At 37.4% G+C, this 72,089-nt stretch overlaps 2 protein-coding genes across 3 annotated transcripts in view; both read left to right on the top strand.

Annotated features, from left to right (window-relative positions):
- The window catches only part of LOC136266285 (gamma-aminobutyric acid type B receptor subunit 2-like), a 23,527-nt gene extending 14,934 nt beyond the window's left edge, over positions 1–8,593 (top strand). Inside the window, exons 2-16 of one of the 2 annotated variants that reach the window (XM_066061297.1) lie at positions 998–1,156; positions 1,203–1,367; positions 1,417–1,533; positions 1,911–1,976; positions 2,033–2,221; positions 2,271–2,549; positions 2,603–2,666; positions 2,719–2,835; positions 2,893–3,031; positions 3,085–3,229; positions 6,689–6,796; positions 6,854–6,982; positions 7,033–7,338; positions 7,400–7,467; positions 8,397–8,593. In XM_066061297.1, coding sequence (XP_065917369.1) covers positions 998–1,156; positions 1,203–1,367; positions 1,417–1,533; positions 1,911–1,976; positions 2,033–2,221; positions 2,271–2,549; positions 2,603–2,666; positions 2,719–2,835; positions 2,893–3,031; positions 3,085–3,229; positions 6,689–6,796; positions 6,854–6,982; positions 7,033–7,338; positions 7,400–7,467; positions 8,397–8,451 — 2,106 coding nt within the window. In that variant the 3' untranslated portion in view covers positions 8,452–8,593. The remainder of the gene's footprint in view (positions 1–997; positions 1,157–1,202; positions 1,368–1,416; positions 1,534–1,910; positions 1,977–2,032; positions 2,222–2,270; positions 2,550–2,602; positions 2,667–2,718; positions 2,836–2,892; positions 3,032–3,084; positions 3,230–6,688; positions 6,797–6,853; positions 6,983–7,032; positions 7,339–7,399; positions 7,468–8,396) is intronic. The other variant, XM_066061298.1, reaches the window with a different exon arrangement.
- A 22,543-nt stretch (positions 8,594–31,136) lies between these two features.
- On the top strand, positions 31,137–36,176 carry LOC136266286 (gamma-aminobutyric acid type B receptor subunit 2-like). The gene is made up of 15 exons (XM_066061299.1): positions 31,137–31,295; positions 31,348–31,506; positions 31,553–31,687; positions 33,746–33,811; positions 33,868–34,056; positions 34,106–34,384; positions 34,438–34,501; positions 34,554–34,670; positions 34,719–34,857; positions 34,917–35,061; positions 35,119–35,226; positions 35,275–35,403; positions 35,454–35,786; positions 35,844–35,898; positions 35,981–36,176. The coding sequence occupies exons 1-15, from the start codon at positions 31,218–31,220 to the stop codon at positions 36,055–36,057; spliced, it is 2,073 nt and encodes a 690-aa protein (XP_065917371.1). The 5' UTR covers positions 31,137–31,217; the 3' UTR covers positions 36,058–36,176.
- The last annotated feature ends 35,913 nt before the right edge of the window (positions 36,177–72,089 follow it).

The following is a 72,089-nucleotide window of genomic DNA, read 5'->3' on the forward strand; positions in this document are numbered from 1 at the left end:
AGGAATCCACGAATGTACGTATGTATTCTGAGGCTGGTTTCTGGTCTGTATTTTTTTGTGAGAAAGTGTAAATTAACCGTCATGATCCTTAATATACAGTACTACTGCACAGAATGATATCAGTTAATGGCATGCATAATGTACTTTGATCTTTGATAGTTAAGAGATCTGCTAGCAGGTCATTAAAATGGTTAGAGCCTTGCTAACAAGTAGGTCTCAACGCCCTCAAGCATTATACTTTCCCGTAGATCTGTTGCAAGGCTAGTAGCTGCAGTGGGTGACCAGTCACCCAATGAGTTCAACCACTTCGTTCATTTTACATAAGCACACGTATGTATAGTATTATTTTCCCTTTTTATTTATTTATATCCCTTGTGCTAATTGGGTTTAACAGTTTGCTGAGTGTATGTATACCTATTGATGGCCAGTGTGACAAAGCTTAACAGTAGCTACACACAATGATTTCAGTTTGTGTTGAAATCTTATATCAGTTTGTGAATTAAATGCTGTCCTTTTGACCTGATATGAATCAAGAATGTGAAACCATTAAACCTGATCTGTACATGTATATCTGTTCATGTAATAATTCATTGCACTAGAATGATTGCTATAACTATCAAATAGATATGTAACCTGCACATTTAATGTGTATGGCGGGCTGTAACAATATCTTTTCTATATATGGTCATGTATTCAAACATTGTGCTCAACATATGTAGAAACAAAAACATTGTATTGTTTCTTGGCATAGAGTCATTGTTATGTACCATACAAGTTATGTAACGACATAGCTATAAAAACCCTAATTCTATGCATGTGTAGTAGTGATTCAGTTTCAATCCTGAAGTCAGAACAAAACTACTGAACATCTGTACTGGCTAATTTCAACTATCAGATCCTCCCACATACTGGGGAAGTATAATATATTCCAATAGTGAAATCTGGTTATATTTACACATGGCCATAATGTATTGTCATATATTTTTTTCATTCACAGGTACTTGTGTCTGTTGCTGCACTTGCTAACTTCTACGATGATGTACAATATGCAAGATCACAAAATGCATTCATCAGTCCAATAGTAATGGGATCACCATTGAGTTTTGTAAATGAGTATGCTGCTTATATTCTTGGAAATAAGTTAAATCTATCACAGGTATAATTAGTTTGTTTTTGATACTGAAATCATATGTTTTCTGTAGGTGACTTATGGGTCACATCTCGTCACACTGGATAGATTTAGATTTCCTTATTTCTATCGAGTTGGGCCAAATGAAAACATTCTTAATTTAGTTCGCTATCAATTACTGAAGAATAATAAATGGAAGCGTGTTGGGCTGTTGTCTTCTGTAGGAATACACAGTATGGTAGGTTATTAGATATGAGGAGACACTGTTGTGTAGCTATACAAGATAGGCTGCTGGATGTCTTGAGCAAGAGTTAGAAGCAAACCGTATTGATGTAGTTTACACTGCCAGTTTTATCTTAAGTGGAAAGCAAAATGAAGATGTGTGGCAATTGGCTGAGTTGAAGGTAATATCTACTCAAAACAGCAAAGCTGTAAAAAAAAGAGTGTACTCACCTCAAAAGGTCAGGGTGTAAAGTTGGGAAATCAAAGATAGCAGACAAGAAATGTCAATTTTAATAAGGTTATATGGTGGTGTCATTATTAAAATAAATTATTTTTAAGTATTAGGCATGAAGGATAACAAGAAACATAATGTTCTACTTGCTTGATAACAAATTCTTTCAGTATTGAATTATTGAAGTGCTGTCACAGGATTTGTTTAATAAGTGTAATAACAACAGAAGCCCAATAACGAGGTGTGAGGGTTACAAAGCCTTGTAGATAAGTACATAAACAACCTATTGTGATATTGTTTATTTCAATATTATTGTTGCATTGACAGAAAGAAGATATCCGGATTATAGTAGGATTCTTCTCAGTTCTTGATGTACCAACTATAATGTGTGAGGTGAGTGATGGTGATACCTCACAACACTAGTTGTATATTATCTACTTGTTGTGTAGAGTTACCACATGGGATTGGTTGATGAACATCATGTGTGGATCCTACCTGAAATGAACCTCAACGATATTTGGAAAGTAGCAATAAATAATAATTATAGTAACTGCAGTGTAGATGTCTTGAAAATGTCATTGAATAATGCACTAATGGTGGGAGCTGATTATGAAAATGGAACAGATCAGAATATCAATGTATTACAACTACACTGTCTTGTAGTGCTAATTTAATTGTATGTCACAGGTTGATGTTGGTGAATTAGACCAGTTATTACTACAATACTACAGAGATGTTAACCCTAACATGTCAGCTTCAGAACTCTCAAACATACCAGGCTACCATCTGTCAAGAGTGATCTTTGATGTCACATGGGCAGTGATTTTAGCACTGAATTATTCCAACTCAGAAGAGAAGTTAGACAATTTTCTAATGAGGAATGAAACAGGTGTTCCAACAGTAAATCAAACATTTGCAGAGTTGCTCAGTGAGTCTCTCAACCAGATTAGATTTAATGGTTCATCGGTCAGTTAGTTGGTTTTGCATTACAATGTTTATACTTAAAGTACGCTACATAGGGTCTTGTGGACTTGAAGAAAGGACATAGTAATAATTTCACGGCTCGTATTTCACAAATAATTAGTAAGTGTTTTAGCAGTACATTCTTGTATGCCTTAGTGTTGATGATGTTCAGATGACTCAGCCTGTCCAGTTGAGATTTACACAGTATTCAGTAATAATACAAGTTGCAATAGTACTAGTACTGTAATGTTCAGAAGTGCTAATGCCTGCAATTATGTTTGGGGAGATAGTAAGTTATCTTTATTATTGAGTACAATTCTAGTACAACTTATCTTTTCGCTTATAGATCCACCATCTTATAAAGCTTTGATGAAATACCAGGAAGTGTCAGCAACACTGTTGTATTTCACTTTAGTGGCCACAACTGTGTTCTTGTCATTTGCTCTTGTGTTGTTGGTATCTAATACTATTTTAAGGAAGAAAAAGTTTGTTAGTTACTGTAATGAATAAAATGTATCATTTGTGACATTATCTATAGGTATTTGAAAACAGCCAATCCAATCATTAATGCATTAATAATACTTGCTGCTGTGTTTATCTTTTTGTCATCTATACCAAAACTTCTGATTTTTGGAGCTAATCAGTACAACATCTCCAATTCATTGTTTAGTACCCTTTGTCAGGTATTTACATGCATTAGTTAATGTGTACATGTTATGTTCAAGAGCATTCTACTGGCAATTGCTACGATTTTCAATAATTAGCAGTTGGAAACTTACTTAACAGAATTGTTCCTACTGTATATTGTGTTGGAAGCATTATTATAGTTGGTGTTATTGGAAAAGATCTACACTGCAGTTATAAGAGCCATTATTTTTATTCCATACATATCATAATCATGTCTTATAAATTTAGCATTAAATCCATGAAAACTCTTACAAAAGCCTTTCTTTTTTTTTTGAAACTCACCAAAACTTTTCTGTACTGACAGTGCAACATTCTCTTTATAAATTGTCAAAACATCTTTTGAAGCCCCTGTGCTACTAATAACTTGGTTTACTATAGAAAACAGAGTCCAGTGACCACACCCCTAGCTGCACTTAATAGTAATTAGTTTCACTGCAGTAAACAAGGCATAGTGATTATGATAGCCCCTCAGGGCAACAGTAAGTGAAATACTCTAATAAAGCAGTCACCTTAATACAACAGTCATGTGCCCAATAAGCTGGGTATATTGACAGGAAGAAAGAAAATGCGATTTTCACACATATGTAACTCCATACTCCCTTAACTGATTGGAACCAAATTTGTTGTAGAGATGCCCATCCAGGTAGGAGAGTCCTTGTACCAAATTTGAAAGAAATCTTCCTAGCCTACTAGCTACATGTATCATACAGTACGATAGCACTGTATAGTAGGGACCACAAATGAGTAGGGGTGACCCATGAAATAACTTCACCCAGAAACCAGCCTCAATTTTCCCTGACGACAGTGAAGCAATATTGGTTAGGTAAAACTAATCCCAAACCAGCTTTCCAAAACACTTTCAACAAGTTGTTACGGAATTAAAAAATATATATATTTAACACAATTTTCTGCAACTGACTGATGCCTTCAGACAAGATAACGGCTAAGGCTACGGGCTTGATTTTTTAACTGTTTGACGTTGCTTCAGCCTGAGAGATGCTTTTTGGCATATCACAGTACATACAATGCATTCTTCATGGACTTACCAGTGTCCTCCTTTGTGTTCCATTCATCTTTGCTGACAGCGAAAAGTGTCAATTTGGTGGTAGCACATGATGGCTTCCCTTCGTAATGGAAATCGTCTGTATTTTTCAAAGTGGTTGTTTTGATTGTAGAGGTGCTTTTCAAACAGTTATTGATTCATACTGCTGTGTAACAGGTTGAACGTAGCTGACAACGAAGCGTAATGGATACTTCACTTTTCAGACGATAATTGATACGGCTGGGGCGCATGGTACCATTTCAGATGTGGTATGCGTGGGTTCACCAGTCATAATAATTATTTACAAAAAAGTTAGCAAACAAGTACACAAAAGAAAATTTGGAATTTTCAACTAGAGTAGGGACCATAGCACATTGATGAAAAGTACTAAAACAAGTTGGAGTAGTGCACGATATTAAGGGCGCTTGCGGATATTTAAAGCCATACAATGCATGATTTTGTACTGTCTCTTATAACCAGACAACGTGTAAAATGAATCCGTATGGTACTTACATTGGTAGTGGCTCCCTTTCTCTTCAACACAAACCAAACAGAATTTTGCTAGCCTTTACCGTTCTATAGCTACGTGAGATTCTTTCCAGAACGCTTAAATTGAAACTGTAGTCCTTCATCTTTACCACTAATGCGCTGGAAATCGCGCTAAATATACTTAAGGTTGCAACTCACATATCTATGAAAAGTATTAATCCATAGCTTACATTGATAATAAGTAAGCGCTGGAAGTGTGTTTCACTAACCAAATCCTCGCATTTCCATCGCCATTACTCGTGAAGCCATAGTGCTTTGGACAACATCTTTTCATAGTCCTGTAGAGAATTTATCTGCCTATCTCCGTGCAAAATTTGAAGCTTTTATAGCTATCACTCAAAAACTAGTTTTATTTTTAGTAAACAAGTGCAAAGATTGCGTGCGCCCAACATTATTGATGAAGTAACCACACAAATTCCTATTAACTGCAATCACCAACTTTTCAAAATAACATGTCATAAATGCTGTTCTAAACACAAAGAAGCTCTGTTTTCTCTTCTTCAGCTTCACACATGGGAACAGCTTCTTGCTATTCTACAAGCCTGCGTAGTAATGCCAACAGCCGCATTTGGTTTCTGGTCTGGCACTTAAATGGCTTCAAATATCAGCAAGCACCCTTGCTCTAGTTGAAAATTCCAAAAATTTTTGTGTACTTGTCTCTAATATACAAGCAGCCAAAGTTTAGGGTTTTTCTTCATAATTTTTTGCATACTTTGCAAAATTTGCCATAAAACACAAAATGCGTACTCCAATCAAGTTGAAATTTGGCACACTAAAGGGGTTAAAGTATCAATTATGGTGGAAATTCAATCAATAATAAAAAATTTGAAAAATGTGCCATTATGCTGGTTTTCGCAGATCCGGTCACAATTATTTGTGTAAAATAGTATCAAACGTCTCTGTCATGCCTACAGGGTAAACCACTTTGAGGAACCAGTAGAAAATTGGTCTGTAGTTAAATTAGCCAAATGATTGTAGGAGTGCTTTTTAGTGGTTGAAATTTACGACCACGAAGATACAATACAAAAACCAACAGTGCATGTGTAACAATCATGTGATTAAGTTTTATTTTTAAAAATGTTTAGTTTACCATGCCTACTACGTAAACCACTAACTTATAGGGATTAGAAGTATAGGTGGATTAATCATAGAATAACCTTTCAAGGGTTTAGAATTCACAATAAAAACGACTGAGTTACACTATGAAAACTAACAAACGCTCAATCAAGATACTCTAACAATGTAGTCACTCTATTAGAACATTCAGTAAGTAAAGAGTTCAACTACAAAACAAGGCACGCTGTAGAGAGTTCAGGTTACACAACAAGTCAACGTCAACTTAGAGAGCTCAGCTAACAAGAAGTCACCTTGTAGAGAGTTCAATCATAACAAGTCATCCTGTAGAGAGTTCAACTACAAATAAGCCACCAGGATACATTCAATTAGACAAAACACTTTCAGATGTAGAGTAGGTGAGATGTGCATCTCTCCGATCCCCTTATTCCAAACTAATGAATGTTCATACACAATCAATATACTCCAATAATAGAGCATTATAGTGTTTACAGATTTCTGGAATAGTGTCCCAACCATTGTATCATTAAATATAGTACGTCTAAGCAAAATACATTTTAATTCTGTAGTCCACCTGCAGCTTCTCTTCAGCTCCACTGTACCTGCTACCTGGATGCACCCCTGAAATGTACATTTCAGGATTAAATGTTTTCATCATCATACTTTTAAAGTTTTTGGTCACATTTTAGTAGTTTAGTATAATTATAGTTTGGTTTTTGTTAAACTTTGTCTTTCTTAGAACCATTGCAAAAAATAAATAAATCATGATTCAATTATATTTTCTGTACAGGTTGATACAGTCTTGGTAGAGTTTGGAATTGGACTGTGTTATGCACTTCTTTTAGTCAAAACATGGAGACTTTATCAGATAGTAACAAACAAAATGCTCCGGAGAAAGGTTGGTTAATGTACATACATGCATTGAACTATTTATATATTTTTTACTGGATCTTAGATAAGATGTATTTCAAACAAAGCAATATTTGCAATGCTGCCATTACTAGTAGTACCAGTGATCATGCTACTGATAATCCAGTTTATAGTTGATAGAAGTGAAAGGGAGAATAAGTTTATTGAATATCAGGTAAGGTGTGCTCATTGCCATTAGTGTGAACATAATGTGTATTTCTATAGGAGTATTATACAAAATGTTCCCACAGTATAATTTGGGGAATACTTCACGCTGTGTATCAAATACTAGAACTGTTGTGTATATTCTGGCAAGCTTTTCATGTGTCGCAAATGAAATACAAGAACTTAGCCATGGAGGGAGACGTTTCACTTCTTGCTATTTCAGTCGTTATTATTTTTGGTTTATCTGTATTTGGAGTGGAAATTGTATTGAGACATGAAGATAATTACGTTGGAGTTCTCTCTATTCAGCTGATCAAGTCTATGCTCTTTGCTACTATAATAATTATCTGTATATTTTTACCTAAGGTCAGCAGTGATTATTGATTGTGTGTGTAAGATTTCATTCAATCTATCTTGTTGTTTTCAGTACTACACAATGTTTAAAAATTATCATCCATTGAAGAGAAGAAGTGATCAATATGGAGTGTCAGTAAGGTGAGCATGCAATACTGTGTTGTTTTTCATGGATAGGCTATTTTCTTGTTTTGTAAGTGGGAAATGGCCTTGCTTGCTACTCTGTAAAATGATTTTGTTGGCATTATTATATCATGTGTAGCAGTTGTTACTGTATACCATGTTATTTCTCACAGACAATACAAAACCATGCAACACTTAATCTCACGAGGTGACAAATTTGTGACATTAAATCCCTTGCATGAATTTATTACTCATTCCAATATTTTTTGTGGAAAGTATGAAATTTAATTTCAAGTGGGCATATTTTCTTGTATTCACGATACTACATGCCTGAAGTTCAAGAAGCAGAGAAGCTGTTTTGTATTGCTCAGAAAAGTTCAGCTAAGAAACACGCATTGTGTAGTGGAATGAGTAGTTGTTATATTGTCTGTTATACACATTAGCAAGCACCTGGTTAGTTGTCACACTGCATACAAACCTCACAACAAAAATCTAGGTGATAAAATTTGTCACAATTTTAATATTGTGAAGTGCCTAAAATGTGTCCTTGCATACAGTAAATACCCGCTATATTGTAAGTCATTTTTATTATGTGCCCTCCTGCCTGCATGAATGTTGACAAGTATGCCCACATCTACATGAGCAAAATGTATCTAGTTAAAAAAACATCTGCTTCATGCATGAAGACTTTGCACACTGTATAAAATGCCTTGGCAAGCAAGAACTTTTGTCTAAACTGTGTATACGTTTGCACATGGCTATATAAGACACATTTTCAGTAGTATACCATCAATTTGGCTAACTGTATAACATATTCAATAGTGCATGACTAACTACTGAGTTTTGCAATATCCACCAACAAACCCCACAAAATTAAACACAAAAGGCAAATTCTGTTATTCAAATTATGAAGAATTTATAGTTAATGGTATATAACCACCTTTTAGGTCACATAGTCTTACAACTGTTAATCGATCTGAGAAGACTGCAGACAAAACATGAAGCAGATGATGTTCAAAACTAATTGTTCACTATAGCTACAGATTTAATTTGTTTACCATCTTTACTGACTGCCATATATACTGTAATACTGTACAACTAGAGCTTCTCAATGAAAGTTAATTATTTTACTAATAAATGTTAACTTTTTTTCAATATTGTCAACATAAGTAACTGCATGCTTCATGCATTTCATCAATGTATATCTTCAGAATTAGTGAATATTAAACGTTGGTCTCTCGTTAATTTCTAGATGGTATCTATGTGAATATAATGTGCATTTTAGTTTAGACTACAACAAGTTTGATACTGAAATTTGATTGGCTGAAAATGTGTTCTCTAAATCCCATAGTGCCACGCTCATGTCCAATAGAGGCCATGCTCTGAGGCAACATGAAACATGATAATTATGTGCCTGTAACATTGGCAATGCATGGGTGTTTAAATGGCTAGTAACAGCCGTACTGAATTAGAGGGAGGTGTAATGGGCTTGTTTGTACTAATCAACACTACATTTCTTGTTTACAAGCAGCAGCGAGAAACAACAATAGCAACAATGAAGCACTTCAAAACATAGTATGTGCCTGTAACATTGGCAACACATGGGCATTTAAATGGGTAGCAACAGCCATGCTGAGGTCCTGCCATGTAGGGAGGTGTAGAGAGTTTGTTTCTACTAATTAATGATACATTTCTCATTTACAAGCAGCTGTCAACTCAAGGTGCAATAACAAGTTGTAGTGTAAATAAGTTAGACGTCAAGAACCAATGAATTCTACAGGATTTAGAAAACCCTCAGACCCTTTATAGCACCCTTGCTGCACTCGGGCGCTACAGCCAGGGCCTTTGAGATTTTTAAATCCAGTAGAACCCTGGTTCTTGACGTCTAACTAATATTTAAAAGTTCCATAGTTGTTTTTCTTATCACTGCATGGGCCAAGGATTGCATGTATAACCAATACTTTTGGTTTGTTCTGCACTGCAAATGTAGATCATGTATACAATAATTATTTATCATTACTATTATTTATTGACAAGAATACCCCACAGGTTGTCAATGACGCATTCATAATTTGGCATACACCATAATTAATATTATAGAATTATAGCCCACACCTAATGGTGACACATTTTAGTCCTTGAGGTGATGATTTATATATTATTCAGATGCTTTGGAACCAACATGATTTTGATAAGGAGGTTGTTATTATTATTATTATTATTTAATGGGCTTGTAGATGCCCAGGCAAGCTAACTTGCCAGGCTAGGCTGCAGGCCTTTGAAGGTGCCCATATCTAGATTGCTTCCAAAAATTATCCAAGCACAGCTTGAAAGTTGCAACTGTTGGTGCTGAAATGATGAAGTCAGGTAAGGAGTTCCATAGATTGACTATTCTATTTGTAAAAAAGTTCTGCCTAACAAGTAATCTTGATCTTTCTTTAAAAAGCTTTAGAGAGTGGCCCCTGGTGGTAGCAGTATTTAAAGTAAAAAATGTAGATGGGTCCAAGTCATAATGTCGTTTAAATATCTTATATATTTCAATCACATCACTCCTTTGACGTCTGCAATACAGAGAATAGAGATCCAAAATTTCAAGACGGCTTTCATAAGTCAAGTGGGCTAATCCGCGAAGGTGTTTAGTTGCACGTCTCTGAACCTTTTCAAGGGTGTCGATGTCTCTGGCCAAGTACGGACTCCAAGATTGCACACAATATTCCAAATGTGGTCGAACATACATCTTATACAAAAATATAAACATATCAATAGAGTCGATTCTAAAAGATCTCCTAATAAACCCAAGAACCTGTGTAGCCTTGACTGCAGCTTTTTGGCAGTGTAGAGATGGCTTGAGATCACTTGTGCACCACAATCCAAGGTCCTTCTCCTCGTTCACTAGTTCTAGGTCAGTAGATACATTTGTAGTGCCATCGTACATGGTGTATGATGCAGGAAGAGAGTTACCAATCTGCATTACTTTGCATTTGGCTGTGTTAAACCTAAGCAACCAAACACTTGACCATTGCATTAACCTGTTGATATCGTGTTGTAGTTTAAGGCTGTCATGAAAAGATTTGATGACCGAGTATATCTTGGTGTCGTCTGCAAACATCTTCAAATTACTCTCAATGAGGTCAGGCACATCGTTGACATACAATATAAATAACAAGAGACCCAAGACTGAACCTTGAGGTACTCCGCTCTGAACACTAACCCAATCTGACTGGGTTGTACAGTTTCAAATATAACTACAGGGACCTCAGAAACTGTTCTCTATAATGTAGATGCAGAGCCCTTTAATTTATATGGAGAATCCTTTAAGAAAGGTTACACAGTACTAGCTTGCCAGTGATCATGATATCTCTGAAATTTTCTAGAATACTTTGTTGGTACAGTGTACATGCCTGTCAGTAGATGATAGAGTTTCCAATCATGATAATAATTATATCTCCAGTACAGGGGCGAATCTAAGGGGGGGCTGAAGCCACCCCCCTTCACTTTTAGGCTTTACTTGATCAATATGCTGAGGATTATAATGAAAATTTGTCTTAGCATAATTAAATTATCAGGGGTGGATCTAGAAATTTTCAGAGGGTTTTTCTGGTTCTCTGGAATTGCAACTTCAGCCTAGCTGCAAGTTGAAGACCAAAAGAAAAAGTCACTACATGCTTTTCAACATTGTGAAGGTGATTTCAAAGGTAAAAGTATGAATTTTGCCAATAGAAAGAGCTATAAAATATATAACTCTTTGTAATTTTTATCACCCAGACAAATTGTAGGGGTGTGTAGAGTGGTTTCTGGAACCCCAGAATCCCCCCTAAAACCGCCCCTGATTATATGATCACTTACTCATAACCCCACCTTATAAACATCTTTCCAAAGCATTATCAGTGGATTTATGCTAAAGGTTATGCAACAAGGACCCGGATCAGCATTGGAGGTGTAAAGATCAAAATACTCTAATAGAACAGTCATCTAACTACTCTAATAGAACATTCAGTGTAAGCATAAAAGTTGGTTCTCCTATACATACAATGAAGTGCATTGGTCTGTTTAAAAGACTAGCTTGTTCATCTACTTGTGTAGATATTACCAGTACTGGTATACTTAATTCAGGTACACAATTTCCATTGAAAATGCTCTCAGATTCAGTCTTGAGTTTCAAAATTTTCCAGTTTCAACATTATTATTTCAACATCATTGTTCTATCATGCATGCAATTTTGAGAGGGTGGATCATGTGCTTGGTCGTCTGAACCTACCCAAACCTTTACATTAGCAAATGCTGCAGAGAGCCATATATCATACAGTACGATAGTACTGTATAGTAGGGGTTGGTAAGAAATCATGGTTTCATGGATTTTCGCACCTTAAAAAACAGCCTTGCAATAAGTTTTACCCAAAAACACCACCTGGAATACATTAGTACTGCTGTAGTGAAGCTGTAATGATGCTGTACCTTGGTTAAACGAAGAGAAAAGTCGAATGTTTTGATGTACAGTGAGTTTTAAAATTTTAGAAATATTTCGTCTGCCAGTCTGCCTGCTGTAAGACCCAGTTGCGCTAGGAGTACGGCTCCAGAAATTTCAGACAGTCAAGGTAATGATGGCAGATTCACGAATCTGTTGTTCCGATTACATTCTGTCCACTGCACCATGCTGTTTGCTTTCATCATTCATATCATTCATTCGCTTCTTTGTTCTTCTCAAAGGATAATTAATAGTTGAGGCGCTTAATAGTTGCAGCGCGTCCTACAACACAAACACGTGATTTTAACAATTCATGTGCGTAATTAAGACGAGGGTGAACGGGTGTAGTACCCAAGGAGTGCGAATTTTTTTTTTGGGGCCCACTTTGACTTAAATTTTTCACTTTTTGTGAACTTACCGTTTTCATTTGTTTTACGGAGTCACATTTCTCGGTTGAATGGCATGACATAGCCATGCAGTGTATTCCTCACAATATTGTGAACTCTATAGACAGCTACGTGGGTGAACATTTCCTTCCTCAACATGGCACGTCTTCTTGCAACACGTGGCCATGGGATGACTGCATGAGGCCAGACTAGCTGGGAGTGATCGTAAGACCTTGTCACAAATAGTGGCTTGTGAAATTGAATGTAGTCTATGTGGTGTGACAGTTTAAGCTGCAATCGTTGGTTAGTTGCATGCTCTGAGACTACATGAGTAGCTATCTGGCTTGCACGTGGATGTCATGGGTTAAGTTTGTGACCCCAGTAGTTGGTTTGTTTGATTGAAATAATATCTAATCATGTCTGTGAAGTGGAATTATAACTAGTTAGCAGGGCCGCCAAGAAAATTTAGGGGGCCTGTGGCTAATCAAGAATGTGGGGCCCTATAACTACAGTTAATGTAGCTTTGGGACCTGGGACCCAGGGAAAATTTCCCCAGTTGTCCCCCCGTCAGCGGTCCTGATAATTAGCATCACTTACTCCGCTAGTATTTACATCAACTGGGTTAATGGGAACAGAAGTGCTCTGGCTTTTGCTATAGCTACGTGATAAGATTGATATACTCTAATAGAGCAGTCACTCTAATGAAGCGGTCATAGTATTAGAGTAGTGTGTAACAAGCTATGTAAGGATTTTTATGGAGTTTGTTAGCTATAAATGTGTAGCTGGTGAGGTAGGCAGCTATTGTCAGCTGGCTGTGACCTTTTTTTTTGATACCAAACCAGATGCAATGTTGTGTCATATCAACTATACTTCCTCCGCCACTGCTGGGTAGTCATTTTATATAGTCTTAATTACCAGTTGAGCTTTTTTTGAGGTAGCTAGCTAACAATGTCTTTGAGGGGCAGATCCATCTCGGGATCTAGACTTCTAAAAGTGAGGGTTCCACTCTTAATGGTGGGCACACCAGCTATGTTTTATGGTAAAATCATTAACATTTAGGCCATTAGAAATGCAGCTAAAGCCTTTAACAGTCGCTGTAATAGCTTTAAAAGACAAAACGATAATTATTTTAGAGGTGCTTATTGCATACAAAGGTAAAAGACAACTGCTTTAAGTGATATTTATACTATGTGGAAAACAAAAAGAGTATAATATAGCTAGCTAGCTAGACAGAAAAAGTAAAAAAACTAGCTATTTAAAAAATTAAAAAATTTTAAAAGGAAGTAGGGATTGGTATAATATACATGCTACAAAAAGTAAGGAAACAAGCTCAAAAATGTTACAGCTGAAATGAGAAATGATCCAGCAGTAAAAAGTAAGGAAACAAGATTAGATGACTGCTTGCTAAAATGAGACACACTTTAACTAATTTGATGGTCTCATTCCAAGATGCTAGCCAATAGTAGGCATTAAATGTGTCTCATTTTAGCAAGTAGTTGTCTAATCTTGTTTCCTAACTATTTACTACTGGATCATTTCTCATTTCAGCTGTAACATTTTTGAACTTGTTTCCTTACTTTTTGTAGCATGTATATTATACCAATCCCTACTTCCTTTTAAAATTTTTAATTTTTTAAATAGCTACAGTAGTATCTAAAAGCAGTATATAAAATATCTACAACAGGCAGAAATATGCATTTTATGTGAAAATGTCTGCAAATTGCAGTATTTTAGCATCTATTTTTCACCTGGGGGAATGCCCCTAGACCTCCCTAGTTCCAACATATACAAAGAAAGCTTGGAGGTGTGCACCTCCACCCAAGAGATTAGTATCTTGAGTTAGCCCCCCCCCCCCCTCCCCCCTTTATAAATCCTAGATCTTCCCATACAGTATACTATATACTCTCATTGCCAGTTAGGCTTGTGCTGATTATGCCAGCATAATTTGAGGCATAATAGGTAGCTAAAAGCTTTGAGCATAATGCCAGCATAATAGGCACAATTTTTGTGCACTGGATATCAGACTGAGAGAGGCTGAAACTCTGTTTATTTTGCATGATGTAGTGTGCAAACATGGTAAAAACCAGATTTACAGCTATATTGTGAAGAAAAGATTAGTTGAAGATCGATATACTCTAATAGAACAGTCACCGCATGTTGAAATATCCTAATAGAACTTTCACAGATATATTAGATACTCTAATAGAGCAATCAAGACACAGCTTTATATGAGCATATTTGGAGCATAATGGGACACAACTGGGCATAATTGGAGCATAATAGGGATAATTTTGGAGCATTGCTCAAAAGCATAATAGACAATTTCAAAAGTATAATAGGCTCAGGCCAATTGCCAATTCCCCAGAAATTATAATCACAAGTACACAAAAGAAAATTTGGAATTTTCAACTAGAGTAGGGACCATAGCACATCAATAAAAAGTACTGAAACAAGCTAAAGTAGTGCATAATATTAAATCACAGTAAAACAATAAGAAGTGTTATATCCCTACTGTGCTCAAGATAATGGAAATGCACAGTAGGGATATAACAATTCTTATAGTAGGGCATCTAAGAATTCCAACAGAAATATATATATATTTCTTAATAGCTAGCTACTACTATAACTTGGTCTCTTACAGTATGCACTAGCTTTGTTATTAACAAACATATTGTATTACCATTTACATTCCAAAAAACCGTGGTATTCACTATACAGTCAAGTTAATTTATCTTACATTGTTACCAACTTCACAATTTAGACACTTGCAACGGCAGTTAAGGGCGAACACAGGAAGCAAAATCTGTAAAAGTTGTTTACCACAAGCCTAGCTATAAGAGCTTAATAAATAAATTGTTTATTAATAACCTAAAGAAAAATAGAACAAATTAACTGGGTTAGCCATTTTAAACTTTTGTATTACAGTAGACCAATAACTATAGAAAGGCTGAAAACGCCAACTCTGCAGACTAGCTACCAGGTTCCAATAAAGCACACAGTCAAATCAGCAAGTAGTTATAATCAATGTTCATAACATTCATTGCAATTGGCTAACTATAATAACAATTACACCTATGAAATGGTGCTGATAACTTGATACAGCATGATCACACATGGCAGCCAATGGTATACCACACCTGTGGTAGAGATCAAAAGTGTCACACTGTGGTATGTAACTGATATACCATGGCAAACTGTGTAACTATCATTGGTACCTGCCATATGTGCTGGACCATCTGCACATTAAACATTTTAATGCCAGGAATAGGGACCAAGCATTAAACATCAGCACCGCTCATGTAGCTATGTAACGTGCATGATGATTTTACTTTTTTAAAGAGCATGAAGTTTTCCTACCAGTGACTTCAACATACTGTAAAGAACAAACAAAAGCATTGGTACCTGCTTTACATGCAAAACAACTAATTGCACGCTAGCTACATAGCTACATGAATGGTGCTGGTGTTTAATGCTTGGTCACTGTTCCCGGCATTAAAATGTATGGTCCTGTACGTATGGCAGGTACCAATGATAGTCACTTATATACCACAGTTTGCCACGGTATATCAGTTATTGAGTTATATGAAGCTGTTTAAACCATATGCTAGATTAAATGTTCACTTTAATTTCTTTACGCAGCAAGTTATCAATAGTTGGAACAGCTACGGCTTACCACAAGAGATAGTTTCGTCAAACACCATTGGACTGTTCAAAGCCAAATTAGATAAGTACTGGGAAACAGGATATGGATATGGACATACATTTAGGGTCAATTGTATAGAAGCTAAAAAGCAACTCTACATTTCCTTGGTTAGTTCACAAATAATGTACTGCTCACAAATATGGAGACCTCCGCTAATTAGAGATATAATGCGTGCAGCGTAGAGCTACAAAATTCATACTGAATGACTACATCTCATCTTATAAATCAAGGCTACAACAACTGAATTTATTACCACTAATGTACATCTATGACCTCAATGATTTAATGTTTCTGATCAAATCCTTGAACACAACAACAGACAACTTTGACATCAGAAATTTTATTTCTTTCAATACCAACAGCACTAGATCTGGAAGCCACTTGAAACTACGCCACCCTAGGACAGTATCCACCACTCATAATCATCTCTATTTCAATCGAATTGTAAGACTTTGGAATCATCTACCTGTTATAAACTTATCCTTACCAGCTTATGACAACAAACAAAAACTTACAAAACATCTATGGGACCATTTTATGGTTAACTTCAACTCTATTCATGTCATCTCTTATGTCCATGCCACCGATGCTCAAGACAACCAATCTCTATCAATTTTCTTTCCCTTTAATTACAGACACTGATCTGCAAACTAGTGATAAATACATAGTTACTCTACATAGTTCGTAGTAAGTAATTGTAATGTAGTTAATTATAATTAATGTGAGCCTTTGTTCATTTCTGGCTATTTCTGGCTGTGGGCACAGATTGCCCACAGACCTTTGATGCAGGTTTTCCTACATCAAAAAGCATTATAAATAAATATTATACTATATGAACAAAGGCTTTTTTAGCCTAACACTATAATAATTATTTATTGTTTCTTGTACTGCATATCAATGAATTAATACTAATACTATATCACAACGCAGTGCTTTTGATCTCCACCACAGTTGTAATACATACCTTTGGCTGCCATGTCATCAAGTTATCAACACCATTTTATAGGTGTAACTGTTATTATAGTTAGCCAATTACAATGAATGTTGTGAAAATTGATTACAACTACTTGCTGATTTGACCGTGCTTTATTGGAATGTGGTAGCTAGTCTGCAGAGTTGACGTTTTCATTCTTTCTTCTACTATAGTACTACAAAAGTTTAAAAAAGGCTAACCCAGCTATTTTTCTTTAGGTTCTTAGGCTCCTATACTAGGCTTGTGGTAAGCAACTTTTACAGACTTTGCTTCCTGTGTTCAACCTCAATTGCAATTGTAAGTGTCTAAATTGTGAAGTTGGTAACAATGGATGAAATTTAAATAACTACCTTGACTGGATAGTGGATACCACAGTAATGTAAATGGTAATATGATATGTTTGCTAATAACAAAACTAGTACGTGATTAGGAAACCAAGTTAGTAGTGGCTAGCTATTAAGATATATACATATCTCTGTTGGAATTCTTAGATGCCCTGCTTGGTTACATTGTAACAAATTTCTTTAGTTAACACTGTGACTCATGTACTGTCTACATGTATCAGGTGTTGGTATTAAGTTTCACTTTACTCACTGATTTGTATTTATCAGACATAATGGTGTACTAACTAACTAACCACAACACATACATTGTTACGCTACATAGCTATGCATGTGTACAACAATACATGTCATCTCATGGTATTCAGAGATAGCTAAGATGCAATACAATAATTAATGTTGTTGCATGGAGTAATTCTGCACTGGTAACTATTTCCTTGCCACATAGTGATCACCTCCACCCTCAAAGCAGAGTCACAGCTAGTAAATGAATACCGTATAACGGGAGTGATTCGCGGAAGAAAACATTTGCGAAGAGAGAAAACCATCATTATTATAATGAGACACAAACATTTACATTAACATTAAGGAATCCTCGGTCACATGCGACCACCAGACAGGGTTGGTTAAAAACACCTGGGTGGGCATGGCAAGGGAGTACAAAACATATGGTAAGTATACATGCATGTACATGATCTACTATTTCCTCATTCGCGAGAAAACGTTCGCGATTTATTGCATAAAGATTGGGCGTACCCACAACAGATTAATCATGGATAGCTTGACTCTATGGCTCAACTCCGACATGTTTCATACTACGCATATTAGTAGCCATGCATGATCGTTACTTCGCTGGAGAGGCAGGCATTTACGTACGATAATGAGCGCAGACGATAGTCACGCCTAGCTATTGGGGGTGGCACTAAAACTGAGGCTAAGACACGCCATTCTGGCACAGTGAATCGCTGGGCTGCAATTATATTTGCCCCATTTCTCTTGCATGAGTAGCACTATCACTGAAATTTGCATCTCTGTTCGAATGGTCTTGCGCCTCACTGGCTATACCGCCACGCATACGTATATAGCAGTTTAGCGATTAGCAAGGCGAGTAGCTACCCACTTATGCGCTCATTATATGAATGCTACATCAAATGATCCATTTAAACAGTTTTTAAATTTTAGGATAATTTTTGCAAGAAAACATTCGCGAATGCATCTAAAATCTCGAAATTCGATCGCAAATGTTTTCTTCCGCGAATCATTCCCGTTATACGGTATTAGTTAACTAGCCACCACACAATAAAAACCTTCTAAGTATTTATACTGCAATACTGCCAATATTCTTCTTTCCTTCTAACAATAACATGTGAGTTTGCATGCAAACATTGTAACACCATGCAGTATAGCATAGGTAGCTAGCTAGTATTCTGTTGCTTGCTTAAACTGAGATTGAAAACTACTGCTTTTGCCAGTCAACCATGCAGTGAAGCTGTAGCCAATCTTTAGGTGAATACAACAGTACAATGGTGGATCCAGGATGGAACATTTGGCCTCACCTTGTGGAGGAGCCAGCCATACTTCTGATTAAAATAGCTACAAACCTTTATGTCAGGCTAAATATACACATTTTACCAGCAATTTATTACAAATTCACCTGAAACCAAAGCAAACCAAAGTCAAAGTAGCTGTGAAATATTGTCACCCAACACTTTTGTGCCTATTACCCACTTCTAAATATAATTATCATGTTGCTGTTGTTTGAGATATTCACAGCCTTTTAAACAGCTTTTAAGACCTCACAACCATCTGAAAAGGCCATAATGGCAAAAATCAACAGTAAGGCACTACCAAGAGGTGATTATTTGCTGCTTCAAAAATGCAGCACTGAACTAGAGAATCTGGCTCTCTCCAACCACTTACAACTTGTTGTATAGGGTGGAGCTGGCAAGAGGAGGGGCACCTGTTTGTGCCCCTCCCCTTGCCAGCTCCTGGATCGCCCCTGCAGTATAAACAAATTATAGAGAGTATTCAGGGATCTGCAGCCAGATTTTGTTTCAATAATTATTTTTGAACAATTAGCATCACTAATAAGAGTATTTTGCAGTAGCGTATCTACAGCAGGGCTTTGTAGGGCCTAGGCCCTGGTAAATTTAGCTAGTACCCTACCAAACTGAAGACTACTAAACCCACAATCACCAAATTTTCATGGGTCATTTCATCATCTAACAAGTGAAACTAGTTATTCTATACTAAATTTTAGTATTGAGCTGTCACGAAGTGCAATAGTTATGGTGATTCTAATTAATGCCTATCAATCAAGCACGTGATTAAATCACTTGTTGGTGATATTGATAAGGACGTGTCTTCCTGGTGTTCTTGTAGTTCATATCTATAGATACTTGTAAGATTTCATCAGGTATAGGTATAGTATTGTCTTGTTCTAATGTTTTTAGTGTTACTGTACAATCTGAACAGGTTAAATAACTAGCCACTTCATGAAAAATCTAAAAGCATGTTTTTTGTAGCTGAAATGGCAGCTGTTAAATTTCAAAGTTTTTCTGGGCCTGCCTTCAGCAGCATATACAGTGCCCTAGTTGTACCCGACCAATAGGGAAAGTCTAGATATGCTACTGGTACTTTGTGCATTATTATATGCTTTTGCTTCAGAATCAAAACACACGGTAGTGTGTTGTGCGGCCCAAGAAGCTGGCACGCCACACTGTGAGTGCGGTAAATTGATAGGAAGAAAGAAAACATGATTTTCATGCATATGTAGCTCCGTGATCTCTTATCAGATTGGAACCAAATTTACTACGGACGTGCCCATGCAGTAGGGTAGTCCACATACAAAATTTGAAGAAAATCACCCCAGCCATTTAGATTCAAGCGATCAAAGTTTCGGGGTTTTTTTCTTCTAGTCTTCTTTTCGCACACTTTGCAAAATCTGCCATAAATTCAAACACATACTACAATCAAGCTGAAATTTGGTAAACTCAAAGGACTCATTAAAGTATAGATAGTATATACTAGTACGTATATACTATCTATGGTTAAAGCGAACCTCAGTAACAAGTTTGGTGGGAATCCGATAAAGAATCATGGAAGTATGACCAATTATTTGCATAAATAAGATCAAAATTCTGTCATGCCCACAGGGTAAACTCTTTGAAGGAATGAGCTGAAAATTACTATGTAGATGGAGTAACAATTGTAGGAGTGCTTTTTTGTGGTTTGAAAGGAATCCAGATAAAAGGCCATTGAGAACCAACCTGTGCCACAATTACGTGATCGAGTTTTAAGAATAAAAAATAGGAAATGGTTACTAAACCAAAAGGTTTTTATTTTCGCATCTAGTAGTTGCCCCAAGCATTCCCCGAGCATTTGACCTTAAGGGATGCGAAAAGTAGCATTAGCATTAGGGTTGGGTTCAGCTTTGGTTTCTTTTTCACCTTTAGCTTACATTCTTCTTACTATATATAGTGAGACTACTACGTGAGTAACATTTATAAGGTAGAAAAGTAGGATTAGCTGGTAGCTAGCAGCAGTAACACAGTGGTTAGCACACTACCTACAGTTCCAGCATACGCAACCATAATAGCACTTACTTTGTTTCATTGATTCCACGCAAGAATGATGAAGAAAAATCAGCAGAAATATTACAGAGCTCAAATGGAGTTAGTCTAGCTCTAAATATTGCGCTATACACGTTTACAAATGATTGCCAAAATGCAAATAACTACCAAAAACCACAATCAATATTTCCATTCATTTAAAGTGCCTAAGACTGCAATATTTAGAACTAACTGTAGTCTAACTCCATTTGAGTTCTGTAATATTTTTGCTGGTATTTCTTCATCATTCTCACGTGGAATCAATGAATAAATAGGCAGTAAGTAGTATTATGGTTACGCCAAATTGGCGTGCTATGACATTTCCAAGAAACTGAAGAAAGCTGCCTACACAGACAAAAGCGATTGATGGGTCCAGCAAGAATGTAGAGAGGGATATCAGCATGTTTGACTTGTAAAACTTGGTGACAATTGGTGAGATCAGCATTTTTGATGGATTTTGGCCTTGATAACAGAGCCGCCAGAGCCACCAGAGCCACCCTCTGGATGAATGCAACTAAACAAGGATTCAGTATGACTTTAGAGAGGCAAAACATCACGTTCGGTGTGCAAGATTTCTTTGATCTTTATCACGGTTTTCAGCCCCACTCCAAGGGATCATTTCGGCGTGATATCATTCTGAGAGGCGTAAAGCCCCCCTTTCCGCTGCCTATGGCTCAATCTCTAAGCTTATGAGTAAATTACGGGGTGCAAATCACCAAATTCGCCCACACTAAAGTTTCTCTCTATACAGTCAGTACTGTCTTCTTGGCGTGTACGCGTAACTAGACCTTATGTGTGCCACCGCGTGGTCTGGACAAAACCGGAAAAAAGTTGCTACGGCTTCAAGTTTCACGATAGTTTACGAGAAATGTGAATGCAAATGTATCGAGCGTTCTATTGCAAAAACCTTCCCTAAGCGGATTAACTCGCCATGCAGCAAATATGTTATATACTTTTACTCAATAACTTACTTTGTACCAGTGATACTCTATCTTTTAGCACGATTCCCTTGTATTAGGCCACTCCAATTGGTATTTATGTTTCTGGTCCTTTGGAAATCAGTTTTATGTGCGGGCGGGCGGAATTCAGCAACAAAGCAACAATGAAGTGACTGCTCAATTAGAGTATTTTTGTGATTTACTGACTGTTCTATTAGAGTATATCGATCCGTATTATGCACTCTACCCATTTCTTGCAAGTTTTCACTGATAAAATGCAAATTGTGACACTTAGATAGTTAGATTTAGCATACTTGTTGCAGCTCAATATTTGTTTCTGAAATCCAGGTTTTTCAAAAAGCTGATGCGGGCATTTTACCCATGTATTTCTGAAATTTCACATTCTTCAAAAAGGATGCGGGCGGTGGACCAGAAACATAATTACCAATTGGAGTGGCCTTAGCATTAAAAATATTTCGTTGGCATGGAATGCGTACTTTTTTTGCCCTTAAAAATGGCGGATGCGTTATTTTTATGATGTAACTAGAGATAAAGTGCCACGCCTTGGCGCGCACAAGGTCTATATGCAGGCCGCGCTCCCTGTTAACGCTATAACTATTACTGTATAATTATCTATTTAGTATTGTGTATTTATTTAGTGGAGGAGGCTAGAGTGGAGTAAATCGCCGTCATGGACGTGAGAACAGTCGTTTTGACTTTGTTTTTTGCTGTCAGTAGCTTGTGTGATGCCACTGATGGTGATGATCGTCCGTTGTACTTACTCGACCTTTACGACTGTATCGACGACTACGAAGATTACTGCCACAACATTCCGGAATTTACCGTCCACGCTGCGATAGAGTTAGCCAACAACCGCACAGATATACTGCCTGGATATACCCTACATACGCCAATAAACGTTATCAGTGTTCCAGTTGGCTCTGTAAGGAGAAGAGAGGTAATGTATAATTCAGTGTAATAGCTAATGACCCCCAAAACACCTTCGCTGTAAAAAAAGGTGCGTCCAAGAAACCATAACCCCATGTAAAAGCAGCTCAGCTGTAGAAAAAGATTCCATGAAGCTAGTAACTGAAAGAGCTGACATCTGGAGTGGCCAAGAATCAATTTTACTACAACTATGATTATCGCAAGAATAATTTGGCTGTACAACAGAATGTAACGGCAACAATGCAAAAACTGATATCTGAAGTGGCCAAGAATAAATTTACTTTATATGTTGATATAACTAACTACAATTACTAATGAATTCATAACATTGAATCTTAATCATTCAACTATGTTCTATATAAAATTCACCCTTGCTACATCCTAAATTAATAATTTGGCCGTCTTTTTTCTCTATACTGAGTATTGAAAAAGGCGGCCAAATTAGCTATCAACCAATTAGAGTTACAAAGAATTAATTTAGCAGGGGTGAATGTTTAGAGCACAGTTGAATGAATATTATAAATTCTTTAATAATTGTAGTAAGTTGTATCAACATAACAATTTTTATTCTTGGCCGCTTCAGATATCAGCTGTTTTGGATGCCAGTCACTTTTATTTACCCGTTTTACAGCCAAGGTATTCTTGCAGTAAGCATAGTTGTAGTAAAATTGATTCTTGGCCGTTCCAATATCAGCTCTTTCAGTTACCACTTCCTTGGAGTCTTTTTCTACAGCTGAGCTGTTTTTACATGCATGGGGTTACAGGTACTTGCAGTTTCTTGGACACACCCTTTTTTACAGTGAAGACATTTTTGGGGGATGTCACCAATTTTATCAGTTATATAATTTACAGACTCAATGATCAAGCCATGGAGTGTGTGATGAATTCTGCATTGTAGAGGTGTTGCGACCAAACACAAATCTGCTGATTAAGTGGGGAGCATACACTACTAACTCAAAAACCATGGTTTTCCTATAGGAATTCAAATTCATGGATTATTCATATAGTGAAACATTAACGTTTCATGGACTATGAATTTTATATGCACCCTATGAATTACACATGAACTATCCCATTAAAATTCTATGATTTTTGTATATTATCCCATGAAAGTCACATGAATTGACCATGAATCTACTGCCAAGTAATGGATGAAAATGACGTGAATACTCCATGAAGTGCACCATGAAATTTACATGAATAACTCATGAACTTATCAATAAAGTTTACATGGATATCTCATGAATGTATTAGTGAAATTCACATGAAGTATCATGTTCTGTGAATCTGGCTATGACACTATGAAATAACCATGGATAATATGGATTACAGAGCATTGCACAACAGTTTCTTTGTGGTGGAGAACTACAAAGCTGTGGCTCCAAAATTCTTACAAAAGTTCAGTACAAAATGTGAATCAGTACAAAATGTGAATTACAACTGATTATGAACTACAAAGATATTTTACCCATGTCCTTTACAAATCAAAATAATGGGCTACAAATTGTATAATAACATCCATGTATAACACAGAGTTGTTAAAAATCTTTATGCAGCTAAAGTTTTAATTGAAAGTAGAATCATGAAGATAAAATGGTTACAGGGCACATGTATGTAAATGGCATAAACGGAGAACCAGGCCTCAAAGATTTTGCTGCACTCCTTGAAGGGAAAGTTTCTAACACTGTGCATATAGTCGTACTGTATCATATATTGTCCAAACTTGAACTTAGAATTTCAACAACAAAAAAATGGTTTACTTACATTGTTATATGGGCACGTATACTCTGTTTCTTTACAATTGCTTAGGGAGGAGTGTTGTTAAAATCTGTAGACAACAACAGCAAGTAGCTAGAGACACTTTTATGGTAGATACTCAGAAATGGTCTATTGGAAGCCCTTATCATGTTGCAAGCCACTATATCATTTCAACTGTATAGAACGGTTGCACAAATAATAATTAATAGACATGCTTAGCAAAATGTATGGTAAGAATCCATATCATTGCCCTTGCCACAATTATAATCACAATTCAAAAAATGCATATTGGATACAATGCAACTATGGATAGTTTAGCCACTACCACTTGGCCACTACAGTGCTGCATTCACCTATTATAAGTTTTTTTGTATTAATGTACTAGAAGGATGAGTGGCCTGGTTTCTGAAGTTACAATAAAATTCCCTGGGATGCTTACAATGCCAGATTCCTATTCAGGTTTACCATTGTTGAAGACAAAGTTATGAACTGACAGGGACCTGTTTCAAAACTGACATGTGGGCGAATACACACTATTTTTCACAGAAAGCTAACTCTAGTATGTTAGTACCAGATTATTCAGTAACACAAGATTATCATAGTTGGCTCTACCACAGCAAGACCCCGGACAATGAAACACGCAATTTTACCAGTGTCTGACTGTACAAATTCCACACGTTTCACTGTAACCGGTCTATTGCTGACAGTGTACAGTGCAACTGACTATTGAATAATTGGCACTGTATTACCTAGCCCAGTCTGTTATTAACACTTTGCAGTGACCAGCACTGTTTCTTCCTTGCTTGCTAGTAGAACACTTTGCAAATGTTTGTTTCGTTTCTGTGGCCCAATGGTATGCATCGCATGTGCGTTTGTTTACAATGTGGTAAACGTAAGCAAAATTGTCATCGTTTCATCAATAAAGCTGCCTTCGTAAGTATATGCACAAGTGGATCTATCACTTTACTCAAATACTTAAAATTTAATGCTGGAAACCCTTCTGTATGTCCATCTGTCTGTCCCTCCATCAGCCTTTCATCTGAGTTCACACATTCTTTTTGCAAGTTGCTGTACATGTCAAAGTGGGTTTTTACACCAAAGTAAGCACTCATCACCTAAGAGTAAAATAACTTTTAAATGAAGCTTCTAACTGCCATCTTTCGTTGTTTTGATTGCAAGGGTGTAGAGCAAAATAGCTGGAATTCTTTCTGTGTAAACTGCATGCAAGCCGCAGGAAAATACCTGTGCCATTCAGCTTACACATGCCTGTTTAAGGCAGCTTTACTACCCACAAGAGCTATGTATGAAATGTATAGTATAGTGATTTCAGTGAGGTTGTTTGCTTATAACATCGATTGTAGAATCTTTTTCTGCTTTGATACCCTTTTTGGTTATATACAACTTTTTTGTGTGTACATATTTTTTGTGCATACTTTTTCAAACCTTATTGGTGAACTTTTAACTGGTATAAAGAACTTTCATGTCTCACTACATGCAGTGAAACATTATAATGCTCAAAATCTGTCAGTGGCTAAGGGCTGTGCCCTGCACTTATAACTCACTATATCAAATCTAGAAACCACCTTGATATCTCCTTCAAAATTTACTAGATTAATGATAATTTTTGGTGAATAACATACGTAAACTATTTTCAATATACTTATGCTGGGTTCCCTTTAATTCCTAAATGTCAAATATAGTTTAAGGCCGGTCTAGTATTACATTATTCTCCAATTAAAATCCAGCTACTAAATCATTCTTTAAATTGCAATACACATTCACCATTATAATATATCATTCTTTGTTTTCCATTATGAATGTTAGAGTAGTTTTGCAATTGACTGCTCTATTAGGTTACATCTGACTGCATTATTGGAGTTATTAATGCATGTTCCTGATCCACATTTCCTATTACACTGTAGGAATACTGTTTGTCCTGTTTCCATTCAAGTTGTATACAAGTATAAGGAAATTAGAAATTTCAAGTTTGATCAGGGATCAAAAAAAAGTGGTGAAACAAGGGAGGTCACTTATACTTGAAGATATACTAGTGGACATTTAGTTCAGTGACGGTTTTTCAATCATGGGTGGACTGAATAAGGGGTTAATGTTCATTTGAATATCTCCTGGTGTAGGCAATCTCCCTTGTTTTTCACCACCTTTTTATGTTCCCTAATCAAATTTGAAATTCCTAATTTTTGTTTACTTTATAATTACTTTGGTGCAAAAGCCCACTTTACATTTGTATGAGATGTATAGTGATTTGATTGAGGTTGTGTGTTTAATACCTCAATGGTAGAATTTTTTATGCTTTGATAACCTTTTCAGTTATATACAACTGTTGTCTGTACATATTTTTGACTGGTGAACATGCAAATGCTGTACCAAAGAAAAGAATGTACGTATTGTTTTTGCCTGAATGCACACCAAACAACTATTTATGAAACAGCCATTACACTTCATGTTCAGGTATGTACAGCCTGTTACACAGTGTTACATATAAAGAACAGTAAGAGAAACGCCTCTACAATCAATCCAGTCACTATGGAAATATAGGCGATTCCCATTGCAAACATATATGGAAGCCTTGACTCGCTATCGCCAATTGGCACCTTGACCTGTCAGCAAAGAGAAACAGCTAGGACACAAAAGGAAAAAAAGGTAAGTCCATAATATGTGGATTGTGTGTACTGCAGTATGCTAAAAGGCACCTGTCAGGCTGAAGTGATGTTGAACTGAAGCCCATAGCCGCAGCCATTATTGGGGCGAGCCTGAGCGAGCCCCACAATGGCAGTAGTCACTTCCTATACGTCCAACCATTCCTGATTTGTATGTCTGACCATTCCTAAGAGTAGGCATTCCAGTATCCGAGATTTTTAAATAAAAAAATTCTCCGTATATTCCCCAATAGAACCCTGGCACAAAGTAACATCTCGTGTTTAACTTGGGATTTCTCCGTCGTCCGAGCTCCAATGAGGATGAAAATCGCTGTGGGGTTTGTCCACATGCTGATCATCATGAAAATCTTAGTTTTATCGTGCGTGTTACATATAAGTAAGTTTTGTGTTGTTTTGTAATCTTTTCAAGCCATGCTGTTATTGTTATTGTTATTATCTACTTTACCAGTTAGGCACTGGAGGGTGTACACAGAAGGCAGAGCCTGTTGTATGTAGAATACTTTAAAACTTAAAAAAACGTACTGTTGGGTGGAAGGTAGTCACTAGTGCTTACTTTAACGTGTGTAGTTACTTCGCTCGGGTTAGCAATTTTCAGCTCCAGAACAATTTTCTGATGGCTGTGTTATCAGCTCAAAAGTATAAACCACTTCAAAGTCGGCCAACAATGCCATAATTGAAACCACAACTCCACCTTAGGTATTGTTGCATCATTGTGGCACCTCCACTTTAGTTGTTTACCTTTATAAGTTGTTAACTTGATGGTTTTACTTACTTGAGATAGCCACTTGCCTATGGGTATACACCATTGTATTGAGAAGTGTGCAGTGGGTGAAACATATTTACTCACCGCAAAGCATACAAAGATCACTGAGATCCGATACTATCTGAAGTTACTCTCATTACATGTACAAACTTCCAGCTAGAAGCAACTATAGTTTCAAGATAGTCCAGATTGCTAGATGGCTTCCTGATTCAATTGTGCCGTTTTTCCCTTTGAAATGTATGGGGAGCCCCGGAGAAAAAATGTACCTTTCTTTCAGTTTTTAAGCACTGTGCATGCCAAAGTAGCTAATTCCAACCCAACAAACTATATATTTCTGAGATCAGCAATCAATACTCTATCTATTGAGCATATAAAAAGCCCATTTTTCCAAAATTTAAAAATCAGGCTGGAATGCCTACTAAGAGTTTACGTAATGAACACGGAAACCCCCACACTGGTAGTGTTCAACCGTATGTACAACCATTTCCAAGAGTTTATGTAACGAGATGCAGAAACAACACTTATCATCAGCCTCTCCTTTGCATGGCAAGCAATGTGCAGACCGAAGAAGCTAGACAAGAAAGGCTCAGAAGAAGAAGAGACAACGGTAGAGCCAGAAAACAAAGAGAAACTTCTGAAGAAAGGGATGCAAGGTTTGTTTTTTAGCACACGAAACAATCGTGTAACTAGCTAGCTGTCACTTCACGACTACAGATTGGCTAGCTATTATTATTATGAAAACTCAGGCTCGCTCAAACATGCTTTAGCATCTGTCTAGCCACATTACACTTGTCTGAAGGCATTAGTCAGTCAATCAGGCAGGGCAGGCAGGCAGGCAGGCAGGCAGGCAGGCAGTAGACAATTCCTCTAAATAAAAAGTTTAAAAATTGTGGCAACTTACTGGAAGTATTTAGGGTTATACAAAGGCACTTTGGACTTGGTTATACCTAACCAATACTGCCAAGGTACCATGAAGGTATTGTGAGGTTGGTTTCTAGCCAATATTGTTTTGTGAGAAACTGCAAATCTTACTATTCAGTTACTACTGTATTTGTGTTGCTGCTAAACTATCTAGTCCTGCTGTAAGCCCACAAGTTAGAAATTTCAGAGGGGTTTCTGGAACCCCAGGAAATCCCTAATATGCCTCTGACATGTGAAAGTTTCTATTACAATTTAATTTTTTCACTGTACATGTGTATCTTCCCTACCTGTTTCAAAACATTTTCTTATTGTTTTTCTTTATGTTTACAATCAATACAAGTAAGCAGCAGCTTACCACATCTGTTAAGGAAGGTGATATTACATACAGTTGTAGGGTATATATATAGTATAGGGCATGTAAGCATTCTTTTGCTACACTGAAATATAGGGCAGTGAAACTCTGCAAGTACTTAATCCACAGGTAACAGTCACAATCTCACCCTCAGGGGTGTAGCAATGGGGTTCCAAGGAGTTCAGGAACCCCCTTGAAAAATTTAGACTTCTGAGTTTACAGCAGCCTAGGCCTTACATACCATTTAGTGTGGCAGGACAAAATGAGTGAGTAATAGTGCCTGGCACAGCACAACAATTGATGAAGCTTGCATTTATCTCTCGGGGAAGGATTTACAGAGTAACATGAGCCCCTTGCTAAAAGATCAGTATACTCTAATAGAGCAGTCAGGTATATACAGTGAAACCTCATTAATAGGGCCGCCTATGGGACCCATGATAAGTGGCCCTATTAGTGAAAATCTCATTAATACAGCCATAAAACAAAGTGGCCTTAATATCAAGGTTTTCAACTAACAAACACCTGGCTAGTTGCCGTAACAGCAATTTACAATTGGCATAAATACACTATAAGTTCCATCACAGGAATATGCCAAGCATAATGGCTGGAAAAGCATGAAGTATATTGCCAGAATTTATAGGTATAGCTTTTGGCAGCTACTTAGGAGCAGTAACTTTTGCAGTGATACTTTAATTACCTGCTCAGCTGGCCCCTTTATTGAGGGAAAATTGTGTTAGTTTTTTATGTGGCCACTGGCCTTAATAATGAGGTAGACCTATTAATGAAAATTAAATCAATGAAATAGTATAGAAATTACATTTGGACTTTCTGGATCTGGCCACTATAACAAGGTGGCCTTTTTAATGAGGTGGCTGCTAAGTGAGGTTTTACTGTACCCTAATAGAGTAGTCAGGTGTACTCTAATAGAATATACATGTAAATATTCATATGTTAAGGGAACTTCATTAGTGGAGTTTTCAGACATTCTAACATTTAATAAATGCAAACTGAGTGTGACCTTATACAGCTGTAGCTTTGGTGTGCAGTGTTTAAAGATATATAACTCCAGTAATTTATCACTTGAGCATGTAGAATGAATCCATGCTATGCATATGTAGATATAATGGTTTGATTGTAAGCCATTCCATTTGTATCAGTGGATTCATGGTTCCTATACCAGTGGAATAACTATCACTTACAGATGTTTATATGTGTCTCTATTGTTATGCTGTCTGTTTCCGCAAGGTAGTTCTAGTTTCATCCCAGGGGCACTTATATGCATTATAATTAATGTACTATTTTTTGCATAAAATATAGCAATTTGCTGAGTTTTGATTCATTAAATGTTAAAAGTCTCTCATCAGCTGGGGGCTGTACCCCAAACCCCTGCTTCTGGTAACTCAATACTGCTATTGGAACCTCCCCTTTAGTTACGCCCCTGCACCCTACTTCATATTTACTAGGACAACTGCTTGCCTGTAATAGATTTTTTAAAGTGCAAAGCAGCAAAGGAATAGTGGAATATATCATGAATGCATGTTTAATGATTTATAAAGGTGACCTTATTTAGTGAAGTTTGGATATAGTCAAATTTTGTGATTGTATTACTGCATTGTATATTTGGTGCTGGTCAATTAGACACAGTACAATGACAAAGGTGTATGTTATAATCAATATAATGTAGAATTTGTGTGACACATAATTAGCCTTAGCAAATTTTGTGTACACTAGTCAGCAGAATCAATCAAACATAAATTTAATTGTAAACTTCACATTCAGAAGCATTGATTCACTCAATGTAACCATCTGTGTTTGTGTTCTTTGATTTACTCTTATGTTTACGGGAAATTGTACCCATTATTACAATTGATAACTTTTACAATGATGTACAATATGCAAGATCACAAAATGCATTCATCAGTCCAATAATAATGGGATCACCATTCAGTTTTGTAAATGAGTATACTGCTCATATTCTTGGAAATGAGACAATGTTAAATCTTTCACAGGTATAAGTAGTTTAATATCAAAACTGAAATCACATAATTATGTTCTCTGTAGGTGACATATGGATCACATCTAGTCACATCGAATAGATTTCCATATTTCCATCGTGTTGGACCAAATGCAAATGTTCTTAATTCGGTTCACCTTAAATTACTGCAAAACAACAAATGGAGGCGCGTTGGGCTGTTGTCTTCTGCAGGAATACACAGTATGGTAAGTAGTATATATGAGAAGGCTTTACTGTTTAGCTACAAGATAGGCTGCTGATTGTCTGGAGGAAGAGTTAGAAGGGGACTGTGACTTTCAAGAAAGCTGCATTGAGGTTATCAACACAGCCAGCTTTATTTTAAGTGGAAGGGAAAATGAAGATGTGTGGCAACTGACTGAGTTAAAGGTGCAGCTACATATAGCTATATGTAGTGTATGTGATAAGAGTCCGAATGATTTGCCTGCGGCCCAAGCCACATATCAGGAAAATCACAGGGGGCATGTATATGTACCATGCCAATTGCAGGCTAATAATGCACAGATCACCCAAGCAAATACGAGACTGACCACTGAATTTGTTATATAGACCAACTTGTAAAATTCAATTGTGGGCCAGCAGCAGCAGCTAACATGACTATATTTGTTAATGTGAATGAGCAAGTCCTAAAGGTATCATGGAAAAGGTTTAATTAAATGATTTTACAAGCATTTTAAAGCTGGCGCATCATTTACAGATTGTTTACAACATTTACTAAACATCTAGAGGGGAAAGCTTCACTGTAGCATGGTTATTTCATCTTACTCGAAAATTAGGCATGGTCTGTATTCAAAAATGCAGTGAACCATGTGAATATGCTATTAATAATAGCACTAGTTCTCACCTTAAACCAATGTTTCTCAACTCATAGGAGGGCAAGGGTGACAAGTTGCTTCCATCTGTGGCTGACACTGTTGGATGCAAAATCAAATGCATGGCTTTGTCATCAGTCAATTTTGGCTTTAGATTTTATAAAAAAAGAAATTGGTCATAGTACTCCCACATCTACATCAAGACACACGATAGTGTGTCGTGTGGCCAAGTACAGCTGGTGCGGGTGTGCAACAGACAAGTGTATATTTTACAGTAACCAAGAAAATGCTGTTTCCACACATTCATAGCTAGATAGTGCGTGGCCAGAAATAACCATTTGTGCTGTGGGGAAACTCCCTCAGGGTGGGACACCTCCCATTTCAAATAATTATGAGCTTAATCTGCCAAGCCATCACTGAGATATGTGCCTTCAAAGTTCATCTTAGTTTCTTCATATTTTTTCTTTTTCTGCTGTTTCTTATTATTATTCTTTTTGCAACACTTCCATAACTCGCATATGCTTTAGTTGATTTTCTTCACATTTGGAGGGCAGTAAGAACGTAATACAGCAGGTTTACAGTCAAAATGTCGTACATATTGAATAAAGAACAAGGGAGTTATATGTGATTTTCAAAAAAATGTGATAGCGATTTTTTTGTCATGGCCACAGGGTAAACTGCTTGAAGGAGTAACTTCAAAATTGGTTTGTACATGGAGTAACCATGGTAATGCAAATCTTTTGTGGTTTAAAAGAAATTGCACTAACAATCATGAAGTTATAACAAAAATGCCAACCATGTGTAAACTTGCATGATAGATATACCTGTTACCAAAAAGGTGCACAAAAAATGTCAAAAAAACCTTACCAGAGTTCGAAACAGGGGCCTCCATACCTAACACCTGCATCCTTAACCACTGGACCACTGCTATCTTGGCTGATCACTTCATTTAATTTTTCTGTTTTAAATCTGCTTATAAATAAATGTTTGTAATTTCATAGATCTACCAATAGAAGTACTAGATTATCCCACTTTATAGAATATCCTGGTCTGACCAGCATTAAATCATGTTTTACATGCTTGAGTGTATATAATCACAAGTGAAGCATTGCTGATGACTAGATGGCTCTAAGAAAAGAAAAAATGCAATGAACGATATAATTATAGTCTAGCTCTCAGATACTGTCACCATATACTTTCTCATAAAATGGAAGGCCACTAATCGATAGGCATGAGGACTAGACTATAGTTGAGATGAAGTTTGTTGCTGTCTGTAGTCTTACATGAAACCATGGATGCTTATAGATTATTGATTAATCTGACAACCATAGCGACTGCTACTAAACAACAGAAAATCAAAAAATAACACTTGGTAACTGTTGTCAAGCAACTTTTTCTATGGCACCAAAGTGATATTTATCTTTAATGGCTACCTAGCGACTGTTGCTAAATAACCACATCATTGCTATGCAGTGGGACATCTATCACCATGGTAACACCAGCTGTCAATAGAATCACACCATTTATATTGCAGATACAGAAACATAACAGGCGATTAGGGATTAATTGTGTACAGTATTTATTTTGTCATAGTTTAATATTATTTCATCTACAGAAAGAAGATATCCGGATTATAATAGGATTCTTCTCAGTTTTTGATGTACCAACTATAATGTGTGAGGTGAGTGATGGTGATACCTCACAACACTAGTTGTATATTATCTACTTGTTGTGTAGAGTTACCACATGGGATTGGTTGATGAACGTCATGTGTGGATCCTACCTGAAATGAACCTCAATGATATTTGGAAAGTAGCAATAAATAATAATTATAGTAACTGCAGTGTAGATGTCTTGAGAACGTCATTGAATAATACACTAATGGTCGGAGCAGATTATGAAAGTGGAACAGATCAGAATATCAATGTATTACAGCTACACTGTCTTGTAGTGTTAATTTAATTGTATTTCACAGGTTAATGTTGGTGAATTAGACCAGTTATTACTACAATACTACAGAGATGTTAAACCTAACATGTCAGCTCCAGAACTCTCAAACATACCGGGATATCATCTGTCAAGAGTGATCTTTGATGTCACATGGGCAGTGATTTTAGCACTGAACTATTCCAACTCAGAAAAGAACTTAGACAAATTTCTAAAGAGGAATGGAACAGGTGTTCCAATAGTAAATCAAACATTTGCAGAGTTGCTCAGTGAGTCTCTCAACCAGATTAGATTTTATGGTTTATCGGTCAGTTTTTGTTATGTGTAATGCTTATACTTGAAGTATACTATATTATGTAGAGCCTTGTGGACTTGAAGAAAGGACACAGCACTAGTTTCAAAGCTCGTGTTTCACAAATAAATGGTAAACATTTTAGCGGTGTATGTTTGTATAGCTTAGTGTTGGTGATGTACAGATGACTCAGCCTGTCCAGTTGAGATTTACACAGTATTCAGGAATGACACAAGTTGCAATAGTGCTAGTAGTGTAATGTTCAGAAGTGCTAATGTCTGTGATTATGTTTGGGGAGATAGTAAGTTAGAATATACAGCTTTAGTATAACTGTAACTCACTCAATTAGATCCACCACTCTCTGGAGGTTTGATCAAGTACCAAGGAGTACCAACTGCACTGTTGTATTTTACTATTGTGGCCACTGCGATATTCTTGTCATTTGCTCTTGTGTTGTTGGTGTCTAACACTGCACTGAAAAGAAAGAAGTACGTATGTTGGTTGGTACATAGAAAGATGAGTATAATGTTATCTGTGGCAAATCTAGATACTTGAAGACAGCTAATCCACTTATTAATGCGCTAATAATTTTTGCCGCTGTGTTGATCTTCATCTCAACTATACCAAGACTTGTTGCATTTGGAGCTGTACAATACAATGTCTCTAGATCACAATTTGCTGCACTCTGCCAGGTATAGGGTATACGCTACATTTGGTGACTGTAAGATTACTGATATATATGTGATTAGGCAAGATTTATGTTATCAGAGTTTGGAACTGTATTAACATATGCACTTTTTTTGGTTAAAACATGGAGGCTTTATCAGATAGTGAGAAACAAATTGCTCCGAAGGAAGGTTTGATGAATAATTATATATTTTACATGTCATAATGTTAACTTTTAGATCAAATTTGTTTCAAACCAAGCAATATTTACAATGCTTTCATTACTGGTAGCTCCAGTAGTCATGCTACTGGTAGTCCAGTGTTTTGTGGATACAGCAGAATGGAAATATGAGGAGGTTGAGTATCAGGTGAGATGTACACTTAGCTTTTATATATATATACATGTCCTTCTATATAGGGGGGACATCCATACAAATGGATTCGCTATACAATATGTGATTCTTACAGCGCCGCTTGGAAAATACTAGTTGGCATTTATAAGGTTCTACTGATTTTGTGCATATTCTGGCAAGCTGGTCATGTGTCACAAATGAAATTCAAACACTTAGCTTTAGAGGGAGATGTCTCCCTTCAAGCACTTCCCCTGGTCATCATTGTCTCGTTGTTTGGATTTGTGGTGCAAGTAATTTTTGAACAGGGAAGTAAAGACTATTTGACATCTTTCATAGTTCAGACAATCTGGTACATGTTGTTTGCTATTGCAATAATTGCCACTACTTTTCTACCTAAGGTCAGTAACAATCATTGAGTATGATAATTTTCTGTTATTCTTGTTAACTTGTTTCAGTATTACATGATGTGTAAGGACCAGGAACCAGTCAAGAAAACAAGATGTAACAAAAGTGAAGTTGTACATACATAAGTATAGTACTAAAGTTTTGTATGTATATTATATCGTGTGCATATTCATCCTGATCATCCAAGATTGCTGCCTAGATAATTTCAGCAGTTATGCAAGATACAACTATGCGCGGGATACAACTATACACATGCAAACTTAATTACTACATTAAAACTGATTTGTTCCATGACTTTTGTCTTTTGTGTTGGTTCACTATAATTATTAACAGTTTGTAAAAAATGGCCTGCTTATTTGTTTTGTGGCTATCAATAATCATCATGTGTGGTATCAGTGAATCTTGCTACATGGTACTGTTTGATGCTAGCTGTTGAAGATACAATTCAATGGTGCAATCAGCATGGTGGATGAAATGTAGACGGCAGGCAAGGCAGATGCAACATAAAATCAAGGTTTTGGCGACTTCTTAAAATTTCAATATCTTGCCATCTATAGGTGTTTTCTTGTTTTTTTTTTTAACACTGGACTTTATGATAGATGCGCTACAGCTATTTGGAAAGGGTGATTTTTCATTGTATATTTTAATGTCAGGGCACCATTCATTTTAAAATCCTACTAAACAGTATTACCGGGGCATGGCCACTATTTCATCAGACATGCCACAATAACAAACTCATGGGTGACATGTGCCTTCTCTGGTTCTGACGAGTGTCTGTCTTCTGTGCTTTGCCTTTCCTTTATCTTCAATTACATGGTTGTCTTCTTCTTTCTTGCAAGGAAACAATACTGAAGGTGTCAATTTTCCATAAAATACTTTCCTTAGAAGAGCATATTTGTGACTGGATCTGCGAAAAGGCAAGTTTAATTTATTATAACTCCTTGTGTTCATATTACACCCAGCAATACTGGTATGTTAAGGGTATAATGCGACCAAATGTCAGGATGGTTCCATATTCATGGGGAAAGTAAGGCTATAAGACCCTTTTTGCAGATCCGCTCACATTTATAGACACCACAAAGCTAATTGAAGCACTTAATCTGCTGTATATAAGAGGGAGTAGATACATGTATAGCTGCACCAAGAGTTCATAGTATTTGCATATGGAGAGTATCTAACTGGAGTACATTCAACAAATACACTACTGCAAGTAACACCTCGGGCTTCTCTTAGAAGAAAGGCCTGACCTTAACACCAATCATCACCTATCAACAGTTCTTTGTCATCAGTAGAATCAGGCTAGAGGTGTATACATATAGTGAACTTGCAGCAGTGTTTGTACAGGCCACACTGGCAGTTAGACTTTCTCCCCCATACACATAATGAACACTTGGCTGCACTTACGTACATATAAAAATGATCACATGGGATGATACCCTTAAGCAATCAGAGCACGTGCCACACCCTTAATGATCAGAGCTCAGCATGATGATCTAGCTGCAATCATCTGCAGCTTTACTGTAGAACACATAGCATTGAACCATGCCCCTTAATTTATTGCGTAGCTCAGCAAAGAGGTTGGGATACTCTATTAAAGCAGTCACAGCCATATGTATACATCAGCTATGCTATAAAAAATTAGGGTTCCAGCAATAAGAAGTGTAATGAAACAAGATATGTGAATGATGGTAGCTATGTGGCTATTTACTGGCTAATTGAACTGGTATAATATGTGAGGTCTGTCACTTTCCAATATCTCAAACACTCCACTGGAGTGACTTGAGACCATGCTATTGACTTGAAGTGGTTGATGAAGTTATATACTAATGTAAAATGTATCTAATCAAAAACAGCCAAGCTGTAAAAAAAGGAGTGCGGCCCTTGAAAAGGCTATGGTGAAAAAAGATGTGAAATCCAAGGTGGCAGCCAAGAAATGGCTGTGATGGTAGGTTAATGGTAAAAATTTTAATAACGACAATTCAGGTGAATTTGGTGCTGCTTGGTCAATTGGCACAAAATTCACCTGAATTGTTGTTATTAAAATTTTTACCATTAACCTACCATCACAGCCATTTCTTGGCTGCCACCTTGGATTTCACATCTTTTTTCACCATAGCCTTTTCAAGGGCCGCACTCCTTTTTTTACAGCTTGGCTGTTTTTGATTAGATTTCACTTCTTTTTGTATTTGTATACCCCAAAGCCGGCCTATGGCCAGCTTTGGGGCTTTTTAACCTATATATTTTTCTTTACCACAGGAAAAAGAAAAAGATGAATCAGATTTTATAAATACTTTAACTCATTCTGATTTTATCAGTAAATGTACAAATTATATATATAATGCATATATCAAGAGTTCATAATATAAAAAGAGAGAATATATTTATTACATGTCAATTAATCCCCACAGGATAATTTGCAGCTGATTTCTCTACTGGGTGACTTGAAATGTAGCTGAACTCTCTACAGGGTGATCTGCTTGTATGTAGATGAACTCTTTACAGGATTCTCTCTACAGGGTGACTTGACTCTAGCTGAACCCTCTGCAGGGTTATCTGTTTGTAGTTGAATTCTCTACAGGGTGATTTGTTTGCAGCTGATGAACTCTCTACAAGGTAACTTCTTCTAGCTGATCTGTCTACAGGGTGACTTGTTTCTAGCTGGTCTCTCTACAGGGCGATTTGTTTGTAGCAGAATTCTCTACAGGGTGATGTGTTTGCAGCTGAACTCTCTACATGGTGGTTGCTTTGTAGCTAAACTCTCTAATAAGTGACTTCTTCTAGCTGAACTCTCTACAGGGTGATCTTTTCATAGCTGAACTCTCTACAGGATGATTTGTTTGCAGCTGAACTCTCTACTTGATGATTTCTTTGTAGCTGAACTCTCTACAGGGTGATTTGTTTGTAGCTGAAATCCCTACAAGGTAACTTCTTCTAGCTGATCTTTCTACAGGGCGATTTGTTTGTAGCTGAGTTCTCTACAGGGTGTTCGTTTGCAGCTGAATTCGCTACATGGTGGTTTCTTTATAGCTGAACTCTCTACAAGGGGACTTCTTCTAGCTGATCTCTCTACAGGGTGATTTGTTTGTAGCTGAACTTTCTACAGGTGATTTGTTTGTAGCTGAACTCTCTACAAGGTGATACTTCTAGGTGATCTCTCTACAGGATGACTTGTTTCTAACTGAACTCTCAACAGGGTGATCTGTTCATAGCTGAACTTTCTACTGGGTGATTTGTTTGCAGCTGAACTCTCTACATGGTGGTTTCTTTGTAGCTGAACTCTCTACAAGGTAATTTCTTCTAGCTGAACTCTCTATAGGGTGACTTGTTTCTAGCTGATCTCTCTGCAGGGTGATCTGTTCATAGCTGAACTTTCTACGGGGTGATTTGTTTGCAGCTGAACTCTCTATACATGGTAGTTTCTTTGTAGCTGAATTCTCTACAATGTGACTTCTTCTAGCTGAACTCTCTACAAGGTGACTTGTTTTCTAGCTGATCTCTCTACAGGGTGACTTGTTTCTAGCTGAACTCTCTACAGGTGATTTCTTTGTAGCTGAACTCTCTACATGATGGTTTTGTTGTAGCTGAACTCCCTACAAGGTAACTTCTTCTAGCTGATCTTTTTACAGGGCATATTTGTTTGTAGCTGAGTTCTCTACAGGGTGATTTGTTTGCAGCTGAACTCTCTACATGGGAGTTTCATTGTAACTGAACTCTCTACAATGTGACTTCTTCTAGCTGAACTCTCTGCAGGTGATTTCTTTGCAGCTGAACTCTGGTTTCTTTGTAGCTGAACTCTCTACAAGGTAACTTCTTATAGCTGATCTTTCTACAGGGTGACTTGTTTCTAGCTGATCTCTCTGCAGGGTGATCTGTTCATAGCTGAACTTTCTACAGGGTGATTTGTTTGCAGCTGAACTCTCTATACATGGTAGTTTCTTTGTAGCTGAATTCTCTACAATGTGACTTCTTCTAGCTGAACTCTCTACAAGGTGACTTGTTTTCTAGCTGATCTCTCTACAGGTGATTTCTTTGTAGCTGAATTCTCTACAATGTGACTTCTTCTAGCTGAACTCTCTACAAGGTGACTTGTTTTCTAGCTGATCTTTTTACAGGGCATATTTGTTTGTAGCTGAGTTCTCTACAGGGTGATTTGTTTGCAGCTGAACTCTCTACATGGGAGTTTCATTGTAACTGAACTCTCTACAATGTGACTTCTTCTAGCTGAACTCTCTACAGGTGATTTCTTTGCAGCTGAACTCTGGTTTCTTTGTAGCTGAACTCTCTGCAAGGTAACTTCTTCTAGCTGATCTTTCTACAGGGTGATTTGTTTGTAGCTGAATTCTCTACAGGGTGATTTATTTGCAGCTGAACTCTCTACAAGGTGACTTCTTCTAGCTGAACTCTCTACAGAGTGATTGATTTTTTTGCAGCTGAACTCTCTACATGGTGGTAGCTTTGTAGCTGAACTCTCTAAAAGGTGACTTATTCTAGCTGAACTCTCTAAAGGGTGATCTTTTCATAGCTGAACTCTCTACAGGATGATTTGTTTGCAGCTGAACTCTCTACATGGTAGTTTCTTTGTAGCTGAACTCTCTACAATGCGACTTCTTCTAGCTGAACTCTCTACAGGGTGACTTGTTTCTAGCTGATCTCTCTACAGGGTGACTTGTTTCTAGCTGAACTCTCTACAGTGGATTTGTTTGCAGCTGAACTCTCTACAAGGTAACTTCTTCTACCTGATCTTTCTACTGGGTGATTTGTTTGTAGCTGAATTCTCTACAGGGTGACTTTTTTCTAGCTGATCTCTGTACAGGGTGACTTGTTCCTGCTGAACTCTCTACAGGTGATTTGTTTGCAGCTGAACTCTCTTACATGGTGGTTTCTTTGTAGCTGAACTCTCTACAAGGTTACTTCTTCTAGCTGATCTCTCTACAACATGACTTGCTTCTAACTGAACTCTCTACAGTGTGATCTGTTCATAGTGGAACTTTCTACTGGGTGATTTGTTTGTAGCTGAACACTTTGCATGATTGTTTCTTTGTAACTGAACTCTCTACAAGGTAACTTCTTCTAGCTGATCTCTCTACAGGGCAATTTGTTTGAGCTGAACTCTCTACATGATGGTTTCTTTGTAGCTGAACTCTCTATTAGGTACCTTCTTCTGGCTGATCTGACTACAGGGTGACTTGTTTGTAACTGAATTCCCTACAGAATAATTTGCAATGTAATAAATTATAATTGAGTAAATTATAAACGCAGCTGAATGCTTTATTAGGGTGACTGTTCTATTAGAGTATCTCGATCTCGCATTTGCTACACGTAGTTGCCTTTCGAATCATAACTCAGTGGTTTGTAATCCGATTCTTCTGTACTACTGCAAGAACTTTCTATGATGATTATTCCAGCTACATACTGATTTTCAGCTCATTGCTCTAAGCGGTTTGCCTGGTAGATACAAAAACTAATAGTTTTTTTATTCATAAAAATCGATTGCGTAATTTTGACACAGGTCGGGTTTTGTGTCATATCTCCGTGGTCTTTATCCCGATTCCTTTCAAACCACAAAAAGGCACTCCTACGATGGTTGCTCCATCTACATATCAATTTTCAACTGATTCCTCAAAGGAGTTTACCCTGTAGGCGTGACAGACCTTCGACCTTATTTTACGCAAATAATCGGTCATAACTCCGTGAATGCTCATCGGATTCCTACCAAAGTTGGTACAGAGATCCGCCTTAATGAGCCCTTTACGTGTGCCAAATTTCAGCCCGATCCGAGCACGCATTCGTGTTTTATGGCGGATTTTGCGAATGTGAGAAATGAAGAAGTAGAAGAAGAAGAAAAAAAACGAAGAAATTAAAACGAAATTTTGTTCGCTCGTATCTCGGAAATGGCTGGAGCGATTTTCTTCAAAGTTGGTGTGTAGACTCCCCTTACTGGCCGGCACCTCTCTAGCAAATTTGGTTCCAATCGGATAAGGGATCACAGAGCTACATAGGTGTGAAAATTGCGTTTTCTTTCTTCCTGTTAATATACTCACGGGTGGCACGCCGGCTTCTTGGGCCGCACGACACACTACCGTGTGTCTTGATGTGTGTTTTGTGCCATTGTGACCATCTGGAGCTCCCAGGCACATGTAATTTGGCCTGGAGCTCACCATCACATTCATCCATTATGTCCACCCCACCCTTTTGTAAGGACAGGAACACTCATGAAAAAAACCTATCTAAAATGGCAGGAAACTGTAGAGGCTGCTTCTTGTAGTCTAGATGCTCTGAAAGGCCACAAATATCTCCATATGCAGTGGTAATTTCACCCACGTAGCATCCAAGGTCGATCAGTTATTATCATGTAAAATATAAAATACATGCAGTTTTCTATGATGTACGATGTGCCCAAAAAGTATAGGTTTTCCAAAATTAGCTCACAATTTATTTTACTCAATACTTGCTACAGTGGTAAAAATAAATTTAACCACTTTCGTGTTATGTCTTTGTTGAAAGCCAATAGCTAGGCAGTAAATCACACAGGTTGAAAACTTCTATTATTGTTATTAATATAACACTTTACAGTGACAGCACAGCAACTTGTGCTGCAGCATTTGGATTATCTAACCTAATTTTATATTTAGTATGCAAAGTTGCATTAAAAGGTCCAGTAATTTTTGCATACAACATTTTTTTTACAACAAAAATTAATAGCAACTTGTGATTCTTAAATACTGTAAGCATAAAAGCAGCTTGAAAGATAATGGAACAATCATCTACTCTAATCATAAAGCAATCAATCGACTTACAGTTAGGGACCCGTCTATTATGCCGGAATAATTTTAGGAATAATTGGAATATGAAAGCATAAAGAATAATTCCGGAATAATCGGTAAATTTCCGGGAATAAAAAATGGCGGATGTACTACGTGAAGTATTGGACAGTGATGAAGATAGAGAACAAGACGATTTATCCTCAGATGATAGCTTCGATAATAATATACAAAGCATTAGTGATGTATCTTGTATAGAAGACGAAGATTCAAGTATGATGCGGGTCACGCAGCACGTGGACAGTGAAAGTGGAACGAATTCTTCCGTAGTATCAAGTTCTGTTACTTCTGTAACTGATTTGTTTGGAAGAAGTTCATCATCAGCAGTATCACTACTAAGCGTCCTTAAAGCTCCAAAGGCCTCTGACTTGTCGAGGAAGCGTTCTGTTTTAAGAAATCCGCCTCGAGGGAAGAAGAAGTGTAGGGGTAACTCGGCTAATGACCCCACCAATATAAAACCTACGCAGCGTATAAGAGAGTACCCTAATGAGCCTTTCACTGTATCAAACAGCAAGTTATTTTGCAATGGTTGCCGTGAAGAATTGTGCATAAAGAAAAGTCGTGTAAAAAATCATATAGCCTCAGCAAAGCACAAGAAAGGTATAGAGAGGCTTAAGGAAAAGACAGCAAAGTAGAAGGATATAGCTGAATCTCTGAAACTGTACAATAGTGTGGAGCATCTTAGAGGTGAAACATTACCCGAGGCTCAACAAGTATATCGTGTAAAAGTGATGAAGACATTTTTGCAAGCAGGTGTGCCCTTAGCCAAACTGGATGTATTTAAGGAAATACTGGAGGAGAACGGTTATCGTCTGTGCACCCAACGGTATCTGTTTGATTTGATTCCTTTTGTTCTAAATGAAGAAGTAGCTCAAATTAAAAGTGAAATGAATGGCAAGTTTGTTGGTGTTGTATTTGATGGGACAACGCATACATGTGAAGCTTTAGCCGTTGTTATTAGGTTTGTTAGTGATTCTTGGATCATAGAGCAACACTTAATTGGAATTCAGCTGCTTGCTAAAAGCCTTTCAGGCGAGGAGATTGCTCGTGAAGTGATTAGTCTGCTTTCGACCAAATTTGGCATTGGACCAAATCACCTCATTTCTGCAATGAGAGATCGAGCTTCAGCAAACAACGTTGCGATGAGAACATTGAAAGTGGTTTACCCAAATGTTCTAGATGTTGGCTGTTTTTCTCATACTCTAGATTTGGTTGGGAATTACTTCAAGCTGCCAAATCTTACTGAGTTTCTCAACAGTTGGCTTTTGTTATTCTCGCACAGTGTTAAATGTAAATTTTTATGGCAAGAGCAAACTGGGAAAACAATGGCTACATACAGCCACACGAGGTAGTGGAGTAAATGGGAAATTTTGAGTCAAATTTTGGTACAGTTTGGAGATGTTAAGCCATTCTTGCAAAAAATACAGATATTGGTCCTTCTACAAGACCAAAACTCCTAGCTTTCTTTGAGGATTCACAGAAGCTTAATCATTTGAAGATCGAGTTAGCAGCGGTAGTTGACTGTGGTGAAGTATTCGTTAAAGCAACATACAATTTGGAGGGTGATGGCCCTTTAGCTTTAACATGTTACGAGACAATCCAGGAGGTCATATCTGCCGTACAAGTTGGAAATATTCCAAATGTGCAGGCGATTGCCAAGAGCATATCATCATCCTCTGCCGTTCAACAGCAACTTGTTGCACATGCAAAAAATTGTGCCGAACCAGCATTGAACTATTTCAAACAACAACTTACTTCGAGCCTTAAAGTTCCACTTGCCGCTTTTAAAGCATCACGGCTTTTTAATCCAAATACAGTTAAATTCCTGAATCCTGATGCATCATCAGTGGATACTCTTTCTGTCATTCCTTTTTTCAATCAAGAAGAAATAACAGCTCTCAAGAGAGAATTGCCTAGCTACCTAGCTAAAATTGAAGCTATTGACAATGATGATTCTTCAGATGTTGATTGTTTAAAGTTTTGGAAAAGTTCTGAATCTACTTTACCACAATGGGCTGCAGCTGTTAAAAAGATATTGATTGTGCAGCCATCGTCAGCAGCTGTTGAAAGGGTTTTTTCAATGTTAAACAATGCCTTCAAAGACAAACAGCAAAATTCGTTACAAGATTACATTGAAGTATCGACCATGTTAAGATACAATAACTGTAAAAACAAGTAGCATGTACAACATTTTAAAAGCTATACTTTGTGTATTGCTATATATTACAAAAAAAAATGTGTGCTTTAATTAAATAATTGAGAATAATATTAGGAATAATAGGTGAGTACTGGAATAATTTTGAGAATAATAGGTGAGTTTAAAAAGAATTGCTAGAAAGAATAATCGGAAGCTTATAAAGCATAATAGACTGGTCCCTACTTACAGTTAATGTAAATTTCCATATTTGGCACAAACTTTGGCAATAATTTGTAATGCATATATATCAAGATTCACAGTTGTGAGTTGTGCGGCCAAGGAAAGTAGGGCTCGTGACTACCGTGTGTTGTTTACACGAATGACTATTAACTCTAGTGGTGTGCGATATCAGGATTTTTATTTCGATATTATATCGATACGATATTGGGGTAAATATCGAAATTTCGATACGATTTTCTATAATTTTTAATTGTGTGGGTGGTGTAATTGCGTGGGCGGCCGATATTTATAAATGTGCTTGAAATACAATTTGCACACAAATTATTGCATAAAACTAATAATAAGCCTAGAAAACTGGCAGACAAGTTTTTAAAGTGGCTAGATAGTACAAAACCAACCTTCATTTCTAGCGTGATTGCGCAATCACACACTAAATGCTGTAGATTTATCGAAATATTCTTTGATATTTCGATAATTATCGCAAAATATCACCTTTTCGATAAATATCGAAATTTGCTAAAGCAGTATCGAAATTCGATACGATAACGATATCGACAAAATTATCGCGAAATCGATATTTTTTCGATATATCGCACATCACTAATTAACTCTAATAGAATGCTCACCCAAAACCAACCTTTAAAAACTATTCTCTTGTAAAAAACACCTCGCGATGCAATACAACCTTTGGTATAGTATTACATAAGCATATTAGTAAGTAAATAATCCTTCTCATATTTTAGTAATGCCCCATGACATTTTGCATAAAACATCATCCTCCTTTACGTACTCGTTAGTGCCAGAGGCCTTGTGAAGCCAACATCTTTAATACTTATATCTTAAGACCATGTTAGTTCCACATCCCCGCTCCTGTGTCTAGTACACTATGAGAAAGTTGTTGTATAGTGCATGACATTGCTATTAACGTTTTCAGGTAAACTTGGCCATCACCTACCAAATCATATCACTTATGATCATCATTTAATTTTAATTTTTAATTTGTTTAATGCACATACCTCATAATTGAGTGTTGTGTGCATGTGAAAAGATGTGAACTTAAAATAACTGTTCTCTATAAAGATGAAGTGCGTGACAAAATGTGATTAAGTCAGGTGCAGTAGTTAAGTTAGTAGGTAGTGAGTTCCAAAGTCGAATTGAATGTGGGAGAAATGAATGATAATATGAGTTAACTCTAGCAGGTAAACTGATGAATCTTTTAAGATAGCCACTGGTAGATGACAATACTGGTTGGAGATCTTGTGAGAAGTCAATACAAATAAGGTTGTTGATAACTTTGTAAAACATGGTGATGATGGCATTAGTTCTTCTTACTTCAAGTGATTGCCAGTTTAATTGAGACAACATAGAGGTCACACTGGAGTATGCTGAGAATTTGTTGAAGACAAAACGAGCAGCCTTATGTTGGACCATTTCTAGTCTTGCAATATCATGGACAAAAGAGAAACAGGAGGGTCACCATTAGGGATCTGCAATACATATCGATACGGCAATATATCGATACAGCAAATAAGTATCACGATACGATACTGTACTTAGGAAATATCGATATATCGAAGTTTTCTAGTAGAACAGGTAGTGATTGCTCTATTACAGACAGTGATCTAAATACTCGAACAGAAAACCTACCTGTGCTATAAAATGCAACGTTACGAGAAGCCATACAAATACGCATTTATAATTGCTGCTGTTACTGTGTTATGGCTAAAATATTATTATTATTATTATTATTTACCTATACTGTACAACTTCAGAAATGAAGAAAAATGTACAGACAAATCACAAAAAAAATATAATAATAATTCAATACAATAAGTAAATTATAATTTAATTATAGATTTAAATCTATAATTATATTGTTACCCAGGTCTTCTAAAAACTGTAGCTTCTACACTTTAAGTATAAAGAACTAGCAGTAAACATCTGCTGTATATACTAGCCATTTTGACACCTCATCAAAATGCGGAGAAATCCGGACAAGCCTTTGTGGGAGCATGTATTAAAATAAAATGTTTGTGGTAGCTAATTGTCTGGGTGGTGTAATAGAGGCTGGTATCCAGGTAGAGATGTACTTTTAACAACAACTCTGTTTTCCATACTAAAAATCACTAGCTATTTGTCACATCATGATCAGTATAATTATTACTGTAGTTTAGCAGCATTCACTGAATAAAGAAATTGTATACACATGCAGTGAATGTAGAATCAGTGTTGGTTCTTTAAGGTACAGATAAATTGGACATTGTTACAACTATTAGCTAATACGCCAGTCATAACTAGCCATGACCACTTTATTATTATAGTATCGTGATACAGTATCGTATCGAACAGTTTATTGGTGGTGATACGCGATACACAAAATGCACTGTATCGCAGAACACTAGTCACCATATACTAGTCATGATTGACTCGGCATAACTACTGAAATTAATTTTGTTCATTTTTGTCTAGCTGCGTAAACTTCTATGTTTTTATTTATAGCTACTCTGAAGCAGTTGTAGCTATCAAGAGCTTCATGATTAAGTTGTACATGTTAATAAATTTTGTACATATATAGCTAATAAATTCAGCTCATTTGCATACGTACATGTACACATCAATATCCACATGTCAAAACTGAACATAGATAATTGATTGGTAAAAAGGATTGATGTATATGTGTAATACTATCATCGTGAACAGATGCCGGAATACTCCACATGCACAGCATCTTCTGATATTGCTACCTTCATGGTGCATTCAGTATGTAAGGCTAGTCACCACATATAGCTAGCTAGCTAACTACATTCCTTATAACAGTTACCAGTACAAACTGCATGATGACCCAGTTTGTAGTTGTTCATAACACCATCATGATAAAAATGATCTGGAAACTATAATACATAATCATTTAGACTTCTCACAGCGAAATTAAACGCTTGTTAACCATATAGCCAGCATTAAAACTGCAAGGCTTCCGCCAACCATGCAGGGTGACCACACCCTTACCTCATGTCATGCCATCAATTTAAGTTCATGCTCTGAGGTCAGGATCTCTGCATAGCTGATTCGCTCTGTATTTCATGGGGATCTAACTAATGGATGTGAGAATTTATATTAACCTTTTGGCCCGGAATGCCATTAGTTCTTAAAAACAAAATTATTTTACATAAAGTACACGTGTTGACACAATACTCTAGCTCCTGTTAATTCCCATTACATAGGACCACCTATGGCTCCACAGTTTGCATTAACTATTAGTAGATCTACAACATGGTGACAAATTTGTGACATTAAATCCCTTGGTTGAATTTATTACTCATTCCAATATTTTTTTGTGGAAAGTATGAAATTTAATTTCAAGTGGGTATATTTCCTTGTATTCACGATACTACATGCCTGAAGTTCAAGAGGCAGAGCAGCTGTTTTGCACTGCTCAGCAAAGTTCAGTGAAGATACATGTGTTGTGTAGTGGAACGTAAATAACTAATTCTGTTATATTGTATTGAGGAAGCTGTTATGCACATAAGCAAGCACCTGGTTTGTTGTCCCACTACATACAAACCTCACAACAAAATCTAGGTGATAAAATTTATCACAAATTTTAATATTGTGAAGTGCCTAATATGTGTCCTCGCATAAAAACTGCTATATAGTAAGTCTTTTTGATTATCGGTTATTATGTTAGTAGAGCGGCATAGCACCAAAAATGGTCATTTCATGCACTTTGTGATACAATTATGAAACTTTTCACATAAATTGTGCTCCTTGTGACATATGTTTTTGATATAGAGCCATCACAGATTTGATCTTTGGTGACTCTTAGAGCCATTTTTCACTGGAATTAATCATTTTTTGCCTTTATCTCCCTGAGGCATTATTTTACACTGTTAAAACATGGTATCAAGTTAAAGGTGTTGATCTAAGAACTACATTGGCTTTTGTTTGAAGTTCGTATCTGATTCCACCACAAAGTTATGATTAGGGACCTGCCGATTATGCTCATAAATTTACCTATTATGCTATGCTGCACTGCTCAAAAATTTACCTATTATGCTTAAATTTATGCTCAATAGTTACCTATTATGCCCAAATTATTCCCAATTATTTGTGACTGAATTTGACAAAACAAGGCTTCGACGCACAAAGCTTTGTTAGGAGATATGGCGATTTTAAGGTATCATTGTGTAATAACTTCCCAGTGCCTACAGCTGTGCAAACAAAATTTGCACCAATTGTTCGTCTGTTCACTAACTATCACTGAGTGGGTGTATACATTTCTGATACCCAAAATTTGCCCAGAGTATATCGATCTTTTCTGTGATTTGCATTTTGACAAGTAAGTTAGCTATCCATAAACTGGAAATTATTAGCAGAACATGAGAACTGAGGCATAAATGTGACCGGATTTCACATAACAAGGCTTCCACACACACAAAATCAAACCTACGATTTTACGAGAAATGGATTGCTGGTCTAATACACTATCATATTTCACACTGTACTTCCTTCAGCACTGACAAGTCTGGTTTCTGTAGCAGCTTTCTTCCGACCCTGTCAAAGCCACGAGTGTGAGATTGGCACCATTAAATGGCCATGGCTTTGTGATAATGGTGTGTAGTGAGCTGGGACTTCACAGAGAGCTCGCCAATAGTGTTCTCAGTCAATTTGGAGTAATTTGAGGGCCATGGAGGGCCATGGAGAGCCCAAACTTGGCCTCTGGATTCCAATCGTCTTCTTACTTCATTTTATACCCGTATATTAAGACCACCGTCCACCACCACCCTCCCACCCTATTACTATCACCTGTGATATTATTATCCGCTCGTAAAAAGCTGCTCAAAACATAATAGAACAGTCAGCGGTGTGAATGTTCTATTAGAATTACTGACTGTTCTATTAGAGTATATCGATCTTTCTGTGATAGCTATTTTGATAAGCAGAAATTCTTATTATTGACGTTATATGTGGTTCCTTACCGGCCAAACTGTTTCCTGATAAGCTTAAGGATGGTTCTAGCCGTTGTATTTCGTTTACTTCGAACGGTTCGTTTATGACTCCTTGTGATTTTGAGCGTCGTGCTGGGCGTTCTTCGTCCAAGAACTGGAACAGAACCATTCGTTACGCTGGGAAACCCATTGGTGAGTTTCTTCAGGGTGTGGTGAATCAATATGGTAAAAAAGAAGTTCGTTTTGTTGTTTCGGATCCGCCATTGTGCAGCTCGAGTCTCGGCTCGAGTATCGCTGATTCAGCAAATCATCAGTCTTTGTCGGTGTCTGCGGTTTCTTTGGCTGGCAATGGCTCAATCGTCACTTCGAAAAATCCCGTTAAAGTTGTGCCTTGTCCAGCAGTTCCTGATAAATGTGTTACTGTTCCAGCAAGTCCTGTTGTATCTGTCACTGTTCCAGCAAGTCCTGTTGTATCTGTCACTGTTCCAGCAAGTCCTGTTGTATCTGTCACTGTTCCAGCAAATCCTGATGTATCTGTCACTGCTGCAGCAAGTCCTGATGTATTTGTTCCTGCTCCAGCAAGTCCTGATGTATCTGTCACTGTTCCAGCAAGCCCACCTGTCACTGTTCCAGCAAGCCCACCTGTCACTGTTCCAGCAAGTCCTGATGTATTTGTTTCTGTTCCAGCAAATCCTGATGTATCTGTCACTGTTCCAGCAAGCCCATCTGTCACTGTTCCAGCAAGTCCTGATGTATTTGTTACTGTTCCAGCAAGTCTTGATGTATCTGTTCCAGCAAGTCCTGAAGTGTCTGTTTCTGTCTCAGCAAGTCCTGTTGTATCTGTTCCTGTTCCAGCAAGTCCTGATGTGTCTGTCACTGTTCCAGCAAGTCCTGATACTTTTACTTCAGCAAGTCCTGTTGTTGCTACTCCAGCAAGTTTTGATCCCATTGTTCCTCCCACAGCAAGTTTTGGAGATGTTGTTACCACTCCTGCAAGTCTTGATCCTATAGTTACTTCCACAGCTAGTCCTGATGTTGGCACTCCAGCAAGTCCTGATGTTGTCACTCCGGCCCCCTCCTCATCGGTGACTGTGGATACCTCAGCCGTGCCGGAGTGTTCTTCTGTTCTAACCTGTCCCATCTGTACTAAGTCTTGCTCTTCTTGTTCTCTATTGTGGCAACACATCAATTCTGTGCATATTTCTAGAGCGGTTTTTCCACCTGCTGCTTTCTTTGCCAAATGCAACCATCTTATTTGCTCAGTTCCTTCCTGCCGTTGGGCCTCTCATGATCGTTATCGTAAGACAGGATGTCGACACCTCCTTAAGCCTGGCCAACACTGTAATGCTCCTTTGGTTTCAGCTTCTGACCTACCTGCTGTGTTTAGTATCCAGCTTCCTCCTAGTTCTCCATCACCTCCTTTGGTTACCTCCACCAACATACCCAGTGATCCTTTAGAGTTAGCCCTTCTTTCTGCTTCAGCTTGCTCATTTATTGGCCCACCCAATCTAGAATCAGGGGGCCTCACAGTGCTAATGGAAGCTGTCATGGTTTGCCCAGTTTCTACAGTTGTGCACATCCCCCGTAGTGTTCGTCCATTGCTTGCAAAAGTCTTGTCAACTGAACTTCGCAATGCAACTTCCTCACTTTGGGGCTTTGTGCGTCTTTTCTTGTTTGCTAAAGTTGTGTTGCGTATGCCACCATTCCGTCAACGCCGTCGTCGTTTTGTATTAGCTTCTATGTTGATGGAACGCCTACACGTTTGTCTCACTATGATGGATTGTACACTCTATGTAAGCCTTTACAAGATGATCTTTGTGTCCGCAAATCCACCAGTGGTCCTCAGACTAAATTATACAATGTTTCTCGAGCTCTGTTTTGGGCACGTGAAGGACGATATAGTAATGCTGTTCAGTCACTCACTTCTACTGGTGTAGCTGATAAGAATGATGATTGCGCTTTTCAAGAGCTGCTTGAACGCCACCCAACTTCTGATCCTCCTTCCTGTTCTGCTCCTGAGTCAGCTTCTTTGGTTGTTGATGAATCAGCTGTGCTCATGTGCTTGAAAGGGTTCCCTAGGGGTACCAGTCCTGGTGCTTCTGGTTTGCGTGCTCAGCATATTCTTGACGCAGTCAGTGGACATACTACTTCATCTGCTGAGGACTGTCTTCATGCTCTCACTAGGTTTATGAACTTCTTGTTATCTGGTAAAGCATCTCCTCTGCTAGCTCCCTGACTGTGTGGTGCCCCTTTAACAGCTCTTCTGAAAAAGACAGGGGGTGTTCGGCCTATTGCTGTTGGTGAAGTCCTTCGTCGCCTTGCTATTCGGTTGTGCTGTCACTTTGTTCGTCTGTTTCTTCCAGATGTCTTCCTTCCTCATGGCCAAGTTGGAGTTGGCATTCCAGGTGGCTTGGAAGGGGCTATTCATGCTGTCTGTCATGCTCTATCTCAGTTGGGTGGGGATGAATCACTAGCTCTTCTGAAGATAGATTTGAAAAATGCTTTTAATGAATGCAGCCGCACTGCTTTTCTCAGCCGTGTTTATAAGGATTTTCCTGAAATATCTCGTTGGGTGTACTGGTGTTATAACCAGCCTGCAGAATTACGTTTTGGCCACCGTCGTATTCTTGCTTCCACTGGTGTACAGCAGGGTGATCCACTTGGTCCTCTGTTATTCTCATCAGTTTTGCTTCAGTTTCTTGGTTCCAATCCTCTTAGTGAAAATTGTCTCCTAAGTTTGTGGTATTTAGATGATGGCACTTTTATTGGGTCTAGGTCTTCTCTCCTTGCTTTACTATCATGCTTTACTCAGTATGGGCCAAGTTTTGGCTTGCATATCAATCTATCCAAATGTGAGTTGTATTGGCCTTCTGGAGATAGCTCTTTCCCTGAATTTCCTCATGCAATAAAACGAATTAATCCTGAAAGCAGTGGTTTGGAGCTTTTAGGGTCTCCTGTGTGGGGACTACCTACTTTTTTTTATTCTTTTTTGTCTAGTAAACTTGAAAAAACTGCATCTATTCAGGATAAGCTTGCAGAACTTGGAGATCCTCAAATTGAATTGAATTTGCTTAGGAGCTGTCTCAGTGTTTGTAAGATCACTCACATATTGCGCTGTGTCCCTTCTTCATCATTAGGCTGCTTTCCATCTGTGTTTGACTCTAACCTACGCAACTGTCTTAGTAGAATTTTGTGCTGTAGCATCTCTGATAATGCTTGGTCTCAAGCTACTTTGCCATTCCGTTTAGGAGGCTTGGGTTTGCGTGAGTCCCAACGCTCTTCACATCCAGCCTTTTTGGGTTCCTGTAACTCAGCCCGGTTTTTGGTGTCCCGTTTAGCACCAAATTTTGATGTGACTTCCTTTTTTCCAGGTGAAAATTGTGCTATCTCCTATTTCCAAAGTCTATCCATCTTGCCTTCTAACTTATCTTCCCAAAATGACTTACAGGCTTCCCTTGATGATCAATTATTTGCAAGCATTTTCAACACCTCCACAATCCGTGACCAGGCTCGTTTACGTGCTGTTGCTCACTCCTCTGGTGTCAGCAGTGGCTGGCTGAAGGCCATCCCTCAACCAACATTGGGTTTGGCCTTTTCTCCACATGACTTTGTTATCGCTGTCCGTTTATGGTTGGGTGTTCCTGTCCGTTTATGGTTGGGTGTTCCTCTTTTCCCATTGTTACCACTTTGTACATGTTTGTCTGTCATAGATCAGTTTGGTGACCATCTTCTTGGTTGCTCTCATGGCCCACTACGTATCCAATGCCATGATGCTCTTGTTTCTATAGTACATCATGCTCTACTGCAAGATCACCCTGGTGTTCTCCTTGAGCAAAGCATTGCCTCTGATCAATCTCGTCCTGGGGACATTTACCATCCTGATTTTACTCTAGGCCGTCCTGCTTACTTTGACCTCTCTGTCAGGTGCACAACTCAGCCTTCCTTTATTTCTGCTGCTGCATCTAAGGCTGGGGTAGCTGCTGCTGCCGGTGAGGAGGCTAAGGATGACCATTATTTGGAAACTGTTAATAACCATGGTGGTGAATTTTTCCCCTGGTTTGCGAGTCGTTTGGTGTTTGGACACCCTTTGCTTTATCAACCTTATCCACGATTGCCGACCGTACCACTGTTAAAAGTGGTATTCCCAGACAGTTTGCAAGGAAACAATTGCTTCAGCGCTTGTCAGTTACTCTCTGGCGATATAATGCCAAAATGATCCTGAGGCATTATGGCTTATGCCCAGAAGATGGCATAGACTTGTTGAACTAAGTTATTAATTAAGGTTGTTTTGTAGTTAAGGTAGCTAGTTTTGTAGTTAAAGTACTTAGTTTGGTAGTTAAGCTAGTTAGAATTTTGTATTTAATATACTTGTAGGGCATATCAAAGTATTTTTCCTATTATGCTCATAATTATGCCAACATAATCGGCGGGTCCCTAGTTATGATCATCTTTGTAAGTCATACAATTCTTTTCCCTTGGGGTGTAAATTACTAATGGGCAAGTAATTCTTAGAATTTCATGGTTAATATAAATGATCATAACTTTGGAATGCTATCACCTATTGACTTCAAATAAAAGCCGAGTGGTTCATTATGGTAGCACCTTTAATTTGAAACTGTGCAAAATGATGTCTGAGGGAGATAAAGACAAAAAACGTGAAATTTTCAATACAAAAATGGCTGTAAAGGTCAACAAATTGTATCGAGTTAAAAATCCTACTGCTTCATGCAAAGTATGAAGACTTTGCACACTTTATAAAATGCCTTGGCAAGCAAAAACTTTTTTCATAAGGTGTTACTATTGTGCCTACATGAAATGGGTGTTGCGTGTATCTAAACGTGTAACGGTAATGTCTTGAGTTTTGGATAGAAGTACAATGTAAATTTGGTAATTCTTCATGAACACCAAATGAAGGCCAAGATTAAGGGAACATGCCTAAACCATATACACATAACTAAGACACTTCATGTTGGTAGTATGCCATCAATTTGGCTTACTGTACAGTACTCCATAACTAACTACTGTAATATCCACCAATGTGCCCCACACAATTAAACACAAGGTAGATCCTGTCTTACTAGATAACTCTGTAGGTTATTCAAATTATGAAGAATTTATAGTTACTGGTATATAACCACTTTTTAGGTCACGTAGTCATACAACTATTATTTGATCAGAGAAGATTGCAGACAAAACATGAAGCAGATGATATTCGTATTAACTGATCACTATAGCTATATACAGATTTATTTATCATCTATACTGGCATTGATGAAATGCATCAAGCATGCAATTACTTATGTTAAAAATCGCAAAAGAACTTCCATTGAGAAGCTCTAATTGTACAGTATTACAGTTTGTATACAATGCAATAATAAATTACTATATCTTCAGAATTCAGTAGAATTTAAAACTTTCAAATGTTGATCCCTTGTTAACTCCTAGATGGTATCTATGTGAATATATTAGTTTAAATTTTTCATAGTTAATTTTCTTAGCACTGCAAGGGCCCTGGTTTTTGTGTATAACCAATACCCCAATTTGTTCTGCACACTTAATTCATACCATAATTTGCTTTTTTTTCATTGCAAAATAATTTTCGTAAGCAAAATTTGTACAAAAATTTCTTACACAAAAATTTTACTTAAGATTGAACTACTCTAATAGAGCAGTTATTCACGTATATCATACGAAAATATTTTTACACGAAAATTATTATCGCGAGTTTTTTACACGAAAATAAAGCGAATTACGGTATTATAATACAATTATTTTTCATGACAAGAATAACCCACAGGTTGCCAATGATGTATTCATAATTTGGCATGCATCATAATTAAATAATAGAATTGTAGTCCACACATGTGTATAACAGACGCTTTGGAACCAACATGATTTTGATAACATTATAAGGAGCTATATATGGGATGTTCATTTTCAGAGTGTTGGTAGACTCTAAGAAAACTATAGGGACCTCAGAAACTGTTTTCAATATGTAACTGGATTTGTGAAAGGGTATACATACCAGCAAACAATGGGTCATAACAGTTGACTCCTTATAATGATTAAGTTGCTCTTTGCATCAAATGTGGCCAGACATACTGTAGCTTCACTTGTGGAAAATTATTTCAGATGATTATATGCAACAATTGAAAAGTTATGAAGTTGTAAAACTCAAAAAATGGGTGTGTGACAAAGGTGTACCTTTTTGCAAATCTAGCATATACATACAATATATACACCGCATGTCCTTTATATGGAGAGTAAGGTTACACTGTTTACCAGCTACTGGCAGCTAGTGATCATGACCTCTGAGTCAAATATGCTCAAAAGTTTTCTCAAAATGCTTTCAGAAATTTCTCAAACTTTTCACCTATTATGCTCTTCAGTGTTCCCATTATGCTTACATTATGCTCCTAAGTTAAACTTGATCAGTAAAATCAAGAGTTTATAATGTGTCCCTACACCATTATAAACTCTTGGTAAAATTTAAAATGTTGTATTTGATCACTGCAAAGTGAGTATTCTATTAGAGAGTATTGATCTAAGGAGCTTTGTACACTCTATTGCATGTTGCAGTTTCCACTGACTGTTCTATTTGGGAGTATTAATTTATTTTCATGGATATAAGCTCCATAATTTGAAACATTCACTTAATATAATATATAATGCTGGCATAGTACTCCAGCCTATTAGCTATGCTCTTTATTATACTGGCATATTTGATGTAGACCTATCTAGATTGCTTTATTGGTTTTGTGTTGATACAGTGTGCATGTGCCTGCCAGTAGAAGATAGAGTTTCCAATTGTGTTCAAGTGCATGTATGTTTGAAGTGTTCATTTCATGTTCATGTTGGCAAACAAACATCGATTAATAAACAACTTAGTGATAATAGATTTACAATCTGCTAAGAAAAAATGGTCTGGCCGTACATTTCTATGATATGGCTGAATGTGTGTACTTGCATGATAATTATGCTTTGGGGAACTGGCCATGGCAATGAAGAAATTCATCATAAAGTATCTTTTGGTGTTAAGTTGCAGGAGTTATAAACTGTATAGCTGCAAATTTGACTGTTAGCTCGTCCTACAATAATTAATTTTAATGTGTTAAATATTGTAACAGCATTTCCTATATAGCTATAGCTAGATAAAAGCATTGAAACCCACTGAGTTGTTAATCATTTTTACAACCCCTTCATCTGTACATATACATGCAGTATGCATGTGACTTATATAGTTGCTATAAATGATTAATATGGATCGTCTACAAATTAATGCTCCTGTTGTGAAATGATATAATTTTTATTCACAAACATGTACCTAGCTATATAGTTGTGATCATGATAATGATGCATGTGTGTTATTTGGTAATTATATATCTCTGAAGTAGGAGGCTGGAGCTCAAGACTAATCTACTGAGTCCCTTCAGAAAGTGTTTGAAGTAGTTAATTGTGTTATTGACACTAAAAAGCTAGCTGGTAGGCTAAGTTTATTACCTTATATGGGTGCTGCAAGTACAGTAATTCAAAGCGTGCACGTGAGCATTGCTTATTACCTTATTTGGGCCCAGTCAGTTTTGTTCTTCCGGCTAACAACACGGCAAGAAGAGACATGGCACGGATCAGTTTAGCTTGTTGGTGCTGCTCCATACTTGTTGTAGTATTATGTGGTGAGTGACAAGTGGTGTAATTTAGTGTATAGTCTTATGCACCTATCAATGTATTGCCCCACCACCCCCCCTCGGGCGTAAGTGGGGCTTTACAGGGGGAATTGACACGAAACTGCTGCCCCACTATGGGGCATTTGTCAGTAAGCAACCAAATATTTTTTGTTGTAACTTCCTTCGCTACCGTTAGCGGGGAAAGTTACGCGTGGGAAAAATTTCGCGAATTGCACTCTACTTTGTATACCGGCGTAAAAGTTTCGCGATGCTGATTTTGGACTGTGCAAATACAAGCACGTAGAAGCTAATCGGCGTAAAAGTTTCGCGATAGCTACTGCAATCGCGAAAATTTTCCCACGCGTAACTTTCCCCGCCTACGGTATGTCAAATCCCGAGTAAATCCCGCGTTGCAACTGGGGCCAACGGTGGGGATTTGACACGATAGGTTTGCCCTACTATGGGGAATTTGACATTCGGCTGTGTCAAATCCCCATTATAGCCCCATATATGCCTGAGGGGGGGGGGGGGCAGTGGGGCAATACATTGATAGGTGCATTATCAGTGTTGGGCAAGTTACTTTGTAAAAGTAACTAGTTACATATTACTTGCAACAGAACTATTTAGTAGTGATGCAAGTAGTGATGCAAGTAGTATTTAGTAGTGATGCAAGTAGTGATGCCCTATTTTAGCGGTATCGGACTTGTATCAGTAAAGCTATAAATGCCCGATACTAACCAATGCTTTAAATGACGTCATTTTATTACTTATCAAGATGGCGGCATACATAGCGCATCGAATGGAGTTGAGATATAACCCATGAATTCCTTAAAAGAAGCCAGCCACTAGCATTATTAGTACAGTGGAAACTGAAGTAAGCCACAAAATAAGATTCATTGAAGCCTAGGGATGCGTCGATTTCGCCAGCAAAATTATTGGAATAATAGGAATACAAGAGCAACAAGCAAAATGCTGGCAAAATAGGAGCAAAATCGAGCAAAATAGGAGCAAAATCGAGCAAAATAGGTGCAAAATAAGCAAAATTTGTTAATCTCAGATCTGTTTCAGACAGTGTGAATGTAACTGCATAACTAACACAAGTAACAACTTACCATAGCTACGTTTAACACTCGTACGTTAAATGAGTATGGCTCTAGCTGAACTTTGACCCGAAGGCGAACCCACAATACATGTTAGCGAATAATCACGTGTGAAATAGTGTCTACAATGGATGTGATAGAACGCATTGACTACAGTTCAAGTGCTGAAAGCGATGTTAGTGAAGTAGATGACAGTCTTAGCATTGTTAGTAATGATGATGACCGTGAATCGTCTCGCGAGTCAGATGTTACAACAACTTCGACTAGTACAACTTCGAGGACTCGTTCTACCGGAAGTGCCAGCAACTCAACGACGCCAACGTCTAGTGGAGTGTCCTTGCTTAGTGTGCTAAAGGCACCAAGTGCATCTGACTTCTCTCGTAAGAGAAAAATTGCCAAAAATCCACCAGCTGGCAGGAAGAGAGCATTACATTCGAATTCGCAGAGCAACCCAAAAACGATCAAGCCCCAGCAAAGAGTAACCGAATATTCCAAGGAACCCTTTACTGTAGCTACTGGAAAGCTTTTTTGCCAAGGATGCCGGGAAGAGTTACCCCTCAAAAAGAGCAGTATTGAGTATCACTTAAAATCTACTAAACATGCTAATGGAAAGAAAAAGCTGCAACAAAGGAATGTTAAAGACTCAGACATTGCACAATCTCTGCAAAGGTATAATGCAGAAGCTCATGGGCGAGGTGAGACTCTTCCGGAACAACAGCAGGTTTTCCGAGTCAAAGTGGTCAAAACATTTCTTCAAGCGGGTGTACCACTAAGTAAGGTTGACCAGTTTCGTAGTCTTTTTGAGGAGACAGGCTATCGCCTTACAGATCGCAGATTTATGTTTGACCTTATTCCTTTTATTTTAGAAGAAGAAAAGGCACGTATTAAGCAATCACTCCAGGGTCAGTTCTTGAGTGTCATTTTTGATGGTACCTCTCATAGTGGAGAGGCATTAGCAGTCTTAGTGCGCTTTGTAAATGATTCTTTTGAAATTCAACAGCAGCTTCTAGCCATCCAACTGCTTTCAAAATCTCTCACTGGGGAAGAAATTGCACACGAATTGGTACAAGTGCTTTCAGTGTTCTACAGCATTTCTTCCAGCCATCTTATTGCTGCTATGCGAGATAGAGCATCTGTTAACAGTGTAGCAATGAGGACATTGAAGATTGTTTACCCTAATGTAATAGATATTGGATGCTTCAGCCATGCTTTTGATCGTGTTGGAGAGCACTTCAAAGTACCAACCCTGACTGAGTTTATTGGTAATTGGCTAGCACTTTTTTCACATAGCATTAAAGCCAAATTTCTATGGAAACAACAAACAGGAAAGGCAATGGCATCGTATAGTGCTACCAGGTGGTGGAGCAAATGGGAAATTTTTAAGCAAATAATGCTCCAGTTTGGTGATATCGAACCATTCCTAAGTGAAAATACAGACTTAGGCCCTGCATCTCGTCCAAAGTTACTAGCTATTTTAACTGACCGTGAAAAGCTTGAACACTTAAAGCTTGAGCTTGCTGCTGTTATTGATTGGGGGGAGGTGTTTGTTAAGGCTACATATAACCTTGAAGGAGATGGGCCACTGAGTTTCACAGCTTATGAAATAGTACAGACTGTTGTTGCAGCAGTCAGGGCAGCTCATACTCCAAACACTGAAGCTGTTATTCGCAGTATCACTACTCAATCAACTGCACAGCAGAGGCATCGCAGCTATGCTCGAAGCTGTATGCAACCAGCTCTAGATTACTTTCAAGAACTGCTAGATTCTTCCTTAAAGGAGCAAATTTTAGTTTTTAAGGCTGTGAGAGTTTTCAATCCGCACAAGATAGTAATGCTTAAGCCAGATGTTTCTCATGTAAATGCATTGCAGGTTGTTCCCTTCTTTAAGGATGACGAGCTTGAAAATTTGAAGGCTGAACTTCCTTCTTATGTAGCTAAGGCGGATGGTATTAGTGATGAACTTGCTGCTCTGGAATGGTGGAAGCTCAATGCAACTGATTTGCCTTTATGGTCAAATGCTGTAAAGAAGGTCTTGACCATACAGCCCTCCTCGGCTGCTGCAGAAAGGGTGTTCTCACTATTGAATTCAGGATTTGGTGACCTACAAGGAAATTCACTAAAGGATTATATGGAGGCATCAATCATGCTAAGATACAATCACTAATATCTAAACACCATAGTGTATGTAAACAGTGCTTATTGATTATTACATGTAATTATTATTATTACATTGTACACCAACTATGGAGCAAAATAGATTGTTGACAAGCAAAATATTGAGCAAAATAGGTAGGTAAAAAAAGAATTGCTGGAAAGAAAAATAGGTGAGAAAAAAAGCAAAATAGACTCATCCCTATTGAAGCCATAAACTATTATATTCTTAATTGATAGCCACAAAACCAGCAAACTGCAGTTGATGAGATTAGCAAATGAGTTTAGTAAGCTAAATCACTAGCTGGTTCTTGTGAGAAATGCCTGTGGGGCAAAGTATCGGTATCGGATCGGTATCAGCCATTTCCGGCCTCAAATGTATTGGTATCGGATCGGTAGTGAAAAAGTGGTATCGGTGCATCACTACTATTTAGTTACAGTTACATATTACCCAAAAATAAAGTAACTATAATAATATTACATATTATATTACTTTGTGTCCACAGCTTTAAGCTGTCATGTGTGAAACTACCTCCTTATCACCTGCCATGATGGCATTGTGCAAATCTTGGTTATAAGTAAGGAGCTGGTGAATAAGATGTTACTCAGTGGATTACTAACGAGATTAGTAACTTCGTTACTTTTAGTAATAATATTACGTAATATTAGACTCGTTACAGTAACTATATTACTTAGGTAACGCGTTACATTTGTTAGTAAAGTAACTTGAGTTATATTACCTGTTTTTATAGCATATTTCGTTATATTACTTAGCTACCACAAATGTAATAATATTACGTAACGCGTTACATAAGTAGCGCGTTACTCCCAACACTGTGCATTATGTGAGAGTCTATACCTGTTGTATGGCTAGTCCACTGAAGGGGCTAGTCAGCTAGCTACTGACGGCTGTTCTACACTTACGCATTGGTAGTTAGCTTGCTATTGTTGAAATTCAGTCTGTGCATCCTGAGTAGATCCATATAGGGTGGCGTCTAAAGCCAGAGGCTCCACTGAACCTTGAGGATCAAGTGAGACCCTTCACCATAGAGAATGCTGAAGAGATGGGATCCCCAAGGCATGCAATTAAGCTGGTTATGTTATAACAAGCACTTCAGGATTTTTTCTTGTTACAAATAACATGGTATCCTATAATTGTACTAGTTATAGTGAGAGTGTTTACTCCTAGCTACACTGAGATACGTTATAGCTACATCACCAAACATAGCTAGTTGTGCCAGTATCAAGACAATGGTGGATCCAGCATGAGGCATTTGGGGTAAATTCCCCTCCCCCTTGCCCATAGATTGTAGAGCCCTTGTGGAGCCATAGTGAAATACTAAACCTTGTCAGGCCAGAATCATTATAACTCATGAAAACTATGCATATTATTGCAAACTGGCTTACCTGAAGCCAAAGTCAAACCAATTGTCATACAATCTGTCACTCAGCTTTGTTAGGATGTACTAAGCATATCAAAAAATAATTACCGTTACTAGTCTTAAGGTGTTCTTATAGCCTTGTAAATGGTTTAAAGACTTCACAACTATCTGTAAAGCCCAAAATGAACTTATTAAGAAGTGATTATGTCTTGCTTAAAAACTAAAGCAACGTTAACTAGCAAGAGAATCTGTGTTCTTTCCACCCGCCTACAACTTAGCCTGTTTGTGTCCCTCCCCTTGCCAGCTCCTGGATTCACCCTTGCAAGGTGTGTTTTATGATTGTGGTAATTTATTATGATTACCATGACAACCATGATTGGCTCACATACGTATAGTCTGCAGGACTACAGAACATTTAACACAACTTTTCAATCAAGATTTAACTTCATTAAGTTCATTTATCATACGGTATGGTAGTACTGTACTGTATAGTAGGGACAATGAAGGTTTAGGCTTTTCTGCTAAACAATTCCACCAAACATCAGCCTTACAAACTAGATACAATGATATGGACATATTGGTTTCACTATAAAACCAGTCTATATGTGACCCACTGGGCGAAAGTGGCTGTTTTTTTTTTTGCAAAATTTATGATTTTGTCATAAAACCATATTGAAATACACTAGGTAAAAATATTGTGCTACATGAAAATTTTATGCACGCTTTAATTGCCTTCGTATGCAGTGTTGGGCTGCTACTTTTAAGAAGTAATATATTTTTTATTACTCGTTACTGCCACTGCAATGAAATGCGTTACAGTAATATATTACTTCAGTTTAAAAGTAACTAGTAATATGTTTTGTTACGTATTACACAATGTATAAAGATACTTCGTTAGGTAATAATATTACAGTAATGCGCTAGTTAAGTAACACGTTAGTACTTCGTTAATATATACAGTAATGCACGCGTTAGTACTTCGTTGAGTAATAATATTACAATAATGAGTAGTTTTGCGCTATTTAGTAATGCATTACTTATGTAAACTAACTATCCGTTAGATATTACTAGCATAAGAAATGTAGTGTGTTATATTACGTATTTCGTTACTGCATTAAGTTATAGTTATATCCCGGTACGAGGGTAATATCATTGTTATTACACGAGTCTGAGGCGGAGCCGAGGACGAGTGTAATAACAATGATATCATCCGAGTATACGGGATGTAACTGTTTTATATCCCAGTGCGCGGGAGTGCGCAGAAGTTTACGGATAGTAAATTAAGTTCCGGTTTGAGTTCCTGTCACTGTGCTCAAGATTTCGTCCGAGTTGTGTGGAGATTCTACTTCGTAGCTACAAGAGAGACTTTACATACTGCCTACAAACTGTAGCGAAGGGCGGTGTTATGAAGCAGCGGTTCCAGGTACGATTCGCCTTCGTCAGAAATTGGTATGGTGGTGTCGCGTGGTGTGCAAGAGAAAAATAAAGACCAACAAGTGGCTACCATAGTCTAAGATAGAACGATGAAGCTAGAGGAAGTTAGTTCTTCACCATAGTGACCGTTGAGAGTGATTGCTGGAGCGAAAATCGTCATGAACTATTCTTGACATTTGTTAAACTATCACGGTATTGGTAACTTGTAGTGTTATTGTGTAAAGGATTAACAGTTTTCTTGTAAGATTTAGATAGTTTTAAGTGCTGTATTGGTGTGTTTTGTATCAATATTTCCTTATTTGGCTCTTTGTTCCATTGGTAAACAATGCCATTCGTGGTTATTATGATGTCACGAAAGAGACTGAGTGGCTCCGAAACAGGGTGATAACTAATATATCGTACAGTAGCAGCGCCGCTCTGTCTAGCTGTATGGTAGTTATAACCCAGCGCGGCGCTTTGATACTCCCACACACTGGGGTTTAAGTAATAATATTACATAACACGTCACTAAAGTAGCGCGTTACACACCCAACACTGTTCGTATGCACTGAAATTAAGCTCAAATCAATAAATCCTTTATGCCACTGGATTTGCTTGTTTATTGAGAGTAAGAAAATCTTTGTTTTGTGTTTGCATAGCAAAGGATACTGTATGTGAGTTATGGGCATTTATTTACAATGCCATAAAACAATGTTCACCATCGTCATTTGTTAGTTGGAATTCCCTTCTTCTTTGTCATCACTGAGGAGTACAGGCAAAGTAGTATACCTTGATTGATTTGCAAGTTCATGGTACACAGATTGAGCCAAGTCCCATCTTCATAGCTTGCTTCAATCGTGAGTTATGATTGATTATCTAAGCGCTTGTAATTTATTTCCCATATTGTTGCTGTACAAATCGAGTTTATCACTGTTCCAACTGTCAAGTGCTATAACTCCAAGACCATTCATTGTAAAAGGGTGAAACTCTTTTGTTACTATAGATTACAGAGATGTAATAAAATGGAATTTGAGGAATGTGCGAAAACAGCCGGTTTTTGCTCTGCCAGTCACACATAAACACATGAAATGGCCTAAAACAATTCCAGCAAGTTGTTGTAAAAAATGTGACCAGATTTACGAAAAGGAGTCTTCCACACACATCCAATTTATGAAATTTGGCAATTCATACCTTCAGATTGGAAAAAGTTATTGTCTTGAAATTTGGGCAGTAGTAAGAGCCAACGTAGGTTAATATATGGATAAAATTTCAGATTTGTATCTTTCTTGAACAATTTTAAACGTCCAAAAGTCTCAAGCTCTGCTAGTTAGTCCTGCATTTATAGCGTATATACATTACAAATAGGCTACTACACTATAGTAAGGATCATTTGCAAGAAATGAATAGCTACCAAAGAATATTTTGACACACATTATCAATGATAAATAAGTGAGTGTGGTTTTATGTAAATTCACAGGCAGCTATCTACAGTTAGCTTGCTTGATGCTAGACTAAAGTAACTTGCAAGCAGCAATACTCGATCCTGATAGGTGGATGTGATACTATGCATGCCAACAGAGAATAGCATGCAATTCTGATAAGTGGGTGTAGCTCCATGTATCCCTACAGACAGCAAAACACATTCTGGGCATAAATTTCTCGAGTATGTACAACTGCATTTCCATCAATACAATTGGGCTTGTTAATTTATGATCATGTAATCTCATCCAGGTCATTCAATAAAGTGGAGTAGACCAAACTTGACCCAGACAAAATGCATCCCAGATAATCAACCCACTAACCAACACGTATCCTGCTAGTGTGGTTTTGTAAATGTTCAGACTATTGTGTTTTGTGGTTTTAGTTTCAGATCCTCCAGAGATCACAGATCATCCAACAGGTGGTGATGTACCAATGGGAAGAAGCATCACTCTCATGTGTAGAGCTAGTGGTCTAGGAACACTAGTATATTCCTGGGAGAGAAGTTCTGGTAGTAGTTGGACTACTGTTAGTAATGATAACACAGCATCATACACTACTAATACAACACTGACTATTGGAGAGTACATGTACAGGTGTAATGTGAGCAATGAGGCTGGATCAGTTGTGTCTAATAGTGCTACTGTGAATGTGTATGGTGAGTATTGTCCTAACAGGTAAGACATGATGACACAAGTGTCCACAGGTCCTACCACTATCACAACTCACCCCACCAGTCAGTTGACAACTGTTAATATGAGTGTTACTCTGAATTGTGAGGGAACTGGTAGAGGATCAATTACATATCAATGGCAGACTAGGAATATTTATGGAGGGCAATGGAGTGTTATTAGTAATAGTAATAACAGGAGACTTGTTGTGAGAAACTTACAAGAGTCACAACAGTACAGGTGTATAGTGTCCAATGAAGCTGGTAGTATAATTTCACATGTTGCTATAGTTACTGTTTTGAGTAAGCTAATATGCTATTATATTATTTTTTAGATGTGTAACACTATTGTTATATCAATAGAAATCACCACTCAACCATCAAGTACTACTGTTATAGCATTACAATATGTCACATTAACTTGTTCAGCATCTGTTGATGATGTGACGTACTCATGGCATCGTGATGGTGGTAGTGTTCCCTCCAGATCAAGAGGACAGAACAGTAACACACTCACTATTACTAGAGCTATTCCACCTGATGACGGAAGATATTATTGTATGGCTAACAAGGAGGGAATTAGTGTGCAGTCTAATAGAGCTAGAGTGAGAGTGAATGGTGAGAAAAGCGTATGATAGCAATGTACAAATAGGAGATTTTTCTGATTTAGTAGGTATTCAAATTTACATAACAATCTGATGTCAATGTTTACCAAGCTTTGTTTACAACATATATTAATCTTAGCTTTAATAATGCTGTCAGTGTCATTGAAATAGTATAAATAATCTTCTAAATATCTGCTAGTAAACACTAGTCCTGATATTTGAATATGTCACTGATAACTTTACCATTTACGTAATATTATAGTTAGCTAAGGGAATCGTGAAATCAAGGCCAGCTGTATTTCTAAGCTATTGTGTTTATGTACTTCCAAAATATTTTATCAATAATTGCTGATAGCCAGTCTTATTTGGAGGATTTAAAGTTTATCCATGAGAAATGTAATTATCTGATAAATGAAAAGTGTATGTGGTAAGTATGTGATTTTGGTCCAATTTTATGTTTGCATGATTTTATGAGCAAGTGTCACTATACCAGCATGAGGTTGCTATACAATCAGGCAAGCTATTTAGATGGTGAATATGCTTATCATACAGTATGGTAGTACTGTATAGTAGAGATCATAAAGATTTGGGCTTATCTGCCAAAAATTATCACCCAAAACCAGCCTCACCTCTTCACAACAGCTTGGAAGGATTGGTTAGATATAATCAAGCCCAAAAATGCTTTCAAAATGATCCCAAACCCCTCCAACAAGTTTTCTATAAAATTGAATTTTCTATGCCAAGCATAACGTGACTAAAAGTAATACAGCTGGCTATCACAAGTTGAAATTGTTTGTAATTTTTGGGTTAATTGTAGAGGTGCTTCTCATAATTAGTGTTCCACCGATAATCGGATCGGTATCAATTTGGAGCCGATATTGGGCATTTCAGTATCAATCGGTATCGGTTATTTAGGTATTCTGATGCCGATTAATAACCACTTGTGCCAATCGTCATCATCATAACTATCATCATAAATGCTATGCTAGCAAAACTTGGAGTATAGCAGGCTGGAAATAGTGTTGAGTATTATTCTAGCATAAAAGGTGCAGGAATTGTATTGTTAAACATTTGAGCAACTGCTACTTACTATGTTTGCATGAAAAAGATCGAAATACTCTAATAGAACAGTCACTGCATAATAAAATTTAATAGAGCAGTCACACATAGCTAACTTGAGAGGTGTGTAAATTGTATGACAATTATTGGTATCGGTTTCTGTATTGGTGAAAATTTACTGCTAGGTATCTGTATCAGATTGGTAGGTATTTTTCTGTACCAGTGGAACCCTACTCGTAATGTTCTTCTTTTGCAAATTAATGCTGTATAATGGGTAAAACATGCATAACTGAAAACAAAGCAGAAACTTCTTAGCAATTGATAGTTATGGCATGCACTTACTCGCAAATTCTGTAGCTACTGGATTGATTGCAGAGGCACTAATACTGCTCTTCATTTGTAATGTTGTGTAATGGGTAGAACAATACTGAAACAAGGCGGAGTGACCACATCACTTTCCATTAACATAGATAGTCATACCACACATTAGATCGCTCATATGATTTTATAATATGTCTAACTGATGCCTTTCTTTCCTTTGAGGGAGTATGTGTTGGTTTTCCACTCATAATCAAGTTTATGTTGTGCTACCTTTAAAAGCCATAAAAATTATGTTACAAATCAAGTTGATGATGTGCTACCTCTAAAAGCCAGGTACCTAGTAAATACTATCCTTTGAATTAACTAACTCTTTTTATAAATTAACACAGAACATGTTGTGGCTTTGTTTCTTGCCTTGTTTTGTAACAACACATGCAGTATCAAAATTAAACATTTTGTAATTCACTAATTATTCCATAATTCACCAATTACATTGCTATGCAAGCAAACTACTATTGCACAGAGAAGTATCTTCTTCACTGTTTTAGTTTGTCTATCTCTTTATAACAAATTCGATTATCTACACAAAACCACAGCTTCAATTTCGTACATATACTTACGTAAGGGATATGCCCCTTTTCAACTCGAAGGGATATTATTATTATTATTACTAGGACCGCGTCACATACAACCAAGTACATACACCAACGTGACAGCCCCCCGGTGAGGCTATTAGGTGGTGAATGCATTATCCCCAAATCAACTCAATATGTCACAGTAGTGACAGATATGACACAATAGTGGCATCGTAACTAAAGGCCACCAGTAGCTAAGTGCCAGTACATCATTGGTGTGGTAATGGCACAGTGATGTGTACAAAGTATATGTATACAAACTTACAGGAGAGAACTATACATTATTGCAGTATTGTATGCAGCAATACATTATAGGCAATATCACCATGCAGATAAAAATTATTAGCCAATATACAGCAATGCATATCAACATCAACTAGAGCTAAGTAAGGTTCATCAGTGATGTAGCAATGGCACAGTGATGGGTGACACACTATAGTTATGCATACACAACTTTCAGGAGATAGCTACACAATGCTGTAGGCGTATGCAAGCCAGATGAACCAGATAAAGGAAGACAGCCAAGCCACTAGAGCCTAGTAGCTACGCCAGGTGAAGGCAAAAAAGATTAAGCACGTATTGAATTGCCTGACACCAACACAAAGAAAGTTCGCCATGCCAGCTGCACAAGACAAAATTGTTTACTTGTATTTTATATGTAACTGTAAGCTTATTGTAAAGAGCGTGGCATATGTCAGTTTAATGTTTTCTTGCGTGAATGAATCCACTGGCAGCTGGCATGGAGACTTGAGATGTTACAAACATAAAAGCTTACTTGTAATCTTCTTGTTTACACAAGTGGCTTCTGGCTCTCCTGCACGGGCATCACTAATCTTCTTCGCTAATCTTCGCGCAATATGTAAGTAATTAAGCAAGGATGTGGTACTGGGCGTTATATAGAATTACACGTATGGTCAAGTCATCAGCACAAACAGGAGCGACGATTATACGTTTGTGCCTTCATTCACAGGCGAATCTATCCCCGGTTAGTTCATGTCTCTAGGCCTCGTAGTTTTCTCAAACATTAATTATTAATTATTTATTTATGACGTAATTTTAACCGCGTTTCGTATTATTCTTAGTACTTGGTTGTATAATTACTTGGTTATGTAATTAAAGCTTTACATGCTATCTCTGGTTGCTTACAAAGCCTGTTAGGTTGTTTTTCAGTTGTTAAGTATCTGCTACAGCATGTAGGCAAGCCCCATTTAACCATTTCAGCCATAGGCCACACCCCTTTGAGTAAATACTATGAAAACAGCTTATAACTAGCCTTAAATCAGTTTGTTTAATTTATAGAATGAAGGTTTATATTCTGTATCTTGTGTTGCTCACATGGGTTTGTGAAACAGACATGTAGACAGGCAAACACATGGTTTTCCCAAACCAGTTTCAGGAAACTGGGTACATGCCTGGTTTTAAAAGTTAACAAACAAGTACAAGGAAAATTCTATTTGAGTAAAGGTCATCTGTATAAGAACTCTGTAACACTGTCTGGCCCAGGGGAGAAGGAAGTAGTTGATGGGAGGAGGGCCAGACCAGAATATAGAATCTCTGGCAGCAGGGAGTGCTGTAGCCATTTTAGCTTTTGTGATGACTCAAAATTGACCAGAATTAATTATTTGCAGTCAATATCAAGCTATTTGCAGTCAATGAAATGCTGCTTTGGCTGTTTTGGCAAAGTTTTAAAGTGTTTATAGTGTTGCTGACTGTTAATAACATACAGTGTTTATAAAACAGCCAATAAACTCTTGGAAACACTTAGGTACAGTATTAAGATACCAACTCTCAAAGCATGGATTGGAATTATCTGGTTTTTCATGCTGGGTTTCCAGAAGTTGCAATGTCTTTGAACTTATCACATAGAAGACTAGTTCACTTATGTGACTATTTTCTAAAGATTAACAATTGTGCTGCCATGTACTACAAGTTTGGTTTCTCCATTAATGGTGCCCACACTTCGGCCACTCACACTGAGAGCAAGTATGAGAAACACACCCACTAGAGCCCTAGCCTGTAAATAACCACCCGTCTTATTATTTATATTTATTTATCTATGACCGGGGTTACATACAACCAAGTACATACACCAACGTGACAACCCCCTGGTGAGGCTATGCACATGACTAGGTGGTGAAGATACAATCAAAATAATCATGATCCGAAATCAACTTATGGCACAATAGTGACAGATTTAACACAATAGTGGCATCGTAACTAGAGGCCACCAGTAGCTAAGTGCCGGTACATTATTGGTGTCAGTGGTGTGGCAATGGCACAGTGATGTGTACACAGTATATGCATACAAAACATACAGGAGAGAGCTATACATTATTGTAGTGTTGTATGCAGCAAATACATTATTGGCAATATCACCGAAGATGGAAAATATTCAGCTATGTAGCCAATATACCAGCTATGTAGCCAATATACAGCACAGTATCTCACTGGTAGTTAAATGGGGCTCATCAGTGGTGTGGCAATAGCACAGTGATAGGTGCACACTATATGCATCAAGGGGTGGTCACTACCAATAGTCCTGTAGAACCATCTGCGACCAGGATCAAAGTTTTTGATCAACGAAAATATACCTTGATCACTTGATTTCACCTTAAAAACAGTCTTGATTTAGCACACATTTCGTAAATTCTCGTTTTGTTTGTGAGCTAGCTTAATCACCACTTTCTAGGACGTCTTGATTGCTTGATTCAGTTCTAATTTACCCCTTGATCACTTGATTTGGTTTTGATCCCGGTCGCAGATGGTTCTACAGTACTATTGGTAGTGACTACCCCTTGATGTATACATAACTTGTAGGAGATACGCAATACTGTAGTAGTTCAGAGGGTGGTTTAAAATTAGCCAGGTGAGCCAGATAAAGAAAGACGGCCAAGCCAGCCAGAGCCTAGTAAGCCAGGTGAAGGCAAAATGTACAATACAAGTAAACATTAAAACATACCACGCTTTTTATAATACATTTACAAACAGACAGCCAAGCCAACCAGAGCCTAGCAAGCCAGGTAAAAGAATATAAAAGAATTAACAATACAAACAAACATACTGCTATTAATCTTCTTCCTCTTCTTGTCTTGTGCAACTGGCTTGGCAAACTTCCTTCATATTTTGTTGGGCATAACCACCTTAATTAACTGTTTTGTGGTGTTCATTATATGGAATAACACAGCTTTTTAGTCACCAACACGAAAAGGAGTAAGCATTATACGTTTGTGCCTTTGTTCAATAGCAATTCTATTGCCGGTTAGTACATGTCTGTACGCAGTATAGTTTTCGCATACATTAATTCATTCATTATTTATTTATGATGTAATTTTGACCTCATTTCGTATTATCTTTAGTACTTGGTTGTATAATTATTAGTTTTACAACCACACTCTGTACATGTACAAATATAGTTGATTACAAGACTGATGATGATGATTGGTGGTTCACAATGCATACCTGCATCTAAGTTCCATTCACTTATGCAACATGAATTGTTTTACCAGCCCGGTGAAATCATTGAAGTTAAACAAATAGTATTGCTAGTGCCGTACTGCCCCTTTAAAACAGTCTGTTAGAATAGTGCTTCCTTGGCAGTCCATAGCAATGCAAATTACAAAACTTGAACTTAATTGATAATTCTGTATGCGTTAGCTATTTTAAAACAAAAACC

Source organism: Dysidea avara, chromosome 9 (genome assembly GCF_963678975.1).
Source record: "Dysidea avara chromosome 9, odDysAvar1.4, whole genome shotgun sequence".
NCBI classification, from domain to species: Eukaryota; Metazoa; Porifera; class Demospongiae; order Dictyoceratida; family Dysideidae; genus Dysidea; species Dysidea avara.

Coding starts and splice junctions, on each gene's coding strand:
- LOC136266286 (XM_066061299.1), top strand. CDS start 31,218: ATGGGATCACCATTCAGTTTTGTAAATGAGTATACTGCTCATATTCTT. Junction 33,812..33,867: donor TACCAACTATAATGTGTGAG/GTGAGTGATGGT, acceptor CTTGTTGTGTAG/AGTTACCACATGGGATTGGT. Junction 35,062..35,118: donor AATTTGCTGCACTCTGCCAG/GTATAGGGTATA, acceptor ATATGTGATTAG/GCAAGATTTATGTTATCAGA.